The sequence below is a fragment of the Ovis aries genome, chromosome 13, assembly GCF_016772045.2.
Source record: "Ovis aries strain OAR_USU_Benz2616 breed Rambouillet chromosome 13, ARS-UI_Ramb_v3.0, whole genome shotgun sequence".
NCBI classification, from domain to species: domain Eukaryota; kingdom Metazoa; phylum Chordata; class Mammalia; order Artiodactyla; family Bovidae; genus Ovis; species Ovis aries.
The window spans coordinates 58296566-58367989 of record NC_056066.1 but is presented as its reverse complement, the minus strand read 5'-3'; the positions used below and the strand labels follow the sequence as shown (position 1 = coordinate 58367989).

The window sequence follows — 71424 nt, the reverse complement described above, 5'->3', positions numbered from 1 at the left end:
CAGCTCTGTGTGACTCAGGGAGGCCTCCTGGGGCCATCTCTGGGTAAGTTTAGGGGGCAGTCACCCAGACCAGGCCCCCAGCTGGAATCTGCTGCTTTCTAACCCAGAGAGCAATTTATCAGAGCCTGTCTCCCTGCCACATGGTATTTTGAAACTCAGTGCATCTGAAGCTGGTATGTCTGAGATTGGATGCTATTGGCTCTTTGTCTCTCTAGTCAAAAAAAGTGAAAGTGTTAGTTGCTCACTTGTGTCCGACTGTGATCTCATGGACTGGAGCCCGCCAGCCTTCTCTGTCCACGGAATTCTCCAGGCAAGAATACTGGAGTGGGTTGCCATTTCCTTCTCCAGGAAATCTTCCTGACTCGGGGATCGAACCGGGTTTCCTGCACTGGCAGGTGGACTCTTTACTGTCTGAGCCACCAGGGAAGCCAAGTCTCCCTGGTGCCCAATGCCAAATCCTCTGCTTTGTATTTTCAATTTCGTTTCCTGCATCCAGGCCACCCTGGTCTGACTCTCCCTCCCTCCAGGTCTGGACCATCAGAAGCCCCTGTTCTCACTTTTGTAACCCCATCTGGTATCCGTGGCAAAGGAGATTGCACGGGGAAGTCCTTGGCTGCTTGCTGGGGCCCTGGCATGTGGATGGTTGCTGCTGGTATGGTGATTACCTTCCATGGTGATCCATGCCAGGCTGGGACTTCCCCTTCCTCCTGGCCACAGAGAGAAGTACCTCCGCTGCTGATGTGTGGACATGCTGAGCTCCGACTGTCCCTCTGCACGTGGCCATCTGGGTCCCGCCTTCCAAGAGAACCCCCTCCGCTAAGTTTTGCCCTCTGTAGATTCCTTCACCTGAATGTCTTTCTGAATTGTCTGAGCCCTTCCTTATTCCTCCAGACCCATTTCGAGAGTCACCTGCGATGACCCAGCTCAGCCTCTCAAAGTCTTCCTTGCTTCTTTTCGGCCTCCATGAGGTGGGTTTGACTTGACTTTGCATTCTAGCTGACAGTGAGTATACTTCAGGCCTCCCAAAAGCTTCTGCATATATTATCTCATTTAATTCTTTCTACATCCCTGCCAGATAAGAGAGTTGGGCACTGCTGGCCCCATTTCACAGGAGGGAAATGGAGGCCCCAGAGCTCAGGCTGCTGCCCAAGGCCACACAGCCAGCTGGGGGCAGAGCAGGGTGCAGACACAGGAAAGTGTCACATCTGAGCCCCTGCTGGTCCCATCTGGAGGCACAGAGCCCTTCTGGAACCCTTCCAGCAGGGCTGAGGCTAGGATGAGGCGAGTGAGGCATGGCCCTGTGCACAGAAAATGCACAGAGATAACTACAAAGCAAAATTTTAAAAAATCAAAATCAGTGCTCAGGGCTTCCCTGGTGGTCTAGTAGTTAAGAATCTGGCTGCCAGTGCAGGAGACATGGGTTCAATCCCTGGTCCAAAAAGATCCCACATGCCACAGAGCAACTAAACCCGTACGTTGCAGCTACTGAAGCCTGAGTGCCTAGAGCCCTATGTTCTGCAACAAGAGAGGCCACCGCAATGAGAAGCCCTTGGACCACAACTAGAGAGAAGCCCCTGCTCGCTGCAACTAGAGAAAGCCCGCAGATAGCAATGAAGACTCAGCGAAACTAATACATAAGTAATTTAAAAAAATCAATTGCCAAAAAAAGCCATGAGGTACAAAATACGGAAAAAGTTTAGCACAGACAGGCGGCAGCCCTGTGCTGGCACCATCCTGCCTCACTTGCCTCGCCCTAAACTCAGCCCCGATGCCAATGAATTTGGCACAGCCAGACAGTGGCCTACAGTGGCTATAGTTTACTCTCCTGAATTTTGCAAACTGAAGGCTTCGCATATGTACTGCTTCCCCAATGCCACCTAATTTTTATTATGTAAACCTTCCACCTTCCTGTCATATGGCAGGTCCTTTTTTCTTCCCCAATGCCACCTAATTTTTATTATGTAAACCTTCCACCTTCCTGTCATATGGCAGGTCCTTTTTTCTTCCCCTCTGGACCGGGCTTCCCTGGTGATTCAGATGGTAGAGTCTGCCTGTAATGCAGGAGACCTCGGTTCGATCCCTGGGTTGGGAAGATCCCCTGGAGAAAGGAATGGCAACCCACTTCAGTATTCTTGCCTGGAGAATTCCATGGACAGAGGAGCCTGGCAGACTACAGTCCATGGGGTCACAAAGAGTCAGACACGACTGAGCCACTAACACTGGACCATAAGCACCTCAAGGCCACAGGCTGTGTCGAGTGCGAGGGTTCATGCACTTCATACAAGGGCTGCATCTTGGGCCCACCCTAGACCTGTCCCATCAGATCAGCACCCAACAAGATCCCTGGGGTGTCCGTAGGCACAGTCAGGCCTTGCGGTCAGACACATTGAGTTCAAGTCCTCATCCTGGCACTTTTAGGCTCCTCAGCTTGACAGCGATCATCCCGTGCTGGGGTTTCTGCTAGGTCCTCTGCAGACATAATCTCATTAATCTTCGTAACAACCCAGGGGCTCTCAGCCAGTGATCCTGTCTCCCCAAGGACACTTGGCGACATCTGGAGACGTTTCGGTCATCACAGCCAGGAGCAGCTGCTATCTGTATCTTGTGAGTAGAGACCCTGATGCTGCTGAGCCCCAGGCACTGCAGGACATATCCCTGCACAGAATGGTCCAGGCTGAATGGTCGTGGTGCTGAGGCTGAGAAACCCTTCCAAGTGAGCCAGTGACTGTCATCATCTCTGTTTTGCAGAGAAGGAAACTGAGGCTTAAGGAGGGAAGGGTTCCAAAGTCACCACACAGGTGGTAGGTGGGGGGCTGTGATAGCAGTGGGAGAGCTCATTCATTCAATCAACCAACTTTCTACAAAGCATCTCCTCTCTGTTCAAAGCGGGAATTGCACACGCCTGTGGGACACACAGTCAGCATTCAGTCAGTGCTGCCACTGATCAAACCAGAGGCTCATAACATTTGCTGAGCACTCAGGAACTATATTGTGGCCATTACCCATTAGACTCCAGAGGATCCAGCTCCGATGTTCCCACTTAGTATTTTCATCTGGACAGAAGGAAGGCCTTGAGGGGGACTTGCTGGGGCCTTCAACTTCCTGATTCCAAGTCTTGGTGCAGAGCTGAGCTGCCCTGGGGGATGCCCAGAGACCTGGGTTCATGGCCTGGCAGCACCCCAAAGCAACTCATCTGGGGAGCAGATGAGCTGGAAACCATGGAGACCACCTGGAGACCATGAGAGCTGGTGGAGAGAGCCGAGGTCCTGGGACTGTGGTTCTCAGTAGCACGCCAGGTGGGTCCAGCGATATTCAGGACATACTTTTGCTAAAAAAAAAGTGATTCCTTGTTTAACTGAAATTCAAATTTAACTGGGTGTCCTGTGTTTTCTCTGCAGCCCTACTTCCTGGACGGCCCCACATCTCCCCTTCCCTCCTTTTTTATTTTATGCAAACTTTTATCAAGATGTAAAATATATAAACAGAAAAGGGCTCAGATGTTAACTGACCAGATGCACAAATCTTCACAAAGGGAGCACACATGGGTATCTAGCACCCAGATCCAGAAAGAGAACTTGACCCTCAAAGTTCTCCTTGTGCCTCTCTGGGCCCCCTGTTCCACCCCGGGGTTACCACTGTCCTTATTTTCAGCTCCACACATAGACAGTTCCTGCCTTTGAATGATCTGTGCATGGAAGCACACAGAGTGTTCTCCTGGTCTGGCTTCCTCCTCATGTCGAGATGCATCTCTGTGTCTGGTGTCTCATCTTTCCTCAGGGATCAGGAATATTCCACAGCTGTATACACGGCCCTTTTTTCCTCCATCCCATCGATGGGGATTTGAATTATTCCTAGTTTGGGGCTCTTATAAATAAAATTGCTAAGAGCATTCTTGCACAATCCTGTTTTAAGTATTACCCATCCCCAGTTAGGAAAGATCCCTTGGAGCTGGGAATGGCATCTGCTCCAGTATTCTTGCCTGGAAAATTCCATGGACTGAGGAGCCTGGTGGGTTACAGTCCATGGGGTTGCAAAGAGTCGGACATAACCGAGCAACTGAGCATGTACACATCCCCCCACCACACACACCCCAGCTATCATCTTAGGCATTTGATGGATCTGTCTGGCTGTCTGCCCATTGACTGGAAGCCCCGTGGGTGCGGGCTGGCTGCTCACTCTGGTACCCAGCCCCTAGCACGTTGCCTGTGCTAGGTGTACAGGCTAAGCACACAGTAGGTGCTTAGTATGTATTTGAGGGATGGAAGAACACCTGCTCCCTCTCTCTCTGGGCATCTCGGGTCCAGGCTCTCCTGGGAACAGTGTTCATCAAAAGATAAGTTCTGGGCACAGAGCTTGGATTTCCATGCACTTTGACTGGAGACCCAGTAACTGCCATGCAAATGTCAGGGAAATGGGCTCCCGAGGTTCTGGCAGAGGAAAAGATGGAAGGGTTCAAGGAGCAGGAACCAGCTTCCCGCAGCCTGCCGGCTGGGCCCCACCTGCACGGATGTCCTATTTATAACTACCCCAGGCTGCCTGACTTTCCCCAGATGTCGCCAGTGGGAACATTCCTGGGCTTCTCCAATGCCTCCAGGCACTCTGAGTCCAACAGCTCAGAGCTGGATGATAAAGGCTGATAAAAGACTCCAAGCCCAGCACCTGGGCCCCCAGCTCCTCCAACCTGTGCTATCAGAGTCCCATAAAAATAGCCTGCTTCTAGCTATTTTGGGCCCCAGAAAGCCTCAGAGAGACAGAGTTCTGAGGAGAACCAAGAGGGAACCCAGAGCAGCTGAGAGGGATGATGAAAAAGGAAAGCCAGCCGCAGATGGTCTTTTCCAGCAAATGGGAATGTTTCTGAAAATTGCAAATTAGCATCCCTATGCCAAAGCCTTTGACTGTGTGGATAACAATAAACTGTGGAAAATTCTGAAAGAGATGGGAATACCAGACCACCTGACCTGCCTCTTAAGAGACCTGTATGCAGGTCAGGAAGCAACAATTAGAACTGGACATGGAACAACAAACTGGTTCCATATAGGAAAAGGAGTACATCAAGGATGTATATTGTCACCCTGCTTATCTAACTTCTATGCAGAGTACATCATGAGAAACGCTGGACTGGAAGAAGCACAAGCCGGAATCAAGGTTGCCAGGAGAAATATCAATAACCTCAGATACGCAGATAACACTACCCTTATGGCAGTAAGTGAAGAAGAACTAAAGAGCTTCTTGATGAAAGTGAAAGAGGAGAGTGAAAAAATTGGTTTAAAGCTCAACATTCAGAAAACGAAGATCATGGCATCCAGTCTCATCACTTCATGGAAAATAGATGGGGAAACAGTGTAAACAGTGGCTGACTTTATTTTTCTGGGCTCCAAAATCACTGCAGATGGTGACTGCAGCCATGAAATTAAAAGGCGCTTCCACCTTGGAAGGAAAGTTATGACCAACCTAGACAGCATATTAAAAAGCAGGGACATTACTTTGTCAACAAAGGTCCATCTAGTCAAGGCTATGTTTTTCCAGTGGTCATGTATGGGTGTGAGAGTTGGACTATAAAGAAAGCTGAGCGCTGAAGAACTGATGCTTTTGAACTGCGGTGTTGGAAAAGACTCTTGAGAGTCCCTTGGACTGCAAGGAGATCCAACCAGTCCATTCTGAAGGAGATCAACCCTGGGATTTCTTTGGAAGGAATGATGCTAAAGCTGAAACTCTAGTATTTTGGCCACCTGATGCAAAGAGCTGACTCATTTGAAAAGACCCTGATGCTGGGAAAGATTGAGGGCAGGAGGAGAAGGGGACGACAGAGGATAAGATGGTTGGATGGCATCACCGACTCAATGGACATGGGTTTGGATGGAGTCCGGGAGTTGGTGATGGACAGGGAGGCCTGGCGTGCTGTGGTTCACGGGGTTGCAAAGAGTCGGACATGACTGAGTGACTGAACTGAACTGATGTAAGAGGAATATTCATGTGAAAATGCAGTTCCTGACTCCCCTTACATGCCCTTTTTTCACCTGCCCACCCTAAGGGACATTTGAATTGTGGCCCTGGGTTGACTTGGTCCTGTTGGACTTGAGGGCAGGGGTGATTTCAAGCAAATCTCTCATTTATTTTTTTCATCTCATTCAACATTTTAAAAATTAATTTAATTTCAGTGATGTATAGTTCCTTTATGGGACTTCCCACGTAGCGCTAGTCGTAATTAAGAACTCGCCTGCCAATGCAGGAGACTTAAGAGACAAATGTTCAATCCCTGGATAGGAAAAATCCTCTGGAGGAGGGCATGGCGATCCACTCCATTGTTCTCATCTGGAGAATCCCTCAGACAGTGGAGCCCGGGGGGCTGTAATCCATGGGGTCACAAAGGGTCAGACACAACCGAAGTGACTGAGCGCGCAGACATAGTTGTTTATAATATTGCGCTACTTTCTGCTGGACAACGAAGTGAGCCAGTCACGAGCATACATATTTCCCATCCCGTGTGGACCTCTCTCCCTCCCACCCCGCATCCCACCCGGTTTACATGTGAGGGCTCTGGCTGCACAGAAGTTCCCAGCCCAGGTGTGAGGTCCTTTTGGAAATCCCATCACATCCCAGCAGAAAAGTCCTCTCTTCTGTTTAACAACTCTCCCTTCAAATTAACTCACTCTCTCAAAGTCTCTTTTTCTGTTAAAAAAATAGTAAAAGCAAATTTAAGAACATTTTTATGAAGATGGGGTGCTGTAACTCCTCCTCCCCCACCCCAGCTGCCTTTGATGTGGCATATTCCCTTTCCTGTGGTGCCACCAGAGTTCAACCTGCTGCTGCCAAGTGCCCTCAAAACACCAGAATAGTTAGTCCTGTCAACACAGTTGATCAGCTGCTGTCTCTGTCCTGAGATGCACACATGAGTAGTGGCTGCTTTCCAAGGGGTTCTCAGCATTGGTATCTGAGTCCTGGGTTCTCTATCTTCTTTCTCCCAATGTGACCCTCAGTTTCCCCATCTGTGAAATGGGCATGGAGCGCTACCTCACAGGTGGTTTCATGGACCAGGGAGACGCTGCCGTGGAGGGTTGAACACAGGGGCGGGTGAGTCCCGCCCCCCTCAGGTGGCCCCCTTAGCCTGGCATCCCTCCCACTCACTGCTCAGACTGTTGGGATGTTGCCTTGATATCCTGACTGTAGTGGGGTCCTGCGTCCACAACCTTCTTCCTGTTTCCATTTCTTCTTTCCCCTATTCTTGCCTTCTTTCCTCCTTCTCTCCTTCGGTGAATTTCTTGGGAGCGACGTAGTGTGACTGTTCGGGGCAGGCCTGGCTGCAAGGTCAAGAGCCTCGTCAGGGCCAGGCTGAGTGTGAGGACAAACAGCTCAGGGACAGCGAGCTCTGGAGGGAGTGTAGGGGCTGAAGATCCCTGAACCAACCTCCCAACATCTGCCAGATCCTGGCCTGGCCTCTGCTCTGGACATGGAGGCTCTTTGCATACGCAAAGGAGCCTTCAGCCTCCCCAGGCCTCAGGCGGCATCATTCCGGCCACCTGCTTTGGAAGCGGAGACTGGGGCCACTGGGGCCACTGGGTCCTTCCAAGGGGCCGAGTTAGGGACTCCCTGTCAGGGGCAGGAGAGGAGCCAGCGTCCCCTCGGTAGTGGGGAGAGATGCTGTGGCTTTCCCTCCTGCTCTGCTTTGTCTCTTCTCCTGTCTCTTCTCTTTGTCTCTTTCTCCCTCTCTTCCTCCCTCCCAGCCCTCCCTACCCTTTTCCTCACCCTAATCCCTTCTGATAGAGACCTGACTGTCCAGGCTGTCCTTTCCAAAGGGTGCGTCCAGGTGCAGAAATGCCAGGATGTGACCAAAGATGTCTCCCTCCTAATCCTTGTAATCAGTGACACTCTGTTACGTGGCAGGGAAGTTAAAGTCGCAGAGGGAAGCGATGTTGCCAACCAGCTGACTTTAAACCAGGGAGATTGTCCTGGACTATCCAGGTGGACCAATGTCATCAATACGCGTGTGCAAGTGTGTGTGTGTGTGTGTGCTAAGTCGCTTCAGTTGTTTCTGACTCTGTGTGACCCTATGAACTGCAGCCCATCAGGCTCCTCTGTCCATGGGATTCTCCAGGCAAGAATTCTGGAGTGGGTTGCTGTTCCCTTCTCCAGGGGATCTTCCAGACCTATGGATCGAACCTGGGTCTCCTGCATTGTCAGGCAGATTCCTTACCGTCTGAGCCACCAGGGAAGCCCCCCCCCCCCCGTCCCCCCCAGCAATGCCATCACAAAACCCTTTAAATGGAGGCAGGAGAGTCAGTGTCAGAGGGAGAAAAATAAGCCAGCCTTTCCTGGCTTTGAAGGTGGAAGAGGCCATGAGCCATGGGATTTTGGCAGGTTCCAGGTGCTGGAAAAGGCAAGTATAAATGGATTCTCTCCTAGAGCCTCGGGCATCTCACTGCCCATATTCGAATCCTGGCTCTGTCTATGAGCTGTGTGGCTTGGGTCGTGTTTCTTAACTTCACTGTGCCTTGCTTTCTGCTTTGTAAAAAGTAAATAATGATGGCATTTCTCCCAAGGGATGGTTGTGAAGATGTGAGATCATGAGTGTAAACCCCTTGGACCAGGAGTAGCCCATTGCCCATGGGCTCCTGATAATGACTTCCAGATTTTTAATTTTCCCCCAAATACCACCTTCCTCACAGACAGTGGGAGCATGTTTGTAGGTGGGAGACATGAGGAAAAATTCAGCTCCTACTGGCTACTCTGATAGGTGTCCTTGCAAAACCATGGCTTTTCTATGAGAAACTTTCTCATGAAAGATGGCTGTCCCACCATCTCAGTCAGATTTAGGGAGCCCCATGCTGTGAGCTGTGCTACTTAGAAATACTGTTCATTATGAGGTTGCTCATGTCATTTGGCAAGGAATTAAATCCCTTGTCAAGTAAATGTATTGCTATTAGTTTGAAAGGATGGTCTTAGATTTCCACTTCTTTCAAAATAAAGCCCAGGGAAGACAAAAAGGACAGGTGGAAGTTACAGGTTAAATTTTTCGTATGTGCTTGTAAAACTGCTGAACATATGCAACTGAAGACAAACATGGTAATATGAATAGTAGCTTAAACTCTCTGCAAGAGGACCACTTTGTTTATTTTTTTGAAAATTATAGTTGATTTACAAATTTGTAATAGTTTTAGGTGAAGCATGCCACTTTTAAATTCCTTCTTTAAAAAATACTTAAAAAGAACTTTACAGTACTGCTTTGGTACATAGAAAACACGATCACTTGCCAGAATCAAGAATAATTATCATCATTATTATTAGTGACATTTTGAGCATATATTCTGTGGCAAGAACTGCCAGAATGCTTCATAAACTGTGACACATCCATCCTTATCATGGATGTTACTCTGTGATGCTCGTACCATTATTCCCATTTTACAGATAAAGAAACTGAGGTTAACTTCTTCTTCCAATCTGCTCATAATAGGGGTCTCCAGTGAGGACATGAAAATTACTTGAATTCTCCTTTTTAATGTACCTGAATTGCCACGTTCCCCTCTCTGCTTCCTTTATTCCACTCAGCTCCTGTTCTTCCTGAAAAGGTTAGAAACTTGGTCCAGCATCACTCCCCATACCCACCCCTAAGCCTAGGCTGGTGAATGCCTTCTCTTGTTCCCAGCACTGAAGCTCTGAAGCACCCACCACATGCACCTTCCCCACTACCAGACAGAGCTCGTCAAGGGCAGAGACAGAATCCTCCCACTGCCCCCTCCACTCCACAGCCCTGGCGCACAGTAAGTGCTCAGTAAACACTTGTTAAAGAGATGAGTGAATGAGCAAATCAAAAGCCGGAAGTGAATTCAAAGTCCAACACAGCTGAGGTTCCCCACCCATGGGCACCGGGGTGATCAAGACAGTTCCTGACTTTGTTTTGGTAGTGACCTGTCTACTTTAAGGTGGAGCTACGCTGAGCCTCATTTTCTTGTCTACACGATGGAGTGACAGTAGAATGGGGGCTGTGATAAGGATCGAGTTCATATTTTAAATTAGAACATAGACTGGCACAGAGCAAATGCTCAAAACTATTAATAATAACATTATATGTAATCACTGTATATATGATCTACTTATCTATGTATCATAATTATTTATGGCAAGCGATACTGGGTTTCTATTTACTGTAGTGTTGTGAAGTTCTATTTAGAAATAAATGAATTTGATTTTTTAAAAGTGAGTTGAGGGCTTCCCTGGTGGCTCAGTGATAAAGAATCCACCTTCCAATGCAGGAGACACAAGTTTGATCACTGGTTTGGGAAGATCCCACATGCGGTGGAGCAACTAAGCCTGTGCATCACAACTATTGAACCTGTGCTCTAGAGCCTGGGAGCCACAACTACTGAGCCCACGTGCTGCAGCTACTGAAACCCGTGTGCCCTAGAGCCCTTGCTCCACAACGAGAGACACCACCGCAGTGAGAACCCTGAGCACTGCAGCGAAGAGTAGCCCCTGCTCTCCACAACTAGAGAAGGCCCTTCGTGTAAAAATGAAGACGCAGCACAGCCAAAAATAAAATAAAGAAATAAAATTATATGTTTAAAGAGCAAGTTGAAAATAAGTTTCTGTGCAGTGGTACTCAGATAGGGTCCAAATCCTGAGGTGGCATCAAACAACAGGTTAACGTGACCCACAGGGTAATGGTGACTCATTTGGAAGCAGCTTTTAGAATCTGTACCCTGCTCATTTGGGCCTCCCAGGTGGTGCTAGTGGTAAAGAACATGCCTGTTCATGCAGGAGACATAAGAGACCTGGGTTTGATCCCTGGGTCGGGAAGATCCCCTGGAGGAGGGCACAGCAACCCACTCCAGTATTCTTGCCTGGAGAATCCCATGGACAGAGGAGCCTGGTGGGCTCCAGTCCATAGGGTCGCGTGGAGTTGGACACACTGAAAAGACTTGGCATGCACATGCACCTTGGGCACTTGGACATGTGGCCACGGGCGTGGGTGTCAGTGTAGACGCCGAGGCTCTTTGGAAAAACCTGAAGATGCTTTGCCAAGGACCCCGATGCTCTGCCACCCTGGGCTCCCCTGTCTTGTCTGCTCTGAATGCGTGGCCTCCACCCCAGACCCCGGCTGGTATTTTTAGCACACAGGCACCCTGCACTGCCTCCTGCGCTCTGACCAAATTTAGAAACCACAAGAGGTCTTTGCACTTCCATGCCCTCGGTAGGAGGAATGGATGAAAAGGCCCCCGTCCCCAGCCCCTGCCAGTCCAGCTACAGCAAACCTTATGCCAGGCTCTGTCTACCGACTGCTGAGAAGCCTGAGATTTATCTCACAGTGAGAAACAGCAAGCTGCAGAACCACAGGTGTGTCTGGGTCTACTTCTGCGAAAACAAAACAACCCCCATGTGTATGTGTCTGGGACTGCTTAGTCTGGGAGGGGCGTGGGACAGGCTGCTAACTATGGGAATAGGGGAGCCAGGGAGAGAGTGGGTTACAGGCTGGAGTTAGAGCCTGGGAGGTGAGTAACTCCGTCCTTATGCAAAGCTTTGTATTTATTGTTTAAAACAAGTATGGATTACTTCCGAAATTTGAAAACCTTGAACACCAAAAAGTTTAAATATATCCCAAGATTGAAAAATCTCTAACTGAATGTTTATATGGGATTTTACAGTTAGCAAAGGGCTTCTGCTGTGTTGTATGATGGACTCTCACTCTTTTGGACAACTGGACATCCACTCTCCATCTCCTGATGCCTCTTAGATATGCCAGGAACATTACTGCTCCGGACTTTGGTCCACTGGATCCTGACTTCACCCCAAGTTCCAGGAAGAAGGCATGGCCGGGGCTGACCAATCAGAGCACTTCATGGCCTTGGTGCTTCAGGGCTAGATTTCACAGCTAGCAGGGAGATTACTGCAGACACTGTTAAGCTTGGAGAACCCAAGACTCTCTGCTTAAGAGTTGCTACGGAACCTCTCACACGAATCAATTCATTTCTGTTGGCCAAGCTTGTCTGAGGCTTGTCTGAGTGGCGATTGGGTCAGCATTCCAGTAAATCCACACAAAATGATGGCTGAGTTGGCAGGGATTTTGCATATCATTTGTGAAACATGGGCAACATTAAAATTGAATTGTATGAACTTATCATTGAATGCTGCTGCTGCTAAGTCACTTCAGTCGTGTCTGACTCTGTGTGACCCCATAGATGGCAGCCCACCAGGCTCCCCCGTCCCTGGGATTCTCCAGGCAAGAACACTGGAGTGGGTTGCCATTTCCTTCTCCAATGCATGAAAGTGAAAAGTGAAAAGTGAAAGTGAAGTCGCTCAGTCGTGTCTGACTCTTAGCGACCCCATGGACGGCAGCCTACCAGGCTCTTCCATCCATGGGATTTTCCAGGCAAGAGTACTGGAGTGTGGTGCCACTGCCTTCTCCCTTATCATTGAATAAGTTGTATTAAAAACAAAGGTCATCATCCTTGGAGCAAGATTCACAATTTGGTTTCACCAGCATCTAGCACAGACAGCCCATTTATGAGGGTTGATTGACTTGAGGCAGTCGGGGTCCAAGGTCACCTGGTGGTGGGGTAGGATCCTGAGCACAGACTCTGTGCCCCACCCTGGCATCAACCCTTCTTGTCCAGTCATCTCTGACCCCTGGAGGACCAAGAGGCCCAGCTGGTAGTTGAGCTCAGATGCTCTGCCTCAAGCAACGAAGAAGACTCTGCCCTTCCCAGTGGCCCTCAAGTTCAAAGCCTTTATTCTAAGTACCCGTTTCTTAACAACTTGCAGCTTTGCAAAATGATTTCAGCAAGTGATGGGTGCAACATTTAATAACATGAGGTCTCTAAAGATTGAGGACAGAAGGAGAAGGGGGTGACAGAGGATGAGATGGTTGGATGGCGTCATTGACTTAATGGACATGAGTTTGAGCAAACCTTAGGATATGGTGAAGTTCGGGGAAGCCTGGTGTGCTGTAGTCCATGGGGGTTGCCAAGAGTCAAACATGACTGAGCAACTGAAAAATACACAAAGCAAAAACTGAAAGGATAGACAAATCCGCAATTCTGGTTGACCTCAAACTCTTCTCTAAGTTATTGAAAAAACAGACAAGCAATCAGTGAGGACAGAAAAGACCTGGATGGCGGTGTCAGTGATGTGACCTAAGTGACGCATTAGAACAGGCCACTCAGTAACAGGATACACAGTTTTCTCAAGTGCCCATGGAACTGTCACCAAGACAGACCGTATTCTGGGCAACCAAACAAACCCTAACAAATTTAAGAGGAATGAGAGCATACAGTGTTCATTCTCTGACCGTAAGGTAATAAATCTAGACTTCACAAACAGAAAGGTATCTGGAAAATCCCCAAATATTTAAAAATTAAATGCCCTTCTAGGTCAAAGTGGAAATCTCCAGGGGAAGTAGAAAATATTCTGAACTGACTAAAAATAAGAATATATCAAGATATGTAAAATGCAACTAAAGCAGCGCTGAGAGGGAGTTTCATAACGTCAAGTGCTTATGTTAGAAAATAAGAAACATCTCAAATGAGTTATCCAAACTTCTACCTTAAGAAGCTAGAAAAAGAATGGCAACTTAAGGCTGAAGGAATGAAATTATAAAGATACGCGCAGAAAGCAATGTAATTAATATCAGAAAAAAATGAAAGAGAAAAATTAATGAAACAGAAATCTGACAATTTGAAAAGGCCAACAAAATTGTTAAACCTCTAGCCAGACAGATAATAACAAAAAGAGAGACGATAAACATTAGCAGTATTAGAAATGAAAGAGAAAACATCACTAAAGACTCTACAGGCATGAAAAAGATAGTAAGGGAAGATAACAAACGATGTTATGTCCTAAAATTTGACAGCTTAGGTGAAATGGACTAATTCCTGAAAGACCAGAGAAGGCAATGGCACCCCACTCCAGTGTTCTTGCCTGGAAAATCCCATGGACAGAGGAGCCTGGTGGGCTCCAGTCCATGGGGTCACTAAAAGTCGGACATGACTGAGCGCCTTCAGTTTCACTTTTCACTTTCATGCATTGGAGAAGGAGATGGCAACCCACTCCAGTGTTCTTGCCTGGAGAATCCCAGGGATGGGGGAGCCTGGTGGGCTGCCGTCTATGGGGTCGCACAGAGTCAGACACGACTGAAGTGACTCAGCAGCCTGAAAGACCTAGAAAACCAAAACTCACTCAAGAAGGAATAGTTAACCATAGCTATTAAAGACATGGAATGCATAGTCAAAACTTTCTAACAAAGCAAGCTCAGACCAGATGTCTTCACTGGTAAATATTACCATTCAAGGAAGAAATAATCCTAATTCTACACAAATTCTTCCAGAAAATTGAAGAAGAGGGAACACGTCCCAACTCATTTCTTGAGGCTAGCATGTACTAATACCAAATAAATTAGAGGAAAAGGAAACTATAGACCAATATTGCTAGTGTACATAAATAAAAGAATCCTCAGCAAAATATCAGGTCAAATCCAGCAAAATATACAATGTATAATACATCATGACCAAGTGAAGTTTATCCCGGAATGCAAGGGTGTTCAACAGTGGAAAATCTGCCAATGTAATCTAAAACATTGACAGATACAGACAAAGCATATAATCATCTTAATTGATATAGAAAAAGCACTTGACAGGATTCAGTACTCATTCATGATTAATTCTCAGCAAACTGATATTTGGAAGAAATGTCCTCACCGCATTAAATGGCATCTACAGAACACCTACAGCTAACATCTTAGTTAATGGCAAAAGGCTCGATCCTCACCCCCTAAACTGGGAGCTGGACAAAGATGTCCACTCCTATTCACTGTCATAGTGGAGGCCCTCACAAGTGCAATGAGGCAAGAAAATAAAAACCTAGATCGGAGAGGGGAAAAAAAATCATTCTATTTGCAGATGGCATGACTGTCTATTTAGAAAACACCAAGGAATCTACAAACAAATTGCCAGAATGAATAATAAGTGAGTTTAGTAAGGTTGCAGGATACAAGGTCAATATATAAAACTCAGCAGTATTTCTCTGTACTAGCGATGAACAGTAGGAAGTTGAAATTCTAAAAACAGCACGATTTACAATAGTACCCAAAAAAAGAGAAAAATCTCACCAAAAGCTGAGGATAAATTCCAACATCTGTGCAAGATCTGTACACTGAATTTATAAAACAATGATAAATGAAATTGAAAACCTAAACAAGTGGAGCGATAGACTGTGTTCATGAATCAGTGCGTCCTCGCTTAGTGGCTCAGTCGTGTCTGACTCTTTGCAACCCCGGGGACTATAGCCTGCCAGACTCCTCTGTTCATGGGATTCAGAAGACGCAATATTGTTCAAATGATAGGTTCTTCCCAAACAAGTCTGTAAAATCGTCCCTTCCGAAATGTAGTTTTGTCCAACAAAATGTAGGAATTTGTACATCGTTGGTGCAAATCAACAAGTTGGTTTGTAAATTTACATGGAGAGGCAGCAGATCTAGAATAACCGAAACAATTTGGGGAAAGAGGAAGAGCTTTGGAAGACTCCCATTCTCTGATTTCGATGCTTACTATAAAGCTACAGTAATCAAGACAGTGTGGTACTGAGGAAAGCCTGGATCAGTGGAACAGAGTGGAATCCAGAAATAGATCCCACATGTGTGGCCAATTTACTTGCAACACAGCTGCAAAGGGAATTCAATGGACAAAGGATAGTTTTTTCAACAAATGGTGCTGGAACAATTGGTCATCCACGTGTGGAAAAAGAAACCTTGATCCACACCTTGTATCATAAACAAAATTTGACTCAAAATAGATCCATGACTCCCATGCGAAGCATAAAATTACAAAGCTTCGGAACTGAACTTAGGGAAAAAAAATCTTTGTAACCCTGTATTATGCAAAGATGTCTTAGCCAAGACACTAAGAGAGTGATTCGTCCCAAGAAAAGGATAAATTAGACACCATCCAATTAAAAGAAAAATCTGCTCTTTGAAAAACACTATTAAGAGAATGAAAAGAGAAGACAGAGAGAAAATACTTGCAAAGCGTATATCTGATAAAGAATCTGTGTTCAGAATCTATAAACTCTCAAACTAATTGAAAAGATGCTTAAAAGATTTGACCAGATATTTCATTAGAGAAGATACGTAGATGGCAAATAAGTCTTTGGAAAGGTTTTCAGACTCACGAGTTATTAGTAAAGTACAAACCAAAACCACAGTAAGATAACACTATACCTACTAGGAGAGCTTAAAACAAAACCAAACAAACCCCGATAATACCAAGTGATGGCCAGGATGTGGGGTGACTTGACCGCTTACTGGTGGGAATACAGGTGCGTCCACTTTGAGAACTGGTTTGGTAGTTTCTTACCAAGGCAAACAAACATCTGTCTTATGACCCAGAGATCTCACCTCAGGAGAAATGAGAATACAGATTTGCACAAAACCTGTACACAAATGTTTTATAATAGCTTTATTCATAATCTACCCAAAGTGGGAACAACTCAAATGTCCTTGACCTGGTGGATAGAAAAGCAAATTTTGGAATAGCCATACAATGGAATATTACCCCATAATAAAGATAAATTAACAAATAATCTAGGAAACAGTAAGGCTAACTCTCAAAGTCGTTACCTTGAATGAAAGAAGCCAGACTCAAAAATGTAGTGTATTTGATTAGAGACATGTGATTCCATCTATAGGACGTTCTGGAAATGGTGATTGTCGGGGCAGAAAGAAACTAGTATTGCTGTGGGCCAGGAGCAGCGTAGCAACAAAGGAGCACTGTGGGGTTTGGGGTGTGTTTACACGACCATTCTCTTGTCAAAACTCAGAATTGTGCACTTAAAAGGGGAACTTTTACTATTTGTAAGTTGTACCTCAAAAATAAAAAAAATATGTAAAAAAATGTAGTGTTGGAAAATAGCACTGAGAATTCTATTATCCATATCATGTAGATAAAAAGTTGTGATTAGTAAACTAATTTCCATTTGGCCAATGTTTGAAGGCTCCATATTTCCATGACTAATTTCTGATTCTTCATGAAATTTTGTTTTTTTTTTTAAAAGATGCATACTTAAGTTTATTTTTCCTTATTTATTTATTTTTGCCATACCATGAAGGGTGTGGCATCTTAGATCCCTGACGAGAGATAGAACCCATGTCCCTCCAGTGGAAGTGCAGAGTCTTAACCACAGGACCACCATGGAGGTCCCTTCAAGAAATTGTTTAACATCAAAATTTTAAAAGAATGTGAGCAAGTATCTATCTGTTCCTACCCACCCATCCATCCATCCTGATGTTATATATCCTGTTGCAATACAGGGTAAGGATAATTTTTAAGAAGATCCAGCTCTTCTTATTCTGAAATGGGTCTGTGTTATTATCCCGACACAGGGCAAATGCAGTTGGACCAATGCATTTTCAAATGTCCATTCTCTACATGGCATGTCTACCGTCAGCCTGGTAGAAACTGCTGTGCGGTTGGCAGACCCTGAATCTTATTGCTGTCTCCCTCCTCTTATGCTCTGCCACCACAAAACAGATGTCCCAGGCCACCTGAGTGTGGGACCTCAGTGCCGAACCATGGAAGAGGCCCAGCAGACTCCAGAACCCAGGTCACCTGTTGCTTCCAGAGCTCTGTCTCCTTCCGTTCCCAGGAGGGCAAAAGCCGTTGCCAGGTCACCAGAGGGCTGCCGAGGTGCCCTTTGGGGGGTAGAACCATACAGAGCAAATCCCTCAGATCCTGGTACTGAAAGCATCTTCAGTTTTTCCAACATCGGTGAAAGCATGGAATGAGCACAGCCTGGAGGGCAGATGATGCCGAGCTGGCTCAGCCACAGCACTGTCAGTGGAAAATGCCAGTTCTCGGGCGTCACTCAGAGCCGTTCACTTCGTGTGCTGGGGTGTCCCGTCCGGGAGTCTGTGATTTTCGCAAGCCCCTGGACAGTCCCAGTGCCCAGAGAGATTTCTGAACTCTGTGGCTGAGGGCCTTGAAGGAGCAGGGACTCCACTCCTGCCCCTAGGACAGGATCAAGTGACAAGTATGTTGTGCGGTGGCACTCGAGGAGGGGACCCACGCTGGCCAGTGGGGGACCAGGTGACCAGAGCAGCGAGAAGCACACCCCCCCCCCAAGTGACAGGTGACGCTGTTCTGAGCGGGACCCAGGCCCTCTGCACAGACAGGCTGCCTGCTGAGCAGAAGCACCCCCAGAGAACTGGGGTGTCGCCTGCAGACACAGGCTCCAGTCCAGGCGGGACCGTCCAGCCGTCCTCACTGTGTGCCTGCAGCTCTGGTCACTCCGCCTGTTCCCGAGGACACCCCCTTTTCCACCCCTCCAGCTCTTCCAGCCGAGGCGCCGGGCTCCCCCTGCTGCTTGTGACCGCGTCTGCTCTTCCCAAGCCCTGAAAACAGGACTTTCATTTTGTGCTGGGGCTTCCGAGGGAATTCAATTGGGTTCACTATATTATGAACAGCTTCTGGATTACATCCTAAAATCCAGGCACACAAAGTTGAAAAAAGAGTGCCAGCAACTGTGGCCACTTCTAGGGAGACCATCACACCAGGTGACATTTTGGCCTCCAGGGCTCTTCCCGGTTAAAATCATTCCAGAGATTTCACTGCTAAGTTGGGCATGTCTGCTAATAAAACTCAACTTCCGCTTCTCTGAAAGACTCCTACTTTCAAATATTAGCTTCTTTATTTAGGGAGTTGGCAACAGGCTTGATAACAACACTCGGCGGCCAGGATGGAAAAAGCCTAACTGTTCCTGTATTCCATTTAAAATTGATTTTTGATGCCTGGGGCAGCTGTATTTAAATCTTGCTACACCAGCAGCAAACTCAGGCATGCCTGTGTCATGAAAGGTTTTTATTTTTTTCCGCTTAAGGCAAATTCTTTAACTGACAAAATACTCTTATGTCGTAGAAAAATCCTAGAATCCCATTTAGAATTGTTTTGTCAGCGTTCACTGATGATTCCAATGCCATCAACCGGCTACTCTCATTTTTAGGGTGAAGCGGTTCTCATGCTTTGAAATACTAGACGGGCTTCTCGCTACAAACAGATTCATGTTTAGGTTTCAGATGGTCATTAAGTGAAAGGACTACCCTCAGAAAAGATTAAACACAGCTTTTCCCATCGAATTAGTGACCGAAGCTGATGGACTTAGAGCAATTCATTGTCTAATGCCCTGCTTTCTGTTATTACCTTCCTGATGTTGGTAGTTCAGGCACTGGGATGTAATTATAATAATTATGAGGATGAGTCTTTTAATCAGCGACCTCTGGACTCGTCTACAAACTGTCACCCTTCATTAACAGGAAATGACATCACGTTCCAGCTCAACCATTTGGCTGCTACGCAGGGCAGTATTCTACCATGACAGCTATTTGCAGCCACCCTATCTCGTCTCCTGTGACTGGCTCCTAGCCACTGGGGCTCAATAAAGAGTTGTTTTTTTTTTTTTCCTTTACTGGATTTTTTGGTCTCAGCAAGCACGGTGAGCATCCCGTACAGCACTTAATCTGCAACTGCTCAGAAAAACAAGCACATGTGTCTTTCGACATCCTGAATTGTGCTTACTATAAAAGACAATGATTTATGGAAACAAGGCTTATAATCATAGCCATGCCTTGGAAATGATACAAAAGCTACTTAAGTCACACCCGGAACGAGGTTGCCTCTTAAGATCTGTTTTATCTGTTACACTCCACTAAAAGTAAAGTGCAAATAAAGATGGGGAAATGTAGAAACAGTTGGTTTGAGAAGCCAAAGGTCCTAAGCCTTTTCAATGAACGTGTTTAAGTTCAATGCTGTTAAGCCCTTAACTGCCCGCTAAAAGGACTGATTGCTGTAAAGGATACATTTCCAGGGACTATTCAGTGAGATTATCAAAGGTCAGCCAAAAGCATAACATTTATACAGTAAGTCTCCTACTGACGAACGAGTTCTATTCTGAGAGCATGTTCATAAGTCCAGCAAAGTTAGTTTAGATACCCAACTAATGCAATCAGCTATATAGTACTATATTATAATAGGTTTCTAATACGTACCACAGAAATAATACATTAAAAAAAACACGTTAAATCTTACAGTACAGTACCTTGAAAAGTGCAGTAGTACCAGCTACATCACTACTGCTTTTCCCCTTTCTTCCAGACATCCTGGGCTTCTCTGGTGGCTTAGACGGTAAAGAATCTGCCTGCAATGCAGGAGACCTGGGTTGGGAAGATCCCCTGGAGGAGAAAATGAACCCACTCCAGTATTCTTGCCTGGAGAATTCCGTGGACAGAGGAGGCTGGCGGGCTACAGTCCATGGGGTCTCAAAGAGTCAGACATGACTGAGAGACTAACACTAAGCAGACATCCTAGACTCGAAATAAAGATACTAAACTACTGTACTCTATACAGTACTGTACAGCAATGTACACAAAACCCAATCACTTGTAAAGGGTACATGGGGTATATGACAAAGTACCCCCAGACACGCGAGCTGACTTACATGACTGGACGTGTGAATGCAGGTTCACATCTTTGAAAGTTCCCAGGTTTGTATGTAGGGGACTTACTGTCCTGGAAATAATGCCTGGGAAATAAGAAACTCCTGCCATTCTCATAAGGCTGTTGAACTTTCCAATACAAACCGCTTGTGTTCCATCAGGGTTGACCCCCTTGTGGTACCAACTCTTGCAGCTGTTGCCGTTTGTTGTGTAGTCGCTCAGCTGTGTCTGACTCTTTGAGACCTCACAAACCGTAGCCTACCAGGCCCCTCTGTCCATGGGATTCTCCAGGCAAGAATACTGGAGCGGGCTACCATTTCCTTCTCCAGGGTATCTTCCTGACCCAGGGATCGAACCCAAGTCTACTGTGTCTCCTGCCTTAGGAGGCAGGTTCTTTACCACTGAGCCGCCAGAGACTGACCTCAAACAACAGAGGCATCAGACAAGCCTCTGGTGCGTTTAAAAAGCATCATTTATATAATAAAACTGTTGTCAAACAGTGCTGCAGTTTGAACATCCTTGCCTCCAAACAGAGACAGTAAATTGTGCAAGAGACGTGCATTCCAGAATAATTTCCTGCTGGATCTCACAACTATTTGAAGCAGAAGTGTGTTGAAGGCGGTCTCTCTCCAGGCATCCTGACTCTGAGCCCACGAGGTATCTTCTCTTCCAGGTCTGGGAAAGGCCCCTGTCTCAAGGAGCAATGGGCCAGAAACCCTCCTGTTACTATTAAAAGACACACAGCTTTTTATTCATCTTTCTGTGTGGTACGAAAGTGATCAAACGCCTCGCCAAGACTTTTTTGTAACTTGTTTGTTAACCATTTCCAAGGACTGGAGTCCAGCTCCATGTTTGAAAAGGAAGAAACTATCGCCCTCTTGTGGGCACATGTGCATTGCTCCTGCCACAGGCTTTGGGGATTTTTCCTTTGAGAAATTTCAAAGCTGGTGGGAATCTGGGCACATAACAGAATCTAAGCCAGGCATCGGAACTTAATTCTACCGAATAGCTCACCCAGGTGGTACATGTTCAAAAATCTGCAAATAACCTACAAAAAAGACTGTTTCCAGGAAGTTTTTGATGGTGTCTGCATACCAACTGGACTTACATTTTTCAAAAGGGTTTCTTTTTAAACTCTTTTATTTTATATTGGAGCATAGCCGAGTAACAGTGCTGTGATAGTTTCAGGTGGATAGCAAAGGGACTCAGCCATACATATACATGTATCTATTCTCCCCAAACTCCCCTCCTATCTAGGCTGCCACATAACTCTGAGCAGAGTTCCCTGTGCTATATAGCAGGCCCTTGTTGGTTATCCATTTTAAACATAGAAGTGTGTACATGTCAATCCCAAACTCCCAACTATCCCTTCCTCCCATCCTTACCCCCGGCAACCATTATCAAACACATTTCTTCTATTTTTGTTTTTTTTTTAATAAAAAAATAGACCTTTTAGTTAAATAGATGATACGAAATTTAGCATCTTAACCATTTTAAGTGTGGAGTTCAGTAGGGTTCATTACCTTCACTTTGCAACCAATTTCTAAAACCTATTTTGTCTTCCCAAACTGAAACTGTCCCCATTAGACAATAACTCCCCTGCCCCCTCCCCCTAGCCCCTGCAAACCGTCTTACTTTCTGTCTCTGTGAATTTGACTCCTCTAAGGCAATGGCACCCCACTCCAGTCACTCTTGCCTGGAAAATCCCATGGACGGAGGAGCCTGGTAGGCTGTAGTCCATGGGGTCGCTAAGAGTTGGACATGACTGAACGACTTCACTTTCACGCATTGGAGAAGGAAATGGCAACCCACTGCAGTGTTCTTGCCTGAAGAACCCCAGGGATGGGGGAGCCTGGTGGGCTGCCATCTATGGGGTGGCACAGAGTTGGACACGACTGAAGTGACTTAGCAGCAGCAGCAGGAATCTCACACGAGTGAAATCAAACAGTATTTGCCCTTTTATCACTGGCTTATATCACTAAGAATAATATCTTCAAGGTTCATCCACCTTGTAGCAGGTGTCAAATTTTCCTTCCTTTTTAAGGCTGAATGATATTCCACTGTACAGATAGACCACATTTGATTTATCCATTCATCTATCCATGGACACCTGTGTTACTTCCACGTTCTGGCTATGGTGAATAGTGCTTCCATAAACACAGGTATACGAGTATCTCTTCAATCCCCTGCTTCAATTCTTTTGGGTCTATCCCCAAAACTGCTGAATCACGTGGTAATTCTATTTTTAGTTTTTTGAGGGCCCACCATACTGTTTCCACAGCATCTGGCATCTGCACCATTTTACATGCTCACCAACAATGCACAAGGGTTTCAGTTTTTCCACCTTCTCATCGGGCGAAGAAAACATTTTTTAGAACCGTCACTCACACATAACAAAAGACAGCAAATTTAAGTCAATTCATTTTATTGAGTTTTGCAAAAACATGTTTAAACAACAGTCAAAGAATAAGAAAGTACTACAGAAGTTCAAATAGATCCAACTGTAGCATACAGCAGAGCATGGGATTTAAGCCTTACTGTGTGATTTCAATTAATTCACTGTCATAAACTGAATATACTGTCTTTCCTGCTAGGAAACTGCTTCCATATGTTCACCGTACACGGGCCTTCTGAACTTGGTGTATTTTAACAGCAGATCAGCATTTTAAGAATTTGAATTTAGTTAGTTAGATGGGAGAAATTCTTTTACAGTGTGTATGTACATCAAATTGTTTATCAAGTCATTAGAAGGTACACTTTAAAAACCTTACAATTTTATTTGTCAGTTACATCTCAATAAAGCTAAAAAAAAGAATTTAGGGCCTATCAGTGATTTTAAAATATGGGAGGGGAAGAGTTCACAGCAAAAGCAGTTGCTGCGCTAAGAAGAAAAATATGACTCAGTATAAAGACTGTTCTTGTTTAGTTCCTGTCATGTTTGACTCTTTGGCAACCCCAGGGACTGCAGCCCAACGGGCCCCTCTGTCCACGGGATTCTCCAGGCAAGAATACTGGAGTGGGCTGCCATTTCCTTCTCCAGGGGATCTTTCCCACCCAGGGTTAGAACCTGTGTCTCCTGCGTTGACAGGCGGGTTCTGTACCCTGAGCCACATGGGAAACCCTCACTATAAAGATAGGCACTAGTTCATTTTAAGTAAAAGAGGCATTTCATGTGCTACTCAAATGTGGGAAAATTCAATTGGCAAAAGAGAAACACTCATTCTAGGGAGCTCTAAAAAAGTACACATTCTTTACACGTACACATTCACCTTATTGGATTTTTATGTTTTTTCTCTGCCAATTATTTAAAAAATATAGACAAGGTGTTTTAGCAAAACAAAAGGGTGACCAATTGATCTAGTAATTAATAAGCAATAATGGAATGTAATGGGGAGAGGGGTTTCATACATGCCAAAGAATGACACGAAGAAAGAATACAAAATCTAAAATCAAGTCTTGCTTATCAACTAAAGTAAAAAATTACTCATCATTTTCCAGTTTAAAGTTTCTTATTTCTATTCAGTTTTTAAAATAACATTAAGATATTTCATGTTGAATTTAAAACTAACTAAAAGCATTATATTTTATTATATTACTTTAAATTTTGCATTAAATTTTATGGAAAATTTATTTATATTTAAAAGATGGACATAAAAGTAGTCTTTAATGTTAAAACTCATAATATCGGAAATATCATGGGTGTGTACAATGTAACCTGTAGTTTCCCATGTTTGACACTGTTTGTTGAAGCACTAGTCTATACTATGATGGAAATGACTATGATGGAATTATCCAAAAATTATTGCTTGTTCATCATGGGGCACGTTGTCTGCATCAAACAATGAATTCATAGGTCTGAGGTTTTATCCTCCAATTCAGGATTTGGGCCCTTTATCAAATACCTGCAATGTTTTGCAACATCCAGTTGAAAATACGCAAACAATTCTCGGCACTACCACAAGCTCTAGAGAAAATTATGATAATTCCCTATGATGAATTCAATTGTTTCAAACACAGTGCTAAAACCTTGTAATTCTATGTAAGAATTCTGCGGCTGTGAGACTGAACCCTGCCTCCTCTCACTTATCCATCAAGGCCAGGATCATGTCGCAGGTCAGGTCCTCCTCCAGGTCCTCACCTTCGGTCTTGGCTTCTAAGAAGTCAACGGGCACCATCTCTCCTGGGTATAGCTCTCCATTCATGAGGGATACCTCCTCGGCTGTAGCTTCTTGGGGAAAAAGGCACAGGGTTGGTATATTTAAAATAAAGCCAAGAAATTAAAATTGATAGATGGTGTAACTGTATCTTGGAAGTGACTGCTGAATTTTTAGCACAGCAGTAAGCGCTTTAGAAAGCAATCCTTCCGTTTATAAAACAGTACAAATGTGGTGCTGGAGAAGACTCCTGAGAGTCCTCTGAACAGCCATGAAATCAAACCAGTCAATCCTAAAGGAAATCAACTGGGAATATTCATTGGAAGAAGTATACTTTGGCCACCTGATGCGAAGTGCTGGAAAAGACCCTGATGCTGGGAAAGATTCATGGCAAGCGAAGGGGAAGGCAGAGGGCGAGATGGTTGGATGGCATCACCGACTCAATGGACATGAATCTGAGCAAGCTCCGGGAGATAGAGAAGGACAGGGAAGTCTGATGTGCTGCAGTCCATGGGGTCACAGAGAGTCGAACACGACTGAATGACTAAACAATGACAACAACGTGGTCATTTGCTGTAGCAGCCCCAGGAGATGGACACGGTGGCCAGCAGCTCCACCAGGCCCAGGGACAGTCTACCAGAGTGGCCAGGGACGTCACCGCCTGGCTCACAGGTCCAGCCAGGACCCCATGACGGGGGTGTGGATCCACCAGGCCCCTAGGCTCATTCCTCTCCGATTCCATCATCACCCCCACTTTACCGGCCCACCCACTGCGGCCGCAGCAGCAACACTGCTAGGACCAGGCGCCTGCCCGGGTCGGGCACTGAGGGTTCCCTTTCACAGTAACTCCCAGCACCCAGGGAAATGGACAACCAGAAACCACTGTGGAATAAAACCCGATTGGTTTGAAAGGAGGTACCGTCTTCCTTGGCTGGCTCTCTTGGGCTGGCGGGCTTCCTCTTCATTGCTCTTTCTTTTTCCACGGTGGTCGGCTTTTCCTGCCCAGAGTTACATTTTTCCGAGTGTCTGTGCATGTTGCTCTGTAGGGGGGACAGGGAAACAACACAGCAGGGGGCACGTCATCGTTGCCAGGACCTGCCTGGAAAACCCACGGCTAAAGAGACAGGACGCAGGGAAGAGCGCATGCCTCACATAGTTTGTACAAACAAGACAACTTTTTAAAGGAGACTGCTTTCTGTTGTATTTAGGTCTAGCCAAAATCCAGCTCGTCTTTAAATATTTTAAAAATCATACGAATCAGTGAGAAGACAACATTTATTTTTCTGGACTGTTTTTACTCTATGAAGCAAGGCTTGAAAAATTCAATAGACTGGATCCCAGATTTTATGAAAATCAGTGATATACCATGTACATTTCACTGTGCTTTCAGCTTCCCCCTGGAAGCTATTAAGATTGTGCAACCTCTGGAGTTAAAAAGGCAGCTCAAAACTTTATATCAGACCTATTAACCATATATTTTTGTCAGCAAACACTCAGGATGATTTAAAATAAGTAAGAACACTTACACTATCTGACAAGTTCATAAACTAAAGTAAGATATTGGCAGCATGTCATTAAATACTTCCATTATATAAAACACGCCTCCTAATTTCCATTTTGACTTTGGTGTGGTGCTAAGGACCGTCCTGGTGTGTGGGGAGGAGGAGGGAAGATTCACACATCAGGGGAGGGGAAATATTATTTAAATTTCTTCCATTTTATGCTTAGCCATAAAATGCAGTGTTGAACACTGCTTCAACAGCAGACTTGAGTAGCTGGGACAGAAACTGGTCTGTGAAGCTGAAAATATTTACTTTCTGGCCCTTTACAGAAAAAAAGTGTACCAATCCTTGGTTAATAAAATGATAACGGATGTAAAACCAAGCCTTTTGGAGTCAAAGATTCTTCTGTGAATATGATAAAAGCAATGGCTTCACCCCCAGCAAAGTTTATAAATCTCTATCTACGACTTTCCAACAACGTCACGAAGTTCGTGGCTAAGGACCCCTGATACCAGTTTTGCATGAACAAAACAAAAACATCCAGCCTTTAAAAAGTAAGTGGGGTAAGATTTTAAGTAAACGTATCGATATCTGGGGCTTCCCAGATGGCGCTAGGGGTAAGGAACTCGCCTGCAGATGCATGAGACATAAGGCATGAGGGCTCTTTCCCCGGGTCAGGAAGGTCCCCTGGCGAAGGGAACGGCAACCCACTCCAGTATTCTTGCCTGGAGAGTTCCATGGACAGAGGAGCCTGGCGGGCTATAATCCACAGGCTCGCAAAGAGTCAGACATGACTGAGTGACTTAGCACACGTCAACATTTAGGGCCCAGAGAGCAAAGTGAAATAATACAACAAACATTCATGTCAGGGAAACGATTCTCAAGAGAGGAGGCCCCTGGTGCTCCGAAGCCAGAGTGGGGGTCCTTCCTGGGGAGGAAGGGGGGTGACATTCTGGCACCCACCCCAGTATTCCTACCTCGAGGAATACACAGGGTCCACTGTGTGTTAAAGACAGGAAGTCTGAGAATCACTCACTTTTGATTGGAGCATGACTGCTTTACAGTGTTGTTAGTTTCTGCTGTGCACGCCTGCGCGCTCAGTCACGTCTGTCTCTTTGCAACCCTGTGGACTGCAGCCTGCCAGGCTCTTCTGTCCATGGGATTCTCCAGGCAGGAATACTGGAGCGGGTTGCCAGGCCCTCCTCCAGGGGATCTTCCCTACCGAGGGATTAAACCCGCGTCTCCTGCATCTTCCACATCACAGGTGGGTTCTTTACCGCTGAGCCACCGGGTAAGCCTGAATCAGCTACAGGTGTACAAATATCCTCTCCCTTTTGGACTTCCCTCCCTCCCGCCGCCCACCCCACCTTTCTAGGGTCATCACGGGGCCCTGAGCTGAGCTCCCTGCACTATACAGCAGCTTCCTACTGTTAACCAGTTTACTCATGGTAGTGTATATATGTCAATTCCACGCTCTCCATCCATCCCACCCTCCCCTTCCCCTGCTGTGTCCACTGTTCTCTGTTACTTTTTAAAAATTAAATTGGAGTATCCAGATATGCTTTCATTTATTTAAACACAGTTTGGTGTTTTGTGTTTTTTTTTTGAGTAGTTTTACATTCTCAGCAAAATTGAGAGGGAGGTAGAGATTTTCTGCCCTGAAAATCCTCTGTTCTGTGCCTATTCGTTCCTCCATCAAGCCCAACCCTTGGAGGCCATTGATCTTTTTATTGTCCTCATAGTTTTGCCTTTTCCAGAGAGTTATGTAGTTGGAATCAGACAATCTGTAGTCTTTTCAGACTGCTTCTTTCACCTAATGAGCGTGTACAGTTCCTCCGTGTCTTTTCATGGCTTGATGGCTCTTTCCTTTTTAGCACTGAATATCCCACTGTCTGGATGCACTGTAGTTTATGTGTCCATCCACCTACCCGAGGAAGCCTTGGTTGCTTCAGAGTTGGGCTATTATGAGTAAAGCTGCTATAAACACCTGTGAGCAGGTTTGTATGTAAATATAAGCCTTCAGCTCCTTGGGGGTAAATACCAAAGAACAGGGTTGCTGGACTGTAATGTACGAGTAGAGTTAGTTTTGCAGGAAACTTCCAAGCTGTCTTCCAAAGTGGCTGCACTGTTTTACACACTTTCACCAGCAACGCATGGCAGTTCCTGTTGCTCCACATCCTTGCCAGCATCTGGTGTTATCAGTGTTCTGGACTTTGGCTGCTCCAACAGGTGTGTCGTGGCATCTCATTTTTTTTTAAAGTGTTAAACAAAATGACTTTTATTCCAACAAGCTATTATACATGTTTTGGTAAAACAGCAATTGTTTGAATTTGCATTTCCTTGATGACATATGATGGGGAATAATTTTTCGTAGGCTTATTTGCCATCTGTATAGCCTTCTAAGAAGATCATGGCATCCGATCCCATGACTTCACAGCAAATAGATGGGGGGAAAAGTGGAAGCAGTGACAGATTTTATTTTCTTGGGCTCCACAATCACTGAGGACCATGACTGCAGCTATGAAATTAAAAGATGCTTGCTCCTTGGAAGAAAAACTGTGACAAACTTAGTGTATTAAAAAGCAGAGACATCACTTTGCTGACAAAGGTCTGTCTAGTTAAAGCTATGGTTTTTCTAGTAGACATGTACAGATGTGAGAGGTGGACCATAAAGAAGGGTAAGCGCTGAAGAATTGATGCTTTCAAATTGTAGTGCTGGAGAAGACTCTAGAGAGTCCCTCGGACCACAAGGAGATCAAACCAGTCAGTTCAGTTCAGTTCAGTTGCTCAGTTGTGTCCGACTCTTTGTGACCCCATGGACTGCAGCATGCCAGGCCTCCCTGTCCATCACCAACTCTAGGAGTTTACTCAAATGTATGTCCATTGAGTCGGTGATGCCATCCAACCATCTCATCGTCTGTCATTCCCTTTTCCTTCTATCTTCAATCTTTCCCAGCATCAGAGTCTTTTCAAATGAGTCAGTTCTTTGCATCAGTTGGCCAAAGTATTGGAGTTTTAGCTTTGGCATCAGTCCTTTCAATGAACATTCAGGACTGATTTCCTTTAGGATGGACTGGTTGGACCTCCTTGCAGTCCAAGGGATTCTCAAGAGTCTTCTCCAACACCACAGTTCAAAAGCATCAATTCTTCAGCGCTCAGCTTTCTTTATAGTTCAACTCTCATATCCATATATGACTACTGGAAAAACCATAGCTTTGACTAGATGGACTTTGTCAATCCTAAAAGAGAAATCAACCCTGAATATTCATTGGAAGGACTGATGCTGAAGCTCCAGTACTTTGGCTATCTGGTGCGAAGAGCCGACTCGTTGGAATAGACCCTGATGCTGGGAAAAACTGAAAGCAAAAGAAGAGGGCAACAGAGGATGCGATGGTTGGATGACATCACTGACTCAATGGACATGAATTTAAGCAAACTCTGGGAGATAGTGTAAGACAGAGGAGCCTGGGGTGTCACAGACCGTGGGGTTGCAAAGAGTCAGACTTGACTTAATGACTGAACAAGAATGACAAATATCTTCTTCGGTGAGGTGCCTGTTAAAATCCTTGGTCCATTTTTTAATTGGGTCATTTTCTTATGGTTGAGTTTTAAGAGTTCTTTGTATTCTGGATAAATCTTTTATCAGATGTGACATTTGCAAATATTTTCTCCTAGTTTGTAGCTTATGTGCTCATTCTTTTGATATAGTCTTTCACAGAAGTTTTTAACTTTATTGAAGCCCACTGTATCAGTTATTTCTCTCATGGATCATATCTTTGGTGTTTTTTCTGTAAAGACATCACCATATGAAGGTCATCTGGAACTCTTCCCCCTATGTTATATGCTAGGACTTTTACATTTTTTTTTTTAACCTTTAAGTCTGAAGTCTGTGATCCATTTTGAGCTAATTTTTAGAAGAGTGTAAGGCCTGGATCTTTTTTTTTTTTTTGCATGTGGGTGTCCCATTGCTCCAGCATCATTTGTTGAAAAGATTATCTTTTCTCCAATGTCTTGCTTTTGCTTTTTCAAAGATCAGCTGATTGTGTTTTTGGAGGTCTATTTCTGGGGTCTCTATTCTGTTCCATTGATCTGATGGGTCTGTTCTTGCACCAATATCACACTATCTGAAGTTTTATTTTTTAATAGTTTTTTTATATTAAAAAAAGTTTATTCATTTATACGGCTGCATCGGGTCTTAGTTGCAGCAACTCAGGATCCCTTGTTGCATCCTGGGAACTCTAGAGCACGTGGCTCAGCAGTTGTGACACCAGGGCTGAGTTGCCCTGCGGCATGTGGGATCTTGGTTCACCGACCAGGGATCGAACCTGTGTCCTTAGCACTGGAAGGCAGATTCTTAACCCCTGGACTACCCGGGAAGTCCTTAAGGCTTTATATTATGTCTTGAAGTCAGGGAGCATCAGTTTCCCAACTTCATCTTTCTCCTTCAATATTGTGGGCCTTCTGCTGTCTCTGTAAACCTTGGAATCAGTTTGTCAGTAACCACAAAGTAACTTGACAAGACTTCGATGGGAACTGCACTGAGTCTATAGGTGACACCTTGATGATACTGAATTTTCTTACCCATAAACCTGGAATATTTCTCTACTTATTTGGTTCTTCTTTGACTTCATTCATCAGAGCATTCTTCATTTCTGTTACAGTGTCATTGATCTCCAGCATTTCAGTTCTTAGGATTTCCAGCTCAGCTTACATGGTATGCTGCCTATTTTTTTCTGTTAGAGCTCTTAGCATATGAATCATAGTTGTTTTAAACTCCTGTCTGATAATTCCAAGGTCCCTGGCCCTCCTGATGCTCACTCTCTCTTCAAATTTTTATTTATTTATTTTTGCTCTTTGGCATGCCTTGGAATTTTTTCTTGTTAGCCGGACATGATGTACTATATAAAAGAAACTGCTGTAAATAGGCCTGGGCTTCAAAATCACTGTGAACAGTGACTGCAGCCATGAAATTAAAGGCCGCTTGGAAGAAAAGCTATGACAAACCTAGACAGCAAATTAAAAAACAGAGACATTACTCTGTGGACAAAGGTTCATATAGTCAAAGCTATGGTTTTTCCAGCAGTCATGTACAGATATGAGAGTTGGACCATAAATGAGGCTGAGCTCTGAAGAATCGATTCTTTTGAACTGTGGTGCCTGAGAAGAGTCGAGAGTCCCTTGGACTACAAGGAGATCAAACCAGTCTATCCTAAAGGAAATCAACTCTGAATATTCATTGGAAGGACTGTTGCTGAAGTTGAAGCTCAAGCTCCAATACTTTGGCTGCCTGATGCGAAGAGTCAACTCACTGGTAAAAGACCCTGATGCTGGGAAAGACTGAGGGCATGAGGAGAAGGGGGTGACAGAGGATGAGATGGTTGGATGGCATTACTGATTCAAAGGACATGAACTTGGGCAAACCCTGGGAGATGGTGAGGGACAGGGAAGCCTGGAGTGCTGCAGTCCACGGGGTCCCCAAGAGTTGGACACAACTTGGCGACTGAACAACAACAACAAATATTCTGTCAAATGGATGGGCAGCATTTCATCTGTTTGTTAGCTGATGGACATTTGGGTAGTCTCCACTTCTTAATGAATAATGCTGTTGTGAACGGCTATGTAGTCATAAGTTTTCACTTCTTTGGGGTACATGACTAGGTGTGGAATTGCCAGGTTACACGGTAACTTTATGTTTAACTTTTTGAGGACCTGCCAGGCTATCTTTCAAGGTGACTTCATCATTTAAAAATTTCACCAGTAGTGTATGAGGGGTCCAATCTCTGCACATCTTTATTATCTTCTTTGATCACAGTTATCCTGATGGCTGTCCCATGGGGTAACTCACCGTCCTTCTGCTTTGCATTTCCTTAGTGAGGAATCTTTTCACAAGCCTGTAGTTTATCTGTATATCTTCTTTGGAGAAATGTCTACTTAGATCCTTTGCCTGTTTTTAATAGGATACTTATCTTTCTATTACTGAGCTGTCAAAGTTCTTTATATATTCTAGACACAAGTGCCAATGTGCTTGCTTGAATAGGAGGAAAAGTTTCCAAACTTCCGATTTTATGTTCTGAAGGAGTCTATGAGGCTGACTTATTCTTTCCTCTGTTTCCCTGTGGCTTCTTTACAATTTTAACTCAGCATGAATGACACTGTTTCTGGAGCACTGCCACTGCTTCTGTTTGAAATTCTGAAGTTTTAGCTTAACACTCTAAAACTGTCACATGACACTACCCAAACACACAACGACCCTACCATCGTCTCTTAAGAGGAAAGACAGTTTCCTCCATAAAACAGTCAAATTCAGATCATTTTAAACTTTTATAAAGTTAGAGTGAAGCTTATATCATATCTAGGTTTCTGGCTAATCATCTCTGGTGCTTTTAAAATGTCCATAAATGGACACGTTTTTCTTTCAAAAGGGATTCATCCCCCATCCCTGGAATAGGGCCTGAATTATGTGATGCATTTGCAATGAATTAGGGTCGTGTCACTCTGGAGACTAGGGGACAAAAGGCACCATGGCTTCCTCCTTGCTATCTCTCACTCGCTCTGGTTATGAGGATACTTGAGCAGCCCAGCGGAGAGATCTATGCGATCAGGAACTGTGACCTCCAGCCAATAGCTGCGTTGAGGGCGCCAGCTTGGAAGTGGTCCCTCCAGCCCTCGTCAAGCCTTCAAATGACTGCAGCCCTGACAACATGCTGATTGGGACCCATGAGAGATCCAGAGCCAGAACCACCCCAACTTCCTGACCCACAGAAAATGAGACAGGACAGATGCGGGTTGTGTTAAGCCAGTACGCTGGGGATAATTCATTATGCCATAGATAACTAACACAACATCTAAAAAATGATAAATAGAAGAGTAAGCGTATTTCTCGCCATGGTACCAATGGCACAAGTCTAAGAATATCTATAAAACGTATGAAAAACAGCATTCTCTCTATGAAGTAGCCTAAATAGAATCCACAAGGACAATTCTTTAAAATGTTACCTGAGAAGCAGGGGTTCTTCAGTCTGAGGACTCCCTAAAGCCATTTGCAAGATTCTGTCTGCAGGATTGCCTTTTTCCACAGAAGGGAGACCACACATTTATATAAGATTTCCAAGACTTTCGTGACTCCAAAAAACTAATAACCACTTTCCTAAGGCATGACAGATGCTATCTTAAATCCTAGCAAGTTTCTATAATCGGGTTTAAACTGCCTGGGTGTGACACTGTGCCTGGGGGATCCCGGGATCTTTTCAAGGAGGATTTATTGTGACTTGAGTAAGCTTACCCAGCGGGAAAAACCTTTGCCACACTTGGGGCATTCGTAAACAGTCGGGACGAAATTGGTATCGTGGTATTTCTTGAAGTGCACATTTAGAAGCTGCTGCTGTCGGAAACATTTATTGCAGGTGAGACAGACAAACGGCTTCTCTCCGGTATGGGTACGTATGTGAACTGTCATATGACGTTCCTGGAAGGCAAGGAAAACAAACAGGCTTAGCTACTGACGATTTGTTAGTATCAGGCATTATTTATTGTGTGCGTTTAGTTGCTCAGTCGTGTCTGACTCTTTGTGACCTCATGGACTGTAGCCTGCAGAATACTGGAATGGGTTGCCATTTCCTCCTCCAGGGCATCTTCCTGGCCTAGGGATTGAACCTGCATCTCTTGCACTGCAGGCAGATTCTTTCCCGCTGAGCCACTGGGGAAGCCCCATTATTAACTGCATATCTTTCCCCCCTCCTCCAAAGACGTGTGCATTTTTAAGAAAAAACAAAGCCAATGCATTCTCGACACAGCCCTACCGTGGAAGCAGCACAGTATGGCCTCTAGGAAGCGAGGTCTTACCCGGTCCTTGCCCCCAGGTTACCACGTTCTCACGATTAATCCCAGCAGGTCCTTCCCTCCCGGGGGGATGAGGCAGACCACACTTAAAAGAGTGAAATCAATTTGTCTCCAAAAGAGCTCATGTAGCTGCAGCCTCATTTCTATAACTATTTGCCATGATCCGAGTTTACAAAGAGCAGACAGATCCTGCAAACTTGAAAACCTATCGTTAGAGTTTCAATTCAGCGGCTATTTGGGGGTCGAAGGAACTCAAGCATCTAGATGTTTTCCTGGCTATTACCCGATGGTGTTACAGCTAATCTCCATTATCGATTTAAAAGCACAGTGGTGAAAATCACTGTTCTCAGCAAAGAAATCACCAGAAATTTTAACTAAGATTTACATGAGTAACTCATTTGGGGAATCAAGACAAAAATATAGATTCTACATGCTGTGGGACAACTGAGTTGACGTGCTGCAACTACTGAGCCTGGGCACCTAGGGCCCCATGTGCCCCAGTGAGAGCCCACCGCGAGGAGAAACCCAGGCACTGCAGCTAGAGAGCAGCGCCCAATTTCCGCAACTTGAGAAAGGCCACACGCATCAGCAAAGACCCGGCACAAGCAAAAATAAGTAAATTAATCAAAAAACAAGACACACAACAGTCCTGCTTGGTGTGGCTGCTCTGACTCCCGTTTGGGCAGCCCCACTGCCTTTGCACCATCAATGCCAACGTCACATAGCGAAAGGGCAGAGAGTGTGTTGGCAGCATAACTACTTAATGACAGTGACTTTGACCTTATGCTTCTGATTGGCTTCAAGGACCTCAAGGGGTCTGTGAGCCACACTTTTGAACCCACACTGTGAAAACAACTCTTGGCTCATACACAGCTGTCTTTTGGCTATTCTGAATAGTCTCTTTTATGGAAGGCATGATTTTCCAGAATATGTTCAAAGTGAAAGGGAATCCCACTCCAGCCCTTCCTTCTTCCCTCTCCCCCTGGCCCCCAGCACCTGCCTGGAGTCCCTGATACACAGTACCTGCTTGCAAGCGTAGCTGCAGTATTCACACTTGAATCTCTTCTCATTTTTGTGAGTCTTCTGGTGCTGGATAAGGGTGTAGCGATCGTGGAACACAGCAGGGCAGTAACGGCATTTCATCTCTGCAGTTTCGTACGTGTGCAGGTTGCGCAAATGGACACCTAAAAGCATCATGGAGCATCATATACAAGAAGTTATTTTCTGTGAGGTCAATTTTCCCCTACTCTTCAAGTAGAGTTTCTCAGCCTTGGAACTACAGGCAGACCTCAGAGATACTGCAGGTTCCCTTTCAGACCATTATGAGAAACCGAATAAAACAAATATTAATACATGGATGTTTTTGCTTCCCAGTGCCTATAAATCTTATGTTTATGCTAGGCAATCATCTGTAAGTGTGCACTAGTGTTGTGTCTAAAAAACTAGATGCATGCTTTAATTTAAAACTACTTTACTGCTTTAAAAAAATGCTAACTGGCATCTGAGCCTTCAGCAAGTCATAATCTTTTTGCTGGTGCAGGATTTGAAATATTGTGAGATTTATACCAAAATGTGATACAGAGACAAGAAGTGAACAAGTGTAGTTGGAAAAAAAATGGTGCAAATAGACTTGCTTAATGCAGGGTTGCCACAAATGTTCAATGTGTAAGAAACACAGCATCTGAGGAATACAATAAAGCAAAGTGCAATAGAATGGGGTCTGCTGGTAGTAACACTTGGAGCTGGCTGATGTCTTCCTGGGCGGGGTGGGGGCGTCTCGGTTGCCGCAGGATGTATGTTTAACAGCCTTGCTGGCCTCTACCCTCTAGCACCAGTCGCATCCCTTCCTCCCCAGGGTGATAACCAAAGTGCCTTCAGATACTGCCAAATGCCCACCTCCCCAGCCATAAAGTCATTCTCAGCTGAAAACTGCTGCTTTAAGTGCAGTGTACTGACATCTCATGCTAATATTCTTTCTCATGGAGTTAAGCACATAAGGTAGGACATATCGGACCCAACATGTTCATTAAACAAAGCACTTGGAGAACCTTACTATGTGGGTGGATTTTTAGGATAATGTTAAGATGGTTTTACGTGAATGTCTGTGCACATGCTGATTGTGTCTGACTCTTTGCAACCTTATGGACTGTAGCCCACCAGGCTCCTCTGTCCACGGGGTTTCCCAGGCAAGAATACTGGAATGCGTTGCTATTTCCTTCTCCAAGGGATCTTCCCGATTCTAGGATAGAACCCGTGTCTCGCGTCTCCTGCATTGGCAGGAGGGTTCTTTACCACTCTGTTGCCTGCTGCTGCTGCTAAGTCGCTTCAGTCATGTCCGATTCTGTGAGACCCCACAGACGGCCTCTTACCAGGCTTCCTGGTCCCTGGGATTCTCCAGGCAAGAACACTGGAGTGGGTTGCCATTTCCTTCTCCAATGCATGAAAGTGAAAAGTGAAAGTGAAGCCGCTCAGTCGTGTCTGACTCTTAGCGACCCCATGGACTGCAGCACACCAGGCTCTTCCATCCATGGGATTTTCCAGGCAAGAATACTGGAGTGGGGTGCCATTGCCTTCTCCCTAGGATGGTTTTACGTAGCAAAGATATAACCTCTGCAATTTTTGCATAATTTTAAAATATATATATTTATTTGGCTGTACCAGGTCTTAGTTGGGGCATGCAGGATCTAGTTCTCTGATCAAGGATCAAACCTGGGCCCCCTGCATTGGGATCTCTGAGTCTTAACCACTGGACCACCAGGGAAGTCCCTAGCCTCTGTATTCTGACTTAAAAGCCCAGATGTTCTGTTAGATGTCAATCTTCTGATTTTTCCTATGTCGTAATTGACAGACACTCTAAAATAATTTCTTGTCAACTGAGTCTAGTGCGAGTTGGCTTTGTGATCCTTTGTGTCAGAGGCTACACTAAAATCAACAGCTGCTGGGTGGAGGTACACACGTCAGGTGTGCCAACGCAGTCATTTAAAGAGCTTGGTATCTCCTATAGAGACAAGAAGGAAGGCTGAGCTTGTTTATAGAACATCTCATGACATGTATGGAGAATGTCACTGACTCAGATGGGCCATAGCCTGTATTTCTTGGTGGTGGTGTCGAAAATGTCCCTTCTTGGCAACTGGTCATGGTTCACGCCCTACAAGGTCCCACTGGGCTGTGTTTTGCAACTGACAAAGATTTTGAAGAAAAACAAAAGCTAAGGCTTCACTAAATACCTTTACCCTTTCAGGAATGTTTTCAAAATAGTGACTCTCATCTCTAGAATTTCTCTGGGCAAACTGGAGACTCTATCTCTGCTGGCATATTCTGAGCATCACAGGGTTATGTTTTAGGAAGAGGACAGAGGCAGTGGAAACTGAGGGACCAGGAACCCTGGAACAAAGGAGAGAGGCTGGCTCGCTCACTCTACCTGTCCCCCACCCGACACCAACTACAACCAGTTTCCCCCGAAGCTGGCATATGACCCCAGCTCTCAACCTGGCACTCAGACGTGCTCAAGGTGAGTCCTCTGTTACGATGGTTTACCTGGTCACAATGTGGATTTCATGTCACAGGAAGAGGACTGTTTCACTGAAGCAAGTTCCTTATGGAAAGAACCATGTCTCGCTTCTTACTTTTGTCCCTTTAGTTCCCAGAACTTTTCAGGGTCACAGTAGGGTGAGTGTCACTGGACAGGACACTGATAAAAGATTCAGAACCTGCAACGAGGCCATGTCCTGGCATCCTGGTCACTGGACTCTGGGGTAAGTTCACTTTCTGTATCTGATCCCCTTCGTCATTTGTGAAAAAACAGACCCAATACGGAGCCAAATAACACCTGGAGGGAGCCCATTATGAGCTCAAATGCCCGCGAGAGCGCATCTGTGTACCTAGACAGGACCTGGACCAAACTCTGAAACTGCAATTATGCAATAGAGCCACAAGATGGCACCATAGGAGCTCTTAAAAAAAAAAACAAAACCAAAAACCAACAACAATCAAGGAGAAAAAACAAAAAAACCCCAACTCAACCCCAGGAGCAGTTCTTGAATCCTACTGCCTCCCTGGCATCAGGCCCAGGGCTCCTCAGGTTTCCCAGAGCTGCACACAGTGCAGCCAAAAGAAGTCAGTAGCACTGACATGTAAACGCTATCATGTGTAAAACAGATAGCTGGTGGGAAGCTGCTGTGTGCAGTTCAGCTCAGTGCTCTGGGGTAACCTAGTGGGATTGACCTGGAAGGGTGGGATGGGGCAGGGTGGGAGAGAGGCTCAAGAAGGAGGGGATAGATGAATACATATAGCTAAGTCACATTGTACTGTAAAGCAGCTATGAAAAGTGGAAGTCTTCATGGCTCTGTTATATTCAAGTCTTGCAACCCCATGCATGAATACTGGAGTGGGTTTCTGTTTCCTTCTCCAGAGGATCTTCCTGATCCCAGGATTGAACCCAGGGCTCCTGCATTGCAAGCAGATTCTTTACCGTCTGAGCCACCAGGGAAGCTCAAAGCAACTACACACCAATGAAAAAAACAATAAAGGAAGTTCCGGACGCCAGACACTCACGCAGGTCGCTCTTCCTGGCGATGATGGTGGCGCAGTGTGGGCACTGGTACTTGGGGACATTCTCGCTGTGCTTCTGCAGGACGTGCATCTTCATGGTCCCGCTCTGGGTGAAGCGGGCATGGCAGATGTGGCATTCGTAGGGCTTCTCCCCTGGGACACGGAAGACAACAGTGATCGTCTGCTGAGGTGCTCCACCCCGAAAACCCTGGTGCTCCGCAAAGGACACCTGGGACTGAAAGCCTTTCTTTCCCCCAATATTCCCTTTTCAGCTCCTTCATCCTACGTCTGATTCTCCAAAGAGCACGAAATTCCTAAATCAAGCCAGACAGCATCATGTCCAGCTGTGGACAGTGGGCCAGAAGGAGCGACTCTCCTAACATCTGGTGGCTGCTCATGGTTCAAGGCCCACGTGTGCCCGTGTGCTCAGTGGCCCAGTCATGTCCAACTCTTTGCGACCCTGTGGACTATAGCCCGCCAGGCTCCTCTGTCCATGGGATTCTCCAGGCAAGACACTGGAGTGGGTTGCCATGCCCTCCTCCAGGGGATCTTCCTGAACCAGGGATGGAACCCGAGCCTCTTGTGTCTCCTGCGTTGGCAAGCGGGTTCTTTACCACTAGCGCCCCCTGGGAAGCCCTCAGAGAAAGCAACGCATTGCCTATTTGGCCTTAGCAGGAGAGACTCCCACCTGAATGTGTTCTCATATGCCGCTTCAGCTTGTAGGTGTCTTTGCTGGCATAGCTGCAGAGGGAGCACTGAAAGGGGCGCTCCCCCGTGTGCGAGCGGATGTGGCGCTTCAACTTGCTCGCCTGGTAAACAAATGAAAGATATTTATTGCAATGGAAACGTCAAACCTGCGGACTCTTGAATAAAGCAGCATTATAAAAGATATGGAAATGAGTCCAACGTTAACATCAGAGCCCATTTCACACCCCGGAAAACACGCTAAGCCTTTCATTTTCCTTTCTGGGTTGGATGGTGTCCTTCATCTGAGTCGTGTGCTCTGAGATCCTCGGGTGACAATGAGAGGGAGGACAAAGAGACTCTCACCTTCAGCTTCGCTTTGCAAAAGAAGATGGAAATCCAGACGCTCAGAGCAAACACGATTTTATTTTCATTTCTAAGGCAACATCCTCTCAAAAGTGGCAAAGTTTAGATTATGCTGCAGAAGCGCACAGGCCACAAAACTATTGTTTGTGTAAATAGAGAAACTTGAAACATGAGCTCTTGAATGGACCTGCGTCTGTTGGAGGCACTTCCCAGCTCCAAGTCCTGTGGACCCTAAACAGCCCAGGGATGGAGGAAAGCCTCCTTAGAAATGAAGAAGAGGTTCCAGGGACTTCCCTGGTGGTCCAGCGACTAGGACTCTACGCTCTCAAAGCAGGAGGCCCAGGTTCGATCCCTAGTCGGGGAACTGGATCCCACATGCCACAAAGCGCAGCAAAGAGTGAAATAACTATCTTTTAACAAAAGAATAGGTTCCACTGCCATAGGTTCCGTGGCAGTAGTTTCTCCATGAGAAGTAACTTAAAAAAATTATTTTATTCTTGAATGCCTTGGGTCTTTCTTGTGCACAGGCTTTTCTCTCGTTGCAGAGAGTGAGGGCTCCTCTCTGGTTGTGGTGCACGGGTTCTCATCGCAGTGGCCTCTCTAGCTGGGGAGCACAGACTCTAGGTGCTCAGCCTTCAGTAGTTGTGGCGCATGGGCTTAGCTGCTCCATGGCATGCGGGATCTTCCCAGATCAGGGAGTGATCGAACCCGTGTCCCCTGCATTGGCAGGCAGATTCTCATCCTCTGTACCACCTGAGAAGCAACTTTTAAGTAGAAGAAAAGTAACATATAAGTAGAAAAAAAATACACTACATTCTAATTTGATTAGAATGTATGTACCCTACTCAGTTAAAAGGTAGACACGCCTCTCATTTGATCTTTTTTTTTTTTTTGCCTATTTTATTACCTTCAAGAACTGTTCTTACACTGTAATCACTTATTTTGGGCCTTTATCTACCTTTAGTAGAACAGAAGGTGATCGCCTGGAATACAGATGTCAGAAATCCCTGAGCAGTCTCTTTGTAATCTTAGGAGGGCTGCACTGGGCTGGGTTCCCTAATGTGCGGCAACTATACACAAGCCTGAAGAACATTCTAGAACAGGGGAAGACTTGGAAAACAAGAGCCAAACCAAAACAATTCGGCTTTTAGATTTTCATTTTTATTTATTTACTTTTGGTTGGACTGGGTCTTCGTTGCTGTGGACAGGCTTTCTCTAGCTGCAGTGAGTGGGGGCTACTCTTCATTGCAGCATGTCGGCCTCTCATTGCAGTGGCTTTTCTTGTAGCAGAGCACAGGTGCACTAGGCGCACGGGCTTTGGGAGTTGCGGCACGTGGGCTCAGTAGTTGTGGCCCACGGGCTTGGTAGATCTGTGGCTTGTGGGATCTTCCCAGACCAGCGATCGAACCCCTGCACTGGCAGGCTGATTCTTTATCCACTGCACTGCCAGGGAAGTCCCAGCTTAGATTTTTAGAAGAAAAAAAGATAACTTTGAGTGTACCAGAAAGCAAAACAAAAAGAACTTTTAAAATCATAGCACAAAAGGTTTGATAAGTTGCACGGTGTAAATGATCAAAGAAAAGTGCTAGTCACATAGGCGTGTCCAACTCTGTGATCCCATAGACTGTAGCCTGCCAGGCTCCGCTCTCCATGGAATTCTCCAAGCAAGAATACTGGAGTGGGTAGCCATTCCCTTTTCCAGGGGATCTTCCTGACGCAGGGATCGAACCCAGGTCTCCTGCACTGCAGGCAGATTCTTTACTATCTGAGGCACCAGAGAAGCCCATCAAAGAAGGCTGTGTGTAAACCTTCTCTGGACAGCTGTGAAAGTGAGGATGGGGAGAGAGGGGAGTTCAGAAGCTGCTATACCTGTACCCCAGCCTTACTCACTCCTGCTGGCACTTGGGTATAGGGGTGATGTCAGGGAGGGGGCTTGGGTTACTCCTTCTTAAAGCAGACCAGCATGCTAGACTTCAAAAGTGCGGGAAAAAAAAAAAAACACAAAAAACCAAACAACCCAACAACAAGGTGATGGCAGCAGCAGAGGGTCGGGGTTGAGGCCAGCTCGAGACGGGTCTCAGCGAACCTGGGAGTATGTGCTGAGAACTGGCAGAACAGCAACCAAAAGTCTACACCACATTTACGACCTTCAGATGGCTTCATTCTGTGAAACCCCGCATTTGTGTTTTTGAAATGGAGCAGGAGCCTATACTTCTCTGGTGGCTCAGACAATAAAGATTCTGCCTGCAATGCAGGAGACCCAGGTTCGATTCCTGGGTTGGAAAGACTCCCCGGAGAAGGGAAAGGCAACCCACTTCAATATTCTTGCCTGGAGAATTCCATGGACAGAGGACCCCAGGGGGCTACAGTCTATGGCAGTCCCAAGGAGCCAGACCCCTGAGTGACTTTCACTTTCAGGATCCTATGGTCCTTGCCGTGGCCCCGTGCAACTGATGTTCTCTGCCTGCCTTTTGTGTGGAAAACTTTAGTCAAAGAGTAAGTTCAACCAGAGAGCGAGAAATGCTGAAACAAATGAAAAACCAAGTGAGAAGAGACTAAATAATAATGATGTTTTCATTAAGCATAGGGAAGGACCTTTAGTTCTTTTTCAAGGGCTACAGATAATATTCTGGGCCATATCTTGTGGACTAAAACACTAAAACACCAGGTGGAAAAGTTAACTACATGAAGACCAGATGGCACCCAGGACATGAGATGCCACAATTCTGAGAAATGGCCTCAAAGAAATGGGAACAAAGGGATCCTGGAACTGAAGATTAACTGTACCTGAAACAACCAAGATGATGCTGGTCCAACCAGTGATGACCAATTTGAAGATGAGTGTTACAGATGACTGCTGTTTCTGCATGTAGCTCCCTGCTGCCCAACTCTGTCTATAAAGGCTCTCACCCTCTGCTTGTTGGGGTGGGGGGAGTTGGCCTTTGGACAGATTTCCGCCACCCTCTCCCTCAAGTTGCTGGTGGTGGTGGTTTAGTCCCTAAGTCGTGTCTGACTCTTGTGACCCCATGGACTGTAGCCCGCCAGGCTCCTCTGTCCATGGGATTCTCCAGGCAAGAATACTGGAGTGGGTTGCCATTTCTTCTCCAGCGGATCTTCCCAATCCAGGAATCAAATCTGGGTCTCCTGCATTGCAGGAAGATTTTTTACTGACTGAGCTATGCTGGCACCTGAAATAAAGCAAACTTTCCTTTCCACCAACCTGGCCTGTTCATTGGCTTTTGAGTGGCAAGCAGCTGGACCGCACCCCCACCGCCGCCCCACACTTTTGGTTACATTTTCATTATACAGTTACAACCTTTAACTCAGATGAGAAACAATTTTTAAAAATAGTAAGAGCAAAAAAGAAAATTATTTTTGGAATCAAATTCGGACACTGTCTGTGAAATTTCCTAGTTGATGAAACACAGTTGCATCACTACTGCATTTAAACTTTCACTGTCCCCTTTGGCTTAGTTGAGTTCGAGTGTCTTTTCCTTGCTCAATGGGCTCAGGACCCAGCATGTGCTGTACTGGACGGCAGAGTCCTTAAAACTTGCAGAAAAGTGACATTCAAAAGTAACTGTGATCCACTGGTTAAGAATCCGCCTTGCAACGCAGGGGACACTGGTTTGATCCCTGGTCTGGGAGGATCTCACATGCCACCGAGCAGCTGGGTCTGTGAGCCACAACTCCTGAGCCTGTGCTCCAGAGCCTGGGAGCCGCAATTACTGAAGCCCACACCCCCAGAGACTATTGTTTCCAAACTACAGAGTAGCCCCCACTTGCTGCAACTAGAGAAAACCTGCAGGCAGCAGTGAAGACCCAGCACAGACAAAAATAAATAAATAAATAATTTATAAAGTAACTGTACTCTTCTGCTGTCCTTTCCCTGAGAATGAGCTCAGTTTTCTGGGATGTATAAATAAACTAATCTAGTAGAAATGATATGATAAAACTGAAGATTCAAAAAGGTGGTCTTCTGTCCTTAAGAACAGAAATGGCCATGTTTAAATCTTTAAGCAAGTTGCTTTGCATGGAACCGGGTACCACTGAGGAAAGCTCAAAGATTTCGGCAAAAATTCAAACCGGATCTGTGTTCTGTGTTAGAGCAGATACATTTTGATTTTGTGGAATGAGTGCTACACGGAATGCTGGGTAGAATGTTTAAACAAATATGAGAATTATTTCTCAAGGGCCATAGATTACTTGTAATCTGTACACCATAATATATTACTTTCACTGCTGCTGCTGCTAAGTCGCTTCAGTCGTGTCCGACTCTGTGCCACCCCACAGACGGCAGCCCACCTGGCTCCCCCGTCCCTGGGATTCTCCAGGCAAGAGTACTGGAGTGGGTTGCCATTTCCTTCTCCAAAGCAGGAAAGTGAAAAGTGAAAGTGAAGTCGTTCAGTCGTGTCCGACTCCTAGCGACCCCATGGACGGCAGCCCACCAAGCTCCTCCGTCCATGGGATTTTCCAGGCAAGAGTACTGGAGTGGGTTGCCATTGCCTTCTCCAATTACTTTCACTAGTTGGTGTCAAAGAAAAAAAAAAAAGAAATCATGTTTTAAAAAAAATTAAATTTAGAAACGAGAACGAGATATTGGAAGAGATTCTATTACCAGTTTGATTTACAGAAACTTCTTAATAAGACACTACGTACAAAGAGTGAACTTACTTCTACACTAGCGTACTTGCACACGGAGCATTTAAAGGGTTTCTCGTGAGTGTGTTTATAACGTCTATGCCGGACGAGTTCTCCACTGGTGACAAATGCCATGTCACAATCAGCACACTTGTGGGGCCTGGTTCCTGTAAAATCACACAGTTTATTCTTTCAAACAAGATTTAACCACAATTTATCTAGGCAATTATAACGTATAATACTCAGTCTCAAAATGATTTAAAAATTCAGAAGAGGCTCTTTAAACCAAATGCTCCGGAGAGATATGAGAAAAATCTCTGGACCATCCAATGTTTTGAACCAAAGTGGAAGAAAAAGAGACAAAACTAAAGTCTAAAAAAAGACACCATTTTTATTTAGAAACAGGTAGATCTGCCTTCTTACGCAAGTCTCAACACGCATCCTGCAAGGGGAACGGCCCCCTCAGCTGTTTACCTGTGTGGGTGTTGACATGATTCCGAAGGAGGGTGACTGTACGAAAAGCTTTCAGGCAAAGGTGACACACGTGGGGCTTTTCAGTGCTGTGAATTTTCACATGACGATTGAGACTCGAAACTCTAGAAGAGGTGAACTTGCAGAAGCTGCAGTGGAAGGTTCGTTTTACTTCTGCAGGAGGGAGAGACAACACTGATGTGTTTGTAAACATTTTCCTTTAGGTGCTCAAATTCCACTTAAATACATCAAAGTAACTTGGCACATCTTTTTTTTTTTTTTTTTTTAACCTAACGTGGTGACCCAACAAAAGACACTCCATGAAAACGGTAACCAAAAGAAAGCTGGGTGGCTATACTCATAGATGAAATAGACTCTGACAAAAACTGTTACAAGAGACAGATAAGAACGTAATGTAGGGCTTCCTGGGTGACTCAGGGGGAAAGAATTCACCTGCCAATGTAGGAGACATGGGGTTCAATCCTTGATGCAGGGAAGATTCCACCTGCTGCAGAGCAACTAAGCCCAGGAACCACAACTACTAAAGCCTGCATGCCCTGGATCCTGTGCTCTACAACCAAAGAAGCCACCACGATGAGACGCCTGCACATCGAAACGCGAGAGTATCCCTGCCCTGCTGCAACTAGAGAAAAGCCCTCGCAGCCAAAAATAAATAAGCAAGCATTTTTTAAAAAAGAACATAATAGTAAAAGAGTCAAATCATCACAAAGATATAACAATTACAAACACATGTGCACCCAATAATAGGTCCCCAAAATACTTGAAGCAAAAACTGAAAGAATTGAAAGCAGGAAGAGAGCCTTCAATAGCAGTTGGAGACTTCAACAACCCACTTTCAACAATGAAGAGCACACCTAGGCAAAATATTATCAAGGAAACAGGAGACTCAACACAAACCTATTTGACAGAATAGACTTCTATGAACATTCCACTCAACAAGAGCAAAATATATATTCCTCACAGGTGTATATGGAACCTTCTCCAGGAAAGACAATAGGGTAAACCAGAAAACAAGTGTCAATTAATTTTAAAAGACAGAACTAATCTGCCCTTTGACCATCACAGACTGAAGTCAGTAATCAATAAAAGAAAGATATTTGGAAAATTCACAAATATAGAGAAGCTAAACAATACACTCCTAAAGGACCAATGAGTCAAAGAAGTTGCAAATACTTTGAGATGATGCTAACCACAAGTAAGAAGGGACAGTGGTGGCAGTGTGGTTTTCTAAACTCAATCACTTTTTAGCCCTGACCAACTGTTGCTAGTAGGAGGAAACAGCCAAAGGTAGCCAGATACAGCTTTTTATAAAAGAGCTAAAAGTTGAAATTTCAAGGGTGAAATCTCTTGATTTAGATAAGAGAGAAACTAAACTTTTTAAAAACCTGAACAAATAAATTTTGAGGGCCAGGTTTATCCTCTTTCCTAGCTTCACCTAAACATCCCCTCCCCTTAGAAGATGTCTTGGCTGCCCTCTGGGTATCACTCTGTCCATCTCCCAGCACTGACACACTTGCTTGGGTCTCCGTCAGACCTCCCAACCCCCAGGGGTGCAAAGTAGGCAGCAGATGGGGCCCAGGCTTCTATCTGTTGCTTTGTTTAGTCGCCAAGTCATTTCCAACTCTTTGCAACCCCATGGACTGTACCTGCCAGGCTCCTATGTTCAGGGGATTTCCCAGGCAAGAATACTGGAGTGGGTTGCCATTTCCTTCTCCAGGGCATCTTCCCAACCCAGGGATCAAACTCGCGTCTCCTGCACAAGCAGGTAAATTCTTTACCACTGAGCCACCTTGGAAATCCAAGCTTCTATTTAAGTGCACCTAAGTAGAAAGGGAGTCTCTGTACTATGCTTTTAAAACATTTGATCACAAAACGCAAAACTATTTTGCATTTGATTCACAATATAGAGTTCAAAGTTTCCTGCCATTCTGAAAACGACTAAAGCAACCACTACAAACTCAAATTGCCCTCTCCTCTACTAAAGGGAATCAGTTGCCCTGTTGTTTGCAGAGCTTCTTGCACCAAGTGAACTGGCCTACCCTTTGCCTTTTTTTGATTTTTCGTGGTGCTGGGTTTTTCAAGGTGTGCTTGACCCGGTTGAGGTTTCTCTTTTTGTTCTTCCATATTTAAGTTTGAAAATGTCAGAACAATTTCATCTCTTCCTTCATCTCCTGGCCTTGCTTCCACAAGAAAAAACTGCTCTTCTGCTTTTTCACTGAATCCACCTTCAGCCAGCAGCTGTTCCTCTTCCTGACCTTTCTGGAGCTAATGCACAAAAACAAGTATTCAAACAAGTACAATACTGTTAATTACAGCCTGGTTTAACTCTTCACCTTGATGAAACCATAAAATCCACAGAGGAAAACATAAAAAAGTACAGAAAATTGTCCGTTGCAACCAAAATGCTTAAACTGTAATTATTAAGCATCAAGGGTTTGAATGGAACATTAATACAGTTTTAAAACTCAAAGGATCTTATCATATTCTAATTAGTGTAACTTCTTAAACTCTAAATAAACTGCACAAGTTCCTCCATGATTTTTCTGGGACATATCTTTATTGTAACAATTTAATCTTTTATTTTGGATGTGGACCATTTTTAAAGTCTTTATTAGATTTGTTATTGCTTCTGTTTTATGTTTTGGTTTCTTGGCCGTAAGGCATATGGGAGCTTAGCTTCCAGGGATCAAACCTGCAACCCCTGCACTGAAATGAGAAGTCTTAACCACTGAACATCTGAGAAGTCCCTGTGTTTAAAATACAAAATTTAAACTGCTTGTCCATATATAATATTGCACAAGTTAGTTGCTCAATCCTTTCCAACTCTTTGCGACTCCATGGACTATAGCCCGCCAGGCTCCTCTGTCCATGGGATTCTCCAGGCAAGAATACTGGAGTGGGTAGCCATGCCTTTTGAGGGATCTTCCCAACCCAGGGAAGGAGAACTCTAAAAAACAGTTTTCTGGCTCCCCCTTCCTTTTCTTAAAACCAGGTGTACCTTTACGGATCCAGTGCTTTCTTCCAGGTTCATTGCAGACTTGCAGTCTTCACCGGCCCTGGTCACATTCTCCTCCAGAAGCTGAAACTGCATCACCTCCATCTCCTGCAGCGAGTAGACCTCCTCCTGGACATTGAGGACACACTGGTGCAGGCTCTGCTGGGCCGCCTCCTCGAGCCACACCAGCGACTGCACCCCACCACCGGCCTGGCTCACCGTCACCTGCATCTCGTCCTCCTGCTGGGGATCCAGCCAGCTCAGGTCCTGCAGTTCAGCCTCTTCCGAGGGGAAGTGCACGGTCCGCAGGGTCAGGATGTGCCTCTCGCTCTCCTCTGGGGCAGCCAGCACCAGCTCTGGCACCTCCTCCAGGATCGTGGTCTGGAGGGGCCCTTGAGCACTCTCCACCTCCAAACCCGCAGAGCCCGACTGTTCCTTTACTCCGCACACCCCATCATTGTCAGTTTCCTCTTCCTCCTCCTCCTGCAGGGCCCTGTCTGGTATCAACTCTGGTTCTTTGATTTGGGTGAACTGCTCAGGGGGGACAGAGAGCTCAGCCCCTGCCATTATGACTCCGCCTCTGTCAGAGAAAGAAGCAAGCCTGTCTGGGTGGGCACAGTGGGGGGTTCAGCCTAGTAGGCTTTGGGGCTGATCAAGGCCTGATAAGGTTCCAGCCCCCAAAGACTTGGGGGCTCACATGGGTCAGGACTAAGTTAACTCAGCCTAGGCTGAGAAGGGGCTGAGGCTAAGCAGGATTTAGGCTAAAGTAGATGTTTGTCTAGAAAATTCTAGAACCAAAAGATTTGAGCCTGGGCAAGCTTTCAGCAAATGCACATTCCAGGCCTGGAAGGCTTGAGACTGGCCAGGCTTTCAGCAAATGCACATCCCAGGTCCAGAAGGGTGGCTTGAACCAGCTTTCCACCAGGGCACAATTACAGACTGAGCTCCCTTTGAGCCATGGAGGCTTCAGGCCTAGGGCCTCTACCCACGCAGCCCTGGCCTTCAGGCCTCAGGCTTACCACATGCCCCCTCCAGGCCTGGGGCGTCGTTCCCTCCCTGGACCACCTCTGCCCGCTTGGCTCCTCCATGACTGGGCCCCTCCCCCACCTCTCTGGTGCAGCTCCCGGGAACCTTTCCCGCCATCCCGCCAACTCCCACTCCCGCGTCCACGCGGAGCAGCTCCTCCTCCAGAGGAGGCTGGAGTCTGGCCCCCCTGGGAAGGATCCTCACCCAAGAAGCGTGGCCTGGACGCGCAGCCCGCTAAGTCCATTGGAATCCGCCTCGTGCCGCATGCTTGCAGGCCACTGCCTGCTGCTGCCAGCCGACTGGGTGCGAGGGTCAAAGACGGCAGTGCGCAGGCGCAGAGTGGGAAAGGGGGGGCAGCATGCAAGGGGCGTGGCCTGGGGAGAGGATGATGGAGGAGGCAGAAAGTGAGGGAGAGGAGGTGAGAGCTGCCGGGGAGCTGCAGGTAATGCTGAGACGATGGCCAGTGGGGATGGATGAAGGGAGAGTGGAGGGGGACCTGCAAAGGGAACTGAGACGGGGCAGCTGAGGGGGTGGCGTGCAGGGGGACCTGCAGGGGGCGCTGAGACCACGTGGGGGATGGATGGGGCGGAGAGGAGGACCTGCAGGGGGCGCTGAGACCACGTGGGGGATGGATGGGGCGGAGAGGAGGACCTGCAGGGGGCGCTTTGCGACCACGTGGGGAGATGGATGGGGGCGTGGAGGAGGACCTGCAGGGGGCGCTGAGACCACGTTGGGGGATGGATGGAGGGGTGGGGGGGTCCTGCAGGGGGCACTGAGACCACATTGGGGGATGGATGGGGAGTGGGGGGCACCGACAGGGGGCGCTGAGAGACCACCAGGGGAGATGGATGGGGGAGTGGGGGGATCTGCAGGGGCTGCTGAGAGACCACGAGGGGTGATGGATGGGGGCGTGGGGGCACCTGCAGGGGGCGCTGAGACCACGTGGGGGATGGATGGGGGCGGAGAGGAGGACCTGCAGGGGCGCTTTGCGACCACGTGGGGAGATGGATGGGGGCGTGGAGGAGGACCTGCAGGGGGCGCTGAGACCACGTTGGGGGATGGATGGAGGGGTGGGGGGGTCCTGCAGGGGGCACTGAGACCACATTGGGGGATGGATGGGGGAGTGGGGGGCACCGACAGGGGGCGCTGAGAGACCACCAGGGGAGATGGATGGGGGCGTGGGGGCACCTGCAGGGGGCGCTGAGACCACGTGGGGAGATGGATGGGGGAGTAGAGGATGACCTGCAGGGGGCGCTGAGCGACCACCGAGGGAGATGGACAGGGGAGTGGGGGGGACCTGCAGGGGGCACTGAGAGACCACGAGGGGAGATGGATGGGGGGTGGGGGGCGACCTGCAGGGGGTGCTGGGACCACGTGGGGAGATGGACTGGGGAGTGGAGGATGACCTGCAGGGGCCACTGAGAGACCACGAGGGGAGATGGATGGGGGAGTATAGAGGGTCCTGCAGGGGGCACTGAGAGACCACGAGGGGAGATGGATGGGGGCGTGTGGGGGAGACCTGCAGGGGGCGCTTAGAGACCAGGTGGGGAGATGGATGGGGGAGTTGGTGGAGGGAACCTGCAGGGGGCGCTGAGAGACCATGAGGGGAGATGGATGGGGGAGTAGAGGATGACCTGCAGGGGGCGCTGAGCGACCACCAAGGGAGATGGACAGGGGAGTGGGTGGGACCTGCAGGGGGCGCTGAGACCAAGTGGGGAGATGGATGGGGGAGTGGAGGGCGACCTGCAGGGGGCGCTGAGACCACGGGGGAGATGGATGGGGGAGTGTGGGGGACCTGCAGGGGGCACTTAGAGACCAGGTGGGGAGATGGATGGGGGAGTTGGTGGAGGGAACCTGCAGGGGGCGCTTAGAGACCAGGTGGGGAGATGGATGGGGGAGTGTGGGGGACCTGTAGGGGGCGCTGGGACCTGGGAGACGATGGATGAATGGGGCAATGGGAGAAAGTAAAGAATGAAGTGAAGTGAGTTTTGACAGATGGAGTGGGTTGAAGAAAGAGGAGGGAACTCAGGAGGATCTTGAGGCCTGGGCTGGGGTCTCCAGTGGCTTATGGAGGAGAGCAAGGGCAGGAGCAGAGGGGGGAAATATGGTGGGTATGATGGAGAACGGGAGGGAGCTCAGGACATGATGGTCGGGAGGCGAGAAATGGAAGTCAATGGAGTAATTACTGAGGAAGAGGGGCAGAAAGGGTGAGCTGTGGGGGAGATGGGAGGAGCCATCTCCCTTCTTAAACTCAGAAGGAGACATGATGCACCAGCTTTGTGTCCCTGAGTTGTTCGCTTAAAGGGGTTACTTTCTGTTGGAATTTCACCTCAGTAAGTTCTTTTTAATGGAGATGACTGATTTTTTATTTCTCCAGAAGGATTTGGTCTCCACTAGATACAAATAAATACAAGTTTGGAGCCAACGGATGATTAAAATAATTTTCAGTTCACTCATTCTTTTTTTTTTTCTTTTAAGGTATGGTTTACACTGTTCCAGGAAAATTTCATTCCGTGTTGTTTTTACTTTTCAAAATCTTAAAATTTAGTGCAATTGTCTTAGTTTCTGATTGTGAGTAAATATATGGGGATGGGGCTTCCCAGGTGGCTCTAATGGTAAAGAACTTGCCTGCCAATGCAGAAGAGATAATAAACGTGGGTCAGATCCCTGAGTCTGGAGGAGGGCCTGGCAACCCACTCCAGTATTCTTCCCTGGAAAATCCCATGGACAGAGGAGCCTAGTGGGCTACAGTCCATGGGATCACAAAAGAGTCGGACATGACCGTGTGGCTTAGCATGCCCCCACACTAGAAAACAAACAACATGTACACTGGAAAACAAAAACTAAGGAAAGGAGACAGCAGTCTTGAGGATGGGTTTGGGGGTGTGCCTCCAGAACCTCAGGGGAGCAATGGCCTTTGAGCACAACTTCCAACAAACCAGTGATGGGTTTTCCTCCCGTACACAGCCAGAGAACTATGTCCATCAACGTGCCTTTTATGTGTCTCCCCATTCATTCTCCAAGCCTCTTCTCATTTTATTTCACATTATTGTGTATAGTACATACTCATTTTGGGGGGTTGTTTTTTGATAGTACAAAGGATAAAACTAAAGTTGCTTTTGAAAGAAACTCATTTGAAACTAACACAGCATTGTAAATCAACTATACTCAAATAAAATTAAGAAAAAAATCCCTCACATAGCAGCTGTAATAGGTTTGTTGGTTAAAACCTTGGATGGTTAGTTTTAATACTGTGTCTGGGTTTCTATGAAAATTTATATGCTTTATGAGGAGAAGATAAATATTTGAAGGTTACTGGGAAAAGAGTGTGTTTCAATAACTTCTTTTAAATCATTGAAATGAGTTTTTCTGCTTGAACAATCACGACCTCTTTAGTGTCTTCTTGGGTAATTTTGTGTTACTGCTCTAATGCTCATCCAGCTACAATGTTTTGCCAGTATTTATATCACAAATTTGTGTTTAGAAATTTCAACTACTGATTAAAAGCACATTTTTTAAAGGAAAGGAGAGATGTAGAAAGGGGAAACAGAAATAGACTTGGAGGGAAAAGTAGGGGCTTTACGGGGTAGAGGGCAAGCAGGGGAGAGCCTCCTTGAAGAGGAGAGAAGGGTGACGTGGATGAACTACTCAAAGGAGATAAAGCAAAGGAGACAGACCTGTGGTTTTCCAAACTAGTTCTCACATAGGAAGTTCCAGCAAAGATTGTAAAGCGTTTCCTTTACTCTTTTCAGGTATCTCTGGGACTCACTGGAAGACCTCCCGCTGAAGGACATGTCACTTTGGAGCCTCCGAAGGGCCTTTGTTCAGAAGGCAGAGGTAAGAGGGACACCCCAGAAGGTTGTCTTCCTTCCAGGATGTCCAGGCAGCTCCGCTGACCAGGGCAGGGGGAGGAGCCCTCACGTGTGGCTCATGATGAAGTGAACCTGTCCCTTGCCATGCAGGGGTGGTGAGGCTGTTCCCCAGGCAGCACCGGGGCTGGATTCCAAGGATGGGCAGTTTCTGGAGCCCACCTGTTGGCCAACCTCAATCCTAAGGCAGTGGACATGGCTGACAGCCTCTGGAAGGATCCAGAATGTGGAAGCTTGATTTTGGTAGGGCTTGCTTCTTCAAGGAGGCAGGTGACTGTCATGTCCATTCCGGGTTCTCTGTGGAATCTGAACTGACCCTTCCCTTCTTGCTTCCTGAGCCTCCCTGCCATCTTGGATGATATAATACGAGGGGAGGTGGGATGTGTGTTGGGGGTGGACGTCTTCAGAAGGAGATGCTGAACTTCTGCTAATAGGCTCTTGGAGCACAGGAGACTTGCAAAATGAGATGTGACCCTGTTCCATCCAGAGTGTGGGGGGCAGTTTCCACCAGTTAAACTCTTGATCCTTGTTTATCAGGAGTTAGAGATAGAGAAGGAGGCAGGCCACTTGCATTTAGTTGAAAATGAAAAGAGCAATTAACTCCTGGGTCCACAATTGTCAAGTCTAAATGCCTCAGATTCGATTTAGTTGCCTCCTTGGTGGGTTTCCCAGGTAGCTCAGATGGCAAAGAATCTGCCTGCAATACAGGAGACCCAGGTTTGATCCCTGGGTCAGGAAGATTCCCTGGGTGGAGAAGATTCCCTGGAGAAGGGAGTGGCTACCCCTTCCCGTATTCTTGCCTGGAGAATTCCATGGATGGAGGAGCCTGATGGCTACAATTCATGGGTTTGCAAAGAATCGGACATGACTGAGCACTCTCACTGACCCCCGTACCTCTTCCCAGACGTTTTCTTCTGCAGTTCTTATCCTGCTCCATCCAGACCCATCTCCTAATTATCGCAAGTGGCCACACAGGGTGGAAGCTGAGCTGTGTGTCTGTTCTAACATCCAGAGCTTTGCATCTGGCTGGGCTTTGCCATCGTCGGTGTCCTCGATGGCACTGATGGATGTAATATAGCCCTGCCAAGACCCGGGAGGTCCTGCCCGCTCTTCCTAAGGCAAGTGCTGTTTCATCTCCTAAACATGCCTGGGGTTGGGATAAGCCAGTCTCCGGTCCTTCCAGTACCCACGTTTAGTTGTCGGTCATTTGGCTCCTCCAGAAGACAAAGATGCTCACCATGCCTCTTGCACAGGATGTCAGGGGACTTCTGTGTGGTTGACAGCTGCTTGGTGGATGGGTTCCTGGGAGATACCCAGAGGCCTGTAGCCTCTGGCCTTTTAGCATCGAGGGCAGTATTGTTCCTCAGCCCACCCACAGTATCAGCTTTTGATCAGCCAGTGTGGCTCAGGGTAAAAAAGGGTCCTGCCAAGTGTATGGTGCTTACATAGAACAAGGGCAGGAAGCTACATTAGTGCTTGGTGCAAGTGTCCGAACACCTGCTTAGCTCTCTTTGCTATAGGCTTTACCTCTAGGGTCTGTTTTTGACCCAGGAGGCATGGATGCATGGGACAGACATGATATATATTATTAATATTATCTGGAAATGTAATCGATTTACACAGAGATACATGTGGTCAATGTGAAAATACTTTGAAACAATAAAAAATATGAAATGAGTGTCTTGCAGGACAGCACTAAATGAGGCAGGCCAGCAAGTGCTGTCATCGTCTTTTGAAATTATTCTGTCTGCTCACTGCTTCCAATGTGATGTCATGAAGCTTACCTCTTAATGAGTCCCTGCCCCTCTAACTTGAGTGCAAAATCTTTACAAGCCACGTGGTAAATTAAACATTGAAGTATTTGAGCTTCCCAAGTGGAAAAGGAGTTTGATGATGCAATGCTGACTAAAGGTTGGAACTGCCAGAAAATCTGCGACAAGGGGTCTTTGTCAGTAGTTGTGTATCCAACGTACCTGGGACAGAGGGGACCCTCCACAGCTCTTTGTGGAATCGCTGGATGTTGGCGCCTGTAACGCTTCACCACTCATTTTTCTGGCTTCTCTAGCATCCATGAAGGGTGAGTGTGATTTTTATATCCTGAGTCTCACATAAATAAATGTCAGGGTGATTTTCTACTGTCACCCTGCAGGGATAATCACCTGAACAATGGAAAGACATCGCTGAAGCCCTTCATTTTAAGAAGCCTTCCTAGAACATTTTACTGTTTTCAACAACTGTTCACTCATGCAGTAGGTGTTGATAATGAACTCATATAGCTCCATTGTGGGGAGATGGGGGCGCTAAGAGGATCTTTCAAAAGCAGATCTGATCCCAGAATTTCCAGACTCAACATCCATGGGCCATTTGCCTGAATGGATGGTGGGCCTGCTCTAAGGTAAAGAGAATTTAACACCTAATAGGTTAGGAGGTAGCCCTGGTGCTAAGATCCTCAACTTCGGGTGTTACTATAATCAATTCAATTCTAAGGAAAAGCAGAGTGAAAGTTAACTTTTACTTTGTTAAATATTAGAATTGGAGAGCAGATACCAAGGTTTTCTTCTGCATAGCTGGTTGTTTCTGTATTTATTTACTTCTGTTGCACCAAAGCCTGACTAGCAACTGGCAGTAAATTATTTTTTAATCCACTTTTACAGGGACTAGATTGGCTCCTCTGCACGTCATAAAGATAACTCGTCCCGAAAAAGTACCTAAACAGCCTCGCTCTTTTGCCTGAGATGTGATTGATTGCTGTCATTCTGGCTTCAACCAATGGGTTGCCAAGGAGTGTCCGTTTTCGAACATGCCAGTTAACCTGTTTGGCAAACACTGTTGTTGTTATACGGGTCTTTATACTTTGACCTTTGGTATGAACGCAGAGCAAATGTACTTTTATATAACGAGCCATTCGGCATTGTTGGTGGACTTGGCCTCGGAGGAAGAGTTTGGGGACAGAGAAGGTGTGGGAGAGAATTCTTAAAATTGTGTGGGATGTTTGTGAGAAGGGAAGAGGCAGGGTACAAGCATGGGAATGAAGTGAAAGTTGTTCAGTCGTATCTAACTCTTTGCGATCCCATGGACTATATAGTCCATGGAATTCTCCAGGCCAGAATACTGGAGTGGGTATCCGTTCCATTCTCGAGGGGATGTTCCCAACCCAGGGATCAAACCCAGGTCTCCCGCATTGCAGGTGGATTCTTTACCAGCTGCACCACCAGGGACGCCCCATTTTACTGTTAAGCAAAAGTCCAGGAAGTGTTCTGGAACTGCCCAGAACTTTACCATTATAACCTCTACTTTGTCCTGCTTCTACATGAAAAAACATTGGGGAAATAAGTAGACAAATAAATGATTAATGCTTGATTACATTGTCTGATTAAATGGAGTGTGATAACAAGCATATTTGGGGGTAAAACTCTGGAAAGTGCAGCCCATGATTGGTAGTTAACTTGTGGGCTGGTCAGCTGAAGAGGTGAAGAGGTCAATGGGAGGGATTCTTTTTTTCTGTACATAATTTTAAAAAGTAGTACATGAAACTAATGCAAAAGAAAAGGTGGTTTACTTTTTTGTTGTTGGAAAAAAATTCTGTAGGCTCAAAAGTCTGAAATAAATGCTGAGGGCTTATGGACTGTTCCATTTGTCTCTACGTCCCAGGCAAGCCTCACTGCTATTCAACATCCAGAGGAAGCATAAAGTAGCAGTAGAAGTGGTACCCGGCTTCCCTGCTGTGTGGCCTTCAACTGTTTACTCACCCTCTCTGAGCTTCTATGTTTTCATCTCTAACTTGAGCCTAAAAATAGTGCCTTCTTAACTTTATTATTATGAGGAATAAATGAAATAATCCATGTCAAGTGCTGAAAAATAACACAGTGCTGGGGATATAGTAAATACAAAATAAATATCAGGTGTTAATATTTTTCACTGATTTGTGCAACGATTATTATTTATAATAAAATGAGTTGATGTCGTTGGAATTCTGCGAGTCTTTTAAGCTTCACTTTTTAGATTTCTTTTGCTAGTTCTAAAATTAAATCTGCCTTAAAACAAAATGACATCCCTGAATCTTTTGGCACAGAACAGATAAAGGGGTATTGTTTTACATTTTTATATTTCTCCAGTAGGTTCAGGGTTAAAAAAAGGTCTAAATTCAGCATCATGGTTGTTGTTGTTCAGTTGCTAAGTCGTGTCCGACTCTTTGTGACCCCACGAAGTGTAGAACGCTAGATTCCCTGTCCTTCACTATCTCGCTGATATTCTCCCTGATAATCCTACTCTAAAACCTAAGATGAGTGAGGTCCAGCACTGCCCGGTCCTGAGGAGAGCTTGGGATGTCCTGGTCTTCGCAGGAGCTACTCCATTCTTGCTCTTGTCAAGGCCAGTGGTAACCACACCGATGGGTCCCTGCTCCGTTCCCAGTGCTCTGACCACCCCTCCGACCCTCCCCTGCTTCCACCCAGCCCAGATGACTAGAATCTCACCTCTGCTCGAAACACAATCCTGCCCCACACAGAGCCCCCCAGATGCCATGAGAGTTGGTGTCTCTCATCCACCCCCAGATGTCAAGTGACCACCTCTCTTCCACCTGCTTCTGCCACACAGCCCCTTATTGTCCCTCACACCCTAAGCAGGGTGTCCCTCGAGGACTTTGGAGTTTGGAAGATGGCAGAATGTGCCACCCCAAAGACCTCGCTTTGGCATAAGGATTATTTTGAGCTAAAGGCATTTGGAAAAGATCAGATGCAAGCAGGACCCCCTAACCCCCTTCCCTTTTCTTTCTTCCTGAAAGCAGGAGATGAAACCCCCACATGCTGCTTTCCTGGTACTAGGAGGAGAGAAACAGTCTTGTTGCAGAGATGGGGCATGGAGGCAGAAAGAAATCTGAACAAGCAGACCTGTTCAAATACTTCCTATCTTCCTTTAGTCTCCCCATGTTTTATTACTTTTCCATAGTTGGCCGTCTTTGCCCAAGTTGGTGGATAAACACCCAGACCTGGTCCCTTCACTGGGTCCTTGTTCCCTTCGGGGTACCCAAGTCCATGCAACAATCTGCGTTACTCCTGTTAACCTGTCTTGGGTGAGTGCTCAGTTGCTAAGTCGTGTCTGACTCTTTGCGACCCCATGGACTGTAGCCCACCAGGATCCTCTATCCATGGGATTCTCTAGGCAAGAGTACTGGAGTGGGTTGCCATTTCCTTCTCCAGAGGACCTTCCCAATCCAGGGATCGAATCTGCATCTCCTGCATTGGCAGATGGTTTCTTTACCACTGAACCACCTGGGAAACCTATTAATCTGTCTTAGATCATTTAATTCTCAGGTGCAGCTGGAGATCCTTGGAGGACAAAGGAAAAGGTTTGCCTCCCGTAAAATTTGATCTCGGTTCTTCTGATCCTTCTCTGAACTCCCTGTTTAAAACTGAACCCCCCATCTGTTGTCAGCCTCATGTTCCCCAGCATTCCAGAGTAGCTGGCATCTCCTCTAAAACCTGAAGGCTCATGGTGTGTTCACAACAAATATCACTAAAATGCACGCTCCCCGAGGGCCAAGGTCCCTCCTGTGTGTGTGTGCTTTCTAATCTGCTGTTTGTCTCTTCCCGGTACTGGGTCAGGCCTGCCACGTGCAAGGCACTCAACAAATGTCTGTTGAATGAATGGACCTGAATGAATAGTTGTGCAATCATTTTACGCAATAAATTTACCTGGTTTCAAGAGTCAAGAGTTCAGAATAAATGTGTAGTGGGTTCCATTTACCTTTCAAGGTTAGCTGTCTACTGTCTAATACTTCTTTAACTTCTCAATCTGAAGGGTTTAGAAAGCCTACCTGCCATAAAACAGTAACAAGAAACAGAATCCCCAGATGGAAGCTGAGAGTCTTTTCATGGTTTCTGTCTTCTCCCCAAAGTCTTTCTGGGTTTTCATCAAGACATGTTTCAAAATATATATTCTACAGAATTAAAGTTCAGAATCATGACTCTGGAAAGGGGAAGGGATCATTTTCCTTTGGAACAAGGGATGCATTGTGGGTGACAGGGACTCAGAGTCTCTGTGTGTAGGGCTTGCCTCCTGAGATGCAGAGCCAGTGGGCTTCTCTTTAGTTTAGGGGTACTCAGGGTTGCGTTTCAGCCAAATATTCGTGAATGGATAGGTGGAAGGAAGGAAGGGAGGAAAGAAGGAAGGAAGGAAGAGGCTTGGAAAGCAAACTAGAAGCCCAGATGAGCCAGTAGGAGGCTGGCAGATCAACCAGGTCTCCCAGAGGCTGCTTGGGGCAGGCCAGGAGCCCCTCTGGCAGCCACCGAAGGGGAGACCCATTGTCTAAAGCAGCTTGACTCATATCTCTGGAGAGCAGGACTGTCCTAACGTGGAGTGGATAATCACCTTGATAAGTTGCCTGAGGGTAGAAGAGGTTCCCGGCCAACACCCTAGGTGAGATAAGGAAACTGCTCACATTAGACTTGGGGAATTCACCTCTATTGCATTTGCCTTTCCTTTTCTGATGTTGAAGGAGGAGGGCATGCAAGGAAAAGAGAGAAAGGGGGAGGGACGACCAGACAATAGTGTGGACACCTGAGCAGCACGGGGATGGGGGCACTGACCCTCCACAGAGTCGAAAGCCCTCATATAACTTGCAGTTCTCCCCGCCCATCAGGGGTCCCCTACTTTCACATCCAGGAATCCAACCACCACAAACCTAGCTATATTTACTACTGAAAACACCCATTGTTAGGGGACCTATCTCCAGCCAGGGTTGTCCAGGGGGTCAACTGTGCTGTGAAATGGCTGAGGTATTGCCTAGAAAGTGTTAGACGCTCAATTGTGTCTGACTCTTTGTGACCCCATGGACTTTAGCCCATCAGGCTCCTCTATCCATGAAATTCTCTAGGCAAGAATACTGGAGTGGGTAGCTATTTTCTTCTCCAGGGGATCTTTCCAGCCCCGGGATCAAACCCGGGTCTTCCGCATTGCAGGCAGGTTCTTTTCCATCTGAGCCACCAGGGAAGGCTGAGGTTATCTCCTAAGCTGATGTTATCTTATTAAGCTGCAGGTTGTGTGTCTCTCCCTCCAGCTGTCAGTGAGCTCTGCTACACACACAGAATCCTCAGTTTGGGGGTGATGTGTGTGCATATGGGATGTTTATATATGTGTAGGAAGGGCTGGCTTCCACATCTTCAAGTGTGCAGTGCAGGGCAGTGTGGGTTGGTGGAATGGTCCACACATAAATTTAACCCGGAACTGGGGTTTGGACACAGAGGCCACCATGAGAGTGTTGGTTTTGTTTTTAACCTTTCTGCTTTGAAAATCATTCTAGATTGACAGGTTGGTTGGTTTCGTCACTAAGTCATATCCGACTCTTGTGACCCCATGGACTATAGCCTACCAGTCTCCTCTGTCCATGGGATTCTCCAGGCAAGAATATTGGAGTGGGTTGCCATTTCCTGCTCCAGGGGATCTTCCCAACCCAGAAATCAAACCCAGGTCTCCTGCATTGCAGGCAGATTCTTTACCGACTGACCTATGAGGGACTGACCGGAAGTTGCCAAAAAAGAGTATATGGCAATGTGGGGAAGGGGAGAGGCACGTACCTTTTGCCAAGTCTTCTGTGGTGGTTACCTCTTATGTACCTGCAGAGCAATATCAAAACCAGGAAACAGACATGGGTACAGTCCGCAGAGTTTACCTAAATTCTTGGTTTTACCTGCACTCCTCTGTGTGTGTGTGTAGTTCTTTCACACATGTAGATTTGTGCAGGCACCACCACCATCAAGATACCAAGTACCATCACCCCCGGGATCCCTCGAGCAACCGCCTGCATGGCCGTACCCCCTCCTCTCCCATCCCGTCCCGGTAACCATAAGGATTTAAGCCCCTTGCAAATTGACAGAAATCTTGGGAAGGATATTGTATTTTTTCCATACGACTTGCATGGGAGTGTGGCTGTGTGTGTGCAACAGAACTCACACAGTCCCATGTCACGCCTGTCTTATCTTGACATTGAGGGCCATGTTGGTCTTTGCAACACAGCCCTGGAACTACGCTGATGAGACAGAATGACTCTGACTTCAGTGCTAAATAGCTCACACTCCAAAGTCCTCTCACACACAAAGTCCACATGTAGACAGCTTCTGACGAGGGGGTGGGGATAGCATCTGGGAGCTAAGCCTTGTGAGCTGGGTCCCAGAGTGCCAGGGTGTCTGTGGAGATGGGAAGAGAGCCTCGTGGAGGCGGAAGCATTGGGGACTATTTTACCAGAGTCGTTTCCTCCACACTTTAGGAAACCTACGTCATGCCCTGTGACAGCAATTGTTTCCATGTAGCACCCAGAGTGCTGACATTGTGGATAAAGGATCATTGTTGTTGTTGTTGTTCGGTTGCTCAGTCATGTCCGACTCTTTGCAACCCCATGGACTACAGCATGCCAGGCTTCCTTGTCCTCCACTATCTCTCAGAGTTTGCTCAAACTCATGTCCATTGAGTTGATGATGCCATCCAACCATCTCATCCTCTGTTGCCCTCTTCTCCTGCCCTCAATCTTTCCCAGCATCAGGATCTTTTCCAATAAGTCGGCTCTTTGTATCTGGTGGCCAAAGTATTGGAGCTTTAGCTTCAGTCCTTCTGATAAATATTCAGGGTTGGTTTCCTTTAGGAGTGACTGGTTCGATCTCCTTGTTGTCCAAGGATAAAGGATATGTTTTAAAATCTAGGACAAAGCAGCAAAGCCATGGCCTCTAGGGTCTAGGCCCATGGGTGACTCTGGCTGCCAGAAGCAGGGGGTGTCCTCTCCTGAGGGGTCCGGTACTCCCAGCACCACTTAGCCACAGCTACAGAGAGGCAATGCCTCGAGCCTTATTTTTCTAGACAAGTCAGGGCCTGAGCGTATAAGTAAATTCCTCTGAGTTTCAAACCGTGGCAACTAATTGAAAGAAGTTTTAAGTCCTCTTGTCAATCAAACAAAAGGATGCAGGAGCCAGATTGGCCCCAAGCCAAGTGGGATATTTCCCATCACTTCCCATTACTTAGTCACAGAAGGAGGGGACTGAATGGTTGGCACTATGGATCATTCCAAGAGTACTTGTAAGCGGTTTATGAGCTTATGAAGTCATTGTTTTTGTCAAACGACAGCTCTGGAGTCATGATAATTAAACTTTGTATGGTGCTGACACATCGACACATCGATGCTGGTGCAGGTGTCCCCCATTTCCTCCTGGTGGAATGGGGACAAGGATGGCTTGTCTGAGGTCAAAGGCCTGGGAGTCCAGCCGTGCACACACACACACACACACACAAACACACACACACTTGCATCCTGCAGGTTTTCTCACTTGCCTGTCTCTTCACTAGCCCAACTCTGAAGCATTCCCTCAGGACTCCTTCACATCTGCCTTCTTCTGTGTCTGCCCGGGCCATACAGCCCAGTCTAAGCCCCTACCCCTCATTCCCTGCGCTCTGAGCGCCTGGGAGGTGGTGAAGTGCAGGGCCGGCTCCTACAGGAGCACAGATGGTCCCAGGTCAGAAGTCGAACTCTCTTTAGGTTCCAGAGAAAGCCACTGGTGGGCTTTGCCTCAGGGAGTGATGCTACCCAAGTTATTTTACCAAGTCCTCTCTTTTCCTTATCTCTGCTCTCACGTCTCTTTGTACCCTTGGGTGCTTAGATTCAGGCTTTCGACCACACACTGGTAACCACGATCTTTGCTGATGGGAATGCCTGCCGTATCTCCACGGACTGCAGGAGAGAGAAGACACAGGTGTCATTCTGTCGAGGGCAATGGGTGAGATGACTGGGTGGCAAGGAGGCAAGCTGCTGCTGTCATCTTAACTTCTTAAGGAGCGGGAATCATTTTCCTACAGCCATAAAGATCATAAACATGACCCAGCTCATCTCTCTCTCTCTCCCATGAAAGACACATCCATTATTACAGACAAAACATTTTTCTCATCAGGTTACCATTCATAGAGATGCTCCCTGGGACCCATTTAGTCTTTATTGTTTTAAACGGCCTGGGCTGGAGCATGAGGAAATTAGTCTTCAGTTTGTTGACCTTGAAAGCTTGATCTAGAAGGAGGTGGCGATGTCTACCCTGTCTAGCACGTGCCAGAGGCCTCTGGGCTTTCCCACCGCCTCCCTCTCTGCCCCACTGTTTCTTGGCTACAGACTTCCTGGCCTCAGCTTTCCTCATAAATGCCGCATTCAGGCCCATTTTGCCAGGGGAGGGGGGGCGGTGGGGGGGCAGTCTCCTCCCTCTGATGTAAACATGACAACTCCTGCTCAACAAAAGTGTGCTTTCCCTGGTATAGCCATAGTCTAGAATACTCCCCTCCCCAACACACGATTTCTATCACCACCCCATGTGTTAGTCTCTCTTTCATCTGAATTCTTACTCATATGTTTGCCTGACCATTGTTTGTTTCCCCTTAGAATGTGGCTCCAGGAAGGAAGGGCTCCCTTGATCCCCTCTGTCCCTCAGAGGTGTGAACAGCACCTGACATTCCTCTGCTGAGTGAACCTGAAGAGTCCAAATGTCGATGTCTTTAAAAAAAAACTATAAATCTATCAGTTACTTAAAAAAAATTGAATTATAGTTGATATAATACACTTTTAGGTCTTGAGTTCCTGCGGTGGACAGAGCAAGGCACTGCCAATGGTCTTTTAAAAAAATATTTTAATTAATCAGTTTATTTGGCTGTGCCAAGTCTTAGTTATGGCATACAGGAGCTTTAATTACAGCATGTGGGATCTAGTTCTCTGACCAGAGATTGAACAGGGGTCCCTTGCTTTGGGACTTCAGAGCCTTAGCCACTGAACCACCAGGCATGTCCCAACTGCTGATGATCTTGACCTTCCTTGACAACAGCAGACATAAGCATTTGTGACTCCTGAAACTCAGTCTTCTCATCAAACTTGCAAGCATTTAGCTCTTGCAAACAGGCTCTCCAAGTCAAGGAACATTCCAGAGAAAGAAGGCTCTAGGCTCTGGAGTGGATGTGTACCGACACCCTTCATCTTGCTGTTTGCTTTAGCACTATATGTTCACTTTCTTCCTGAGACTTTCATCTGGCTTCTTTCCAGTAGCCTGTCAGGAAGTTATAGACTAAGGACCCTGCAACGGTTAGCCCAGACTTTAGTCGTGTTTTGAAAGATGAATTTAGAGGTAATTTTCCAATTACCAGTGGTCATCACATAAACTGAGACAAAAGACCGCTGAGTCTTTGCCTTGGCACAAATGGGCCTTCACTCCGGCAGGAACCGGTTATGGTGTCTTAGTGATAAATGCAGGGAATCAGCAGCTTAAAAACCAATTAGCTTTCTGCTTCTTTTACTAATGAGGGGACAGTGCCGGGCAGAGTTTGGCTGCTTGAGAGTGGAGTTCAAATAGGGCCAGCCGTGGAAGTTAACCTAGCAGAACTGATGAAAGAAACACATTTCAAGGACGTCTGTGTTCTTAGCAGTATCAGAATGCTCATCTTCATCTGATGGAACGCTTCTGAGCCCACATCATCAGTGCAAATGTTCAGGATGTAATAGCTATTGACGCTTATTCTAGATAATAATGCCTAAAGATATCGCTGGGGCATTTTTCATGGGAGCTTGACTCTGCAAATGGAAGTTTTTCTGCACTGTTGCTATCTGCAAAAATGCCAAACTTATACACGCTAATATTCATAAGGTGGCATTGGTATTTGTTCCTACAGTTGTTTGTGTGGCATCGTGCTTCGTTATGAGTGCGGGTTGTGTCACGGGTTGATGTCACAGGGTGATCGATGGTACAGGGTGAGGGGGTGATCCCCTTGAGGCTGTTGCTTGCGCTCAGGGTCTGATTTGCTGCCATGAAGGTCTAGGAACTTAATTCTGTCAGGCAGGCACTGATGTATCAGTTGGTGCCAATTTCTTAATTTACAGCAAAACACTCCCTTTCTAGAAAGATAGGCCCCAACTCTACCATCTAGGGTTTCTCATTTCTTGCAGCTACTGTGATTAGAACTGTGGCTGGTGGAAAGACAGGCCGGGAAGAGTCCCAGCTCCACTGGTTATCTCCAGCAAGCTGCAACTTTTCTGAGACTCATTTTCTGCCTTTGTAAGACAGCCATCCAGCCTCCCACTCATAGGATGACTGGGAAGATTAAAGGAAAATACTTATGTAAACTGTTGGGTCCAAAAAAGAAGCATTGGATGGTTTTAATGGGACAGCTAAATACAGTGGTTTAAGAGTATAGACTTCAGGGTCAACGAGCGGCTCTCTGTTCCAGCAGCTGTCCCCTGAAATAAACTGCTTCATTTTTCTGAGATTCAGTTTTTTCATCTGCTAAATGGGATCATAATAGCATTTGCTGAACAGAATATGATTACTGCATAGATTTTCTTGCATAGATCTTCTTATATTGAAGGACACACAGAGCAGTGACTGTGCTGCCTGGAAATAGCATGGGCTCTGGTGAACAGAATCTGCCCCTGTCATGAGGAATCAGTTGTTTGGCTGGTGGAAACCATAGTAGCTATGGTGATACCACCAGCAACCAAGCAGAACAAGCAAGAGGTGAAGGTTTGCTGGTGAGCACGGAACTGAGTGAACAGGTGGACTGTAGCAGGCAGAGCTTCTCCACCCATCATTTGTTGGTATTTCCGGTGGACATGGGTTTGAACAAGCTCTGGGAGTTGGTGATAGACAGGGAAGCCTGGCATGCTGCAGTCCATGGGACTGCAAAGAGTTGGACACGACTGAGTGACTGAACTGAACTGAACAGGCGGAGGGATTCTCTGTGTGGGGCTGTTTGTGTCATTACCCAGGGCTGAGTTGCATCTCTGGTTTCTACCCCCAGATGCTAGTATCACCACCCCATTGTGACAACCAAAGATGCCTCTTGTGTTCAGTCACTAAGTTGTGTCCGACTCTTTGTGACCCGGTGGACTGTAGCACGCCAGGCTTCCCTGTCCTTTACCGTCTCCCAGAATTTGCTCAAGCTCATGTCCACTGAGTCGATGATGCCATCTGACCATCTCATCCTCTGTCACCCTCTTCTCCTCCTGCCCTCAATGTTTCCCAGCATCAGGGTCTTTTCCAGCACTTCACATCAGGAGGTCAAAGTGTTGGAGCCTTAGCTTCAGCTTCAGTCCTTCCAATGAATACTCAGGGTTGTGAACACTGACACATATCCCCAGGGTGAGGACAGGATCACCCCACTGGAGGAGCTCTAGTCTAAGGGGCAGCCTCACCCAGAAGTCCACTGTGCTCTGTAACACACTTCAGTGTCCACACCTGTGCAGACTCCTCCCTGACTGAAAGTGTGCTTTGATCTTCCCTTTTCCAGACTAATCTCTGCTATCGTTTGTCTGATGACAGATACCGAATGGCTACAGTGAACCAGGTACCTGGGGGGTAGTTTATCTGGGATTGAGGCTCAGCCTCTCCCTTGGGGACACTCCCTCCAGACCTTCTACCTCATGCCCTCCGTCCACACTCTCCTGCTCACAGGGTCTCTGTCTTGACCCCAGCTTTTGGAATCTCCCTCCAGCCTGGACCAGGACACCCCTCGCCCCCTCGGAGTCAAACTTCTCTGCAGAGAATTGCTTCTCTGGAGAGCTCATCTTTTCCCCTGTGTGGCTGCCCATGACATCTTCTAGCATTGTAATCCTGGGGGATGCGAATGGTCCTCACTGGACCACAGGTTCCTGTACAAAATGAGAACAATGATGTGTCCCCCAGGTGGTGCTTGCATGCAGGTGGACTGAGATTCCAGGCCCTTTTACCTGTTCTCTCTAAGGATAACCTTGTTCTCAATTGTACCTCCTCTGACCGCTTGATATTTACCACAGTGATTTTTAAGGACAGGGTTAAGTTATCGTGTCTAAACATCAGTTTTTTGGTTCTATATTCCCAATGCCTATATTTGTCTGCATTACTATCCAGTTTCAAAATGCTCCTTACCAGCAGAACTCAGTACTCTGTAGATCTCTATATCATGGCCAGAATAACTTTGTTGTTGAGTCACTAGGTCATGTCTGACTCTTTGCAACCCCAAGGACTGTAGCCCACCAGGCTCCTCTGTCCATGGGATTTCCCAGGCAAGAATACTGAGTGGGTTGCCATTTCCTCCTCCAGGGGATCTTCCTGGACCAGGGATTGAACTTGTGTCTCCCGTATTGGCAGGTGGATTCTTTACCACTGAACCACCAGGGAAGCCCCATCTAGAAGAGCTTGCCCCATTGTAATTTGGACTAATGTCAGAAAAGGCTTGGCTGAATTAGTAAAAGGGAAAATAGTTTTCCAATTTAAGAAATAAGGTATTTTATCACATTCAAAACAAGCAAGAACTGGGCTAGTTAACTACGGGTGAAGAAGATGGGGAAGTTCGTTTTGTGAGATCTGGATTGCTTGTGTGTTTTCTGTCTCTGTGCAGTGCCCACCAGCACATAAGTGTATCCATAATCTCTGCTCAGCTTAATGTGTTAGGGAACAGCTTGAACTCTTAAGTAGCTTCAACAGTCACCAGAAATCCTGTTGACCCGGTTAATTTGCTTAGCAAAGGCTTTCTCAAAAGATCTTAAAAGGTAAACTTTAACTCAGCCTCTGCCAGGATTGCCGTTAGAGGTGCAGAACTGATGAGGTTTACTCAGCTCATTTCCACCTCTGCTGTACTTACCAGGGCAACAGTTGCATATTTCTGAGATACATAATGTTCATGTCATGACACCGTTTTTATAGCTGCTTCACATAATTTAATTTGGGGCACCCAATTTAATTGTGTGTGACCTGCTTTAACTATGGATTTTTCAAAGGTAACTGAATATTTTTAACAGGAAATTTGAAGTCCTGCTTACCCACACCAGCTCCTTGTTCTTTGTCTTAGAACTTGAATCATTGCCATGAGGTATCCTGGAAAGCTTGCTTGTCTGGACATGGGTCAGATTCCGGCTGGTCTCTAACAAACTGTGTTAATTTCTTCGATATTCAGTTTCAGTGTTTTGGAATTATCTTCCATTTTCCTCCCTTCTCAGAATCATAAAGGTCAGATTTGAGAAGAGAAGGGCTCTTGAGGCAGAAAACAGAAAGTTTTATATAAAATCCTGTCCACAGGATCTCTCAGATCTGCAAAATGAAAATGGATGGGTTGGCATAACGGAATCCTGAAAAGATCTTTAAGAGAGAGAGTGCAGAAAAGGAGCCATGGAAGAAAGCAGGAATGTCACAAGGGGTGTTTCATAAAACACATGAAATGGCTCTCTAAGCCATTTAGAGATAATGTGAAGTTTAAGGCTGGAGAGGCAGTGCCGGCTATGGAGGGGTGGGGCTGGCCCAGGAATATTTGGTCTTTAGTATATGCCCTGACGCAGGGCAAGATTAGGAGAAAGATGGGCCACCACAGTTACCGAGTAAATTCATACAAGGCCAGCAACATCATCCATTTGTTGTTGTTCAGTTGCTAAGTAACGTCCCATTCTTTGTGACCTCATGGACTGTAGCACACCAGGCTTCTCTGTCTTCCACTGTGTCCCCGAGTTTGCTCAAATTCTTATCTATTGAGTCGGTGGTGCTATCCAACCATTTTATCCTCTGCTGCCCCCTTTTCCTTTTGCCTTCAATCTTTCCAAGCATCAGGGTCTTTTCCAATGAATTGGCTCTTCGCATCAGGCGGCCAAAGTATTGGAGCTTCAGTTTCAGCATCAGTCTTTATAGCCCCAAAATGGAAACAACCCAAATGTCCATCAACAAAGATATGGGTAACAAAACGTGATATAAACACACAATGGAATACTATTCAGCCACGAAAAGGTATGAAGTATTGACATATACTACAATGCGGATAAACCTTGAAAATATTATGCTAAGTGAAGGAAGCTCCAAAAGGCCACATTTTGTATGATTCCATTTATAGAAAATTTAATTTCATTTACAGGCAAATCTATAGAGATAGAAAGGAGATTGGTGGTTGCTAATAGGTTAGGAGATAGTGATGAGGAGTAGCTGGGAATGAGTGACTTGTTTCCCTTTGAAGTTATGAAATGTTTTAAAAGTGAGTGGGGTGATGGTTACTTCTGTGAATATATTAAAAACCACTGAATTGTACACTGTACTTTTAAAGGATGAATTATTTTAGGGTGTCTGAATTATATGTCATGGGGGAGAGAGAGAATTAGGAGATTATGGTCATAAAAACTTGAAATAGGATTTTTATAATTGTTACTTCTGTTAACAAAAGTTATGCTTCCAGTTGCTGAGTTGCTGGAAAGAGTTTGGGGTTTGAAGTTCAGAGACCTGCATCGAAGCTTCAAGCAAATCTCTTAAACTCCCAGGGCCTCAATTTCCTCATCTAAACCTTAGGGAGTTAGATAAAGTGACCCATGTGTTTCTTTCCGACTGTAAAGGTTCTGTGATTTCCAAGATTCTTCTCCTGTCTTCTTTCTTCCTAAGCATCACCCCCAGAAAATTCCACCTGATACCTCCCTGCTATCACTGACATGAAGAGGGCTTATTGTGTTAAATAACTTTGAATGTTTTATATACTGGGTTTCCTTCACACAGGATATCCTTAAAGCTGGACATTCTTAATTCTTCTTAAACTGTCCCATACAATTCTAAAATTATTTAGAAACATCATGCATGGGTCATCAGAATTGTGACCATTGACCTATGTTTATGTAACCTTCTGGTTACACAATCAAGCCAGGTGAGGTTAGAAAAAGGAGTGTCTGGACTTTTGTCCAGTATCTGCCCGTGGGATCAATTTATCACCTTATTTTCTTTCTTGATTCCTGTTTATGTCTCCTGATCTTATTCAAAGTGACTTGAAAACATTAAGTACAGCTCTTGATACTATTAAACTGATGGCTCTAAGTGAAAAAAACAAGACTGTCAACTTAGAGCTGTAGATAAGGCCAGTTTCTGGGGAGATGAGGACAGCAAGCTTTACCTGAAACAGACACCTAAAAGTTAAAGGTGGAGGGGGCTGGTGGGGAGAAAAGAAAGTAAAGAAAAGGAGTTATGTTACAGTCGGTAAAGGTTAGAAATGAATCACAAGATCAGGGTAGGAAACCAAGTAATAAAATAAGTGCATAATAGTGGGTTGCCAGGCAGACAGTGGGCTAATACTGAAGTGACAATTGAATACAGAAGTGGGGGCTGAGCGAGGGAAGAGTGGGCGAGATGGAAAAACAAAGGAAGACATCATCAAAGCCAACACAGAGGGGAAGAGCAGTCTGTCACATTCTCTTTGGAGAAATTAAGAAGCCAGACAAATTATAAGTGTATCTTCCCTGGGAAACATGATCAGACAGTCTCAGGTTGGCACTCCTGGAGGGGTAGTGAGTGGTGCTGTGGGGTCCTATGGGTTGACATCTCCGACTCCTCTGGGGACAGTCAGGACTTGACAGGGTTTGCAGGTGTCAGCGAAGTACAGGAGTGAGAACGGGGTGATGCTTGGGGGTTTTGCAGGACCTCCTGGATTTTTCTGTTCAGAAAGAGAATAGCAGACAGAGATAAAGACATATAATGTTACTGGGGAGGGGAGAGCTGTGTATTCAGCTGTGGGCTGCTAGGCCTTAGCCCTCTGATTTTTCCCAAGGCCCCGTGCAATGGGGCTATTCTCACTGTGCTGTTCCAGACAAGGATTCTGGAATAGCTTGCATGACCACACACAGCAAGGATGCCCTGCTTCTAACCTCCCTGACACCTGTCTCCCTTCCTGGGTCTCCTTCTGGAGCCACTGCATACGTGGTTAAACATGCCTCTCCCAGCCAGGGCTGGAGGGAGGGGTTTTCAGGGACCACCTGGACTTGGATGTCATGGATTTCGCTTGTCCTGACACCATAAAGGAAATGGGCAGGGCCACTCTGAACACTTGATCTTGTTTGCATTTGGTTGTCTTTTTCTTCTCTCCATTGGCAATGGCTTCAGAATAATGCCTTGCACAGAGTGTGTCTCAGTGTATCTCAGGAACAAGCTGCACAGAAACCCTCCATCCCTCTTCCCCAACAAACACCAGCCATGCCCAAGCAGCCTGCAGAGCTGGCCACAGCCTTGGGTTCAGGTGGGTCTCAGGTGATGCATGGGGCAGCTTAGCTCAGCGTCCAGGTGAAAGGAAGGGTCTTAGCGAGATTCCTCACTCCATCTCTCTCTAGCCCACAGAGTCAGGCAACCACACACAGCCACAGTGGCCTCTGCAGTCTAAGAAGGGTTTCAGTCTCCTTCTAGAAGTTTCTCTCCAGTTTTCAAATGTCATGACCAAAGGAAGGAAGAAAGTCTGACTTTGAAATTGATTCCTCGACATGGCAAGGCAAAGAAAGTTTCTAGCAGACGGCCCAGGCCTTGCTGTTTTGTGAAGATAACAGGAAGCGTAATTTGTTTTCAGAGTGTAATTTTATTGTATCTTAATGCAAAAGAAGGTGAGATAAATTCCCTATTATTTTATAATAACCCTATCATTTTTAGAATACCATACTGTTTTAATAACCATTTCACTGCAAGTGATGAATATGTAATTGCATTTCTTATATATTAGCATATTATAAGTTAGCACCAAAAGCTTTCCTTTTTTTCCCCTTTAATTTTTATATTTTCACCATTGAAAATCTTTTAAACATTTTCAAATGGCTCGTTCAGGCTTATATTGTAGACTTTGTGCTACAAACCTTTTGCCATCATCTCTCTTTTCAGATGGCAAATTACCCTAAAAGGTTTAATGAATAAATAAATTAATAATGACCAGAGAAAGGTCCCAGCAAAGCAGTATGTGTTTGGGGCATTTTGGCTGACATTTAGCAGATAGAGACGGTCTTATGATCTTATGATGAAAGATGAACTTAGGCCGCCCCACCACCCACGCTGACTCTCCTTCCTGACTCCTAAGAGTTTTCATG

The 71424-nt window shown here is 46.1% G+C and overlaps 1 protein-coding gene and 1 long non-coding RNA gene across 3 annotated transcripts; one reads left to right on the top strand and one right to left on the bottom strand.

Moving 5' to 3' along the window:
* Window positions 1–22875: 22875 nt before the first annotated feature.
* CTCFL (CCCTC-binding factor like) lies at window positions 22876–48258 on the bottom strand. Of its 2 annotated transcripts, XM_027976437.3 has the most exons (11): window positions 47917–48258; window positions 47695–47820; window positions 46736–46961; window positions 44679–44849; window positions 44238–44371; window positions 39202–39322; window positions 38517–38666; window positions 34986–35146; window positions 33406–33588; window positions 25541–25661; window positions 22876–24695 (listed from the first exon to the last, which is right to left on the bottom strand). In XM_027976437.3, the coding sequence occupies exons 1-11, from the start codon at window positions 48256–48258 to the stop codon at window positions 24547–24549; spliced, it is 1884 nt and encodes a 627-aa protein (XP_027832238.1). In that variant the 3' UTR covers window positions 22876–24546. The 2 variants fall into 2 exon arrangements, with proteins under 2 accessions (XP_027832238.1, XP_060252963.1); XM_060396980.1 differs by having other exon boundaries at window positions 47695–48258.
* Window positions 48259–52147: 3889 nt separating this feature from the next.
* LOC121816192 (uncharacterized) lies at window positions 52148–56557 on the top strand. The gene is made up of 3 exons (XR_006055667.2): window positions 52148–52554; window positions 53491–54663; window positions 55241–56557. It is a non-coding gene; the product is annotated as an uncharacterized LOC121816192 (long non-coding RNA).
* Window positions 56558–71424: the final 14867 nt, after the last annotated feature.

Excerpts from the sequence above, each read along its gene's own strand:
- CTCFL (XM_060396980.1), bottom strand. The coding sequence starts at position 48,258 with ATGGCAGGGGCTGAGCTCTCTGTCCCCCCTGAGCAGTTCACCCAAATC. Across the intron at positions 38,667-39,201 it reads GCATATGAGAACACATTCAG|GGGAGAAGCCCTACGAATGC; the intron begins GTGGGAGTCTCT and ends TCCGTGTCCCAG. Across the intron at positions 24,696-25,540 it reads AGAGCCAGCCAAGGAAGACG|AAGCTACAGCCGAGGAGGTA; the intron begins GTACCTCCTTTC and ends TTTTTCCCCAAG.